Below are 70,580 nucleotides of genomic sequence, written 5' to 3'. Positions count from 1 at the left end.
CACCACTATGGTCTATTTTATTGCCTTACCTCTTTCATCTTACCTCATTTGCACACACTGTATATATACTTTTTTCCCCTACTGTATTATTGACTGTATGTTTGTTTATTCCATGTGTAACTCTGTGTTGTTGTATGTGTCAAACTGCTTTGCTTTTTTTGGCCAGGTCGCAGATGTAAATGAGAACTTGTTCTCAACTAGCCTACCTGGTTAAATAAAGGTGAAATAAAATGTAAAAAATTCAAATCAATTAGGCTATTCTTAGAATATCTTTACATGGCTATGTTTAATAGAAAGCCCACTCTCCATTGCTATTCAATGAAGACTCCGCCTTCATTCCGCTTTTTTGCCTTATCTTTTCACTTAACGTTTCCTTAACTTTGAGTCAGTTGCACAAAACTGTCATGTTTTGTCTTTGATCATCATGTCTTGTCCCTGTGCTTCCCTCTGCTGGTCTTATTAGGTTCTTTCCCTCTTTCTATCCCTCTCTCTCCCCCTCCCTCTCTCCCTCTCTCGCTCTCTCTCTCTATCGTTCCGTTCCTGCTCCCAGCTGTTTCTCATTCTCCTAAACTACCTCATTTACTCTTTCACACCTGTCCCCTATTTTGCCCTCTGATTAGAGTCCCTATTTCTCCCTCTGTTTTCCGCTTCTGTCCTTGTCGGATTCTTGTTTGATGTTTGCTGTTCTGTGTCCTTGTTCCGCCCTGTCGTGTTTTTGCCTTCTTCAGATGCTGCGTGTGAGCAGGTGTCTATGTCAGCTACGGCCTGTGCCTTCCTGAAGCGACCTGCAGTCTGTGGTCGCGTCCCCAGTCGTTCCTCTCTACTGACGAGAGGATTTCAGTTTCCTGTTTTGGATTTACCTATGATAATTTCCAGGAGAATCATTGTTTGTTTAAGCCTGGAATAAAGACTCTGTTTCTTAAAGTCGCTTTTGGGTCCTCATTCACCAGCATAACAGAAGAATCCGACCCAGAATGGACCCAGCGACTACGGATTCTCGCTACACTGCCGTCGAGATCCAGGGAGCAATGCTCGGCAGACACGAGCAGGAATTGTCTGCTGCTCGTCATGCCGTTGAGACCCTGTCCGCTCAGGTCTCCGATCTCTCAGGACAGTTTCAGAGTCTTCGTCTCGTGCCACCAGCTACTTCCTGGTCTTCCGAGTCTCCGGAACCTAGGGTTAATAACCCACCATGTTACTCTGGGCAGCCCACTGAGTGTCGCTCCTTTCTCACCCAGTGTGATATTGTGTTCTCTCTCCAGCCCAACACATACTCAAGAGAGAGAGCTCGGATCGCTTACGTCATATCACTCCTTACTGGTCGGGCTCGGGAGTGGGGCACAGCTATCTGGGAGGCAAGGGCTGAGTGTTCTAACGTTTATCAGAACTTTAAAGAGGAGATGATACGGGTTTTTGATCGTTCAGTTTTTGGGAAGGAGGCTTCCAGGGCCCTGGCTTCCCTATGTCAAGGTGATCGATCCATAACGGATTACTCTATAGAGTTTCGCACTCTTGCTGCATCCAGTGACTGGAACGAGCCGGCGTTGCTCGCTCGTTTTCTGGAGGGACTCCACGCTGAGGTTAAGGATGAGATTCTCTCCCGGGAGGTTCCTTCCAGCGTGGACTCTTTGATTGCACTCGCCATCCGCATAGAACGACGGGTAGATCTTCGTCACCGAGCTCGTGGAAGAGAGCTCGCGTTAACGGTGTTTCCCCTCTCCGCATCTCAACCATCTCCTCCCACCGGCTCAGAGACTGAGCCCATGCAGCTGGGAGGTATTCGCATCTCGACTAAGGAGAGGGAACGGAGAATCACCAACCGCCTTTGCCTCTATTGCGGTTCTGCTGGACATTTTGTCATGTCATGTCCAGTAAAAGCCAGAGCTCATCAGTAAGCGGAGGGCTACTGGTGAGCGCTACTACTCAGGTCTCTCCATCAAGATCCTGTACTACCTTGTCGGTCCATCTACGCTGGACCGGTTCGGCTGCTTCCTGCAGTGCCTTGATAGACTCTGGGGCTGAGGGTTGTTTTATGGACGAAGCATGGGCTCGGAAACATGACATTCCTCTCAGACAGTTAGGGAAGCCCACGCCCATGTTCGCCTTAGATGGTAGTCTTCTCCCCAGTATCAGATGTGAGACACTACCTTTAACCCTCACAGTATCTGGTAACCACAGTGAGACCATTTCCTTTTTGATTTTTCGTTCACCTTTTACTCCTGTTGTTTTGGGTCATCCCTGGCTAGTATGTCATAATCCTTCTATTAATTGGTCTAGTAATTCTATCCTATCCTGGAACGTTTCTTGTCATGTGAAGTGTTTAATGTCTGCTATCCCTCCTGTTTCTTCTGTCCCCTCTACTCAGGAGGAACCTGGTGATTTGACAGGAGTGCCGGAGGAATATCATGATCTGCGCACGGTCTTCAGTCGGTCCAGAGCCAGCTCTCTTCCTCCTCACCGGTCGTATGATTGTTGTATTGATCTCCTTCCGGGGACCACTCCCCCTCGGGGTAGACTATACTCTCTGTCGGCTCCCGAACGTAAGGCTCTCGAGGATTATCTGTCTGTTTCTCTCGACGCCGGTACCGTGGTGCCTTCTTCCTCTCCCGCCGGAGCGGGGTTTTTCTTTGTTAAGAAGAAGGACGGTACTCTGCGCCCCTGCGTGGATTATCGAGGGCTGAATGACATAACGGTTAAGAATCGTTATCCGCTTCCCCTTATGTCGTCAGCCTTCGAGATTTTGCAGGGAGCCAGGTTCTTTACTAAGTTGGACCTTCGTAACGCTTACCATCTCGTACGCATCAGAGAGGGGGACGAGTGGAAAACGGCGTTTAACACTCCGTTAGGGCATTTTGAATACCGGGTTCTGCCGTTCGGTCTCGCTAATGCTCCAGCTGTCTTTCAGGCATTAGTTAATGATGTACTGAGAGACATGCTGAACATCTTTGTTTTCGTTTACCTTGACGATATCCTGATTTTTTCACCGTCACTCGAGATTCATGTTCAGCACGTTCGACGTGTACTCCAGCGCCTTTTAGAGAATTGTCTCTACGTGAAGGCTGAGAAGTGCGCCTTTCATGTCTCCTCTGTCACATTTCTCGGTTCTGTTATTTCCGCTGAAGGCATTCAGATGGATCCCGCTAAGGTCCAGGCTGTCAGCGATTGGCCCGTTCCTAAGTCACGTGTCGAGTTGCAGCGCTTTCTCGGTTTCGCTAATTTCTATCGGCGTTTCATTCGTAATTTCGGTCAAGTGGCTGCCCCTCTCACAGCTCTGACTTCTGTCAAGACTTGCTTTAAGTGGTCCGGTTCCGCCCAGGGAGCTTTTGATCTCCTCAAGAAGCGTTTTACATCCGCCCCTATCCTTGTTACTCCTGACGTCACTAAACAATTCATTGTCGAGGTTGACGCTTCAGAGGTGGGCGTGGGAGCCATTCTGTCTCAGCGCTTCCATTCTGACGATAAGGTCCATCCTTGCGCTTACTTTTCTCATCGCCTGTCGCCATCGGAACGCAACTATGATGTGGGTAACCGCGAACTGCTCGCCATCCGCTTAGCCATAGGCGAATGGCGACAGTGGTTGGAGGGGGCGACCGTCCCTTTTGTCGTTTGGACTGACCATAAGAACCTTGAGTACATCCGTTCTGCCAAACGACTTAATGCACGTCAAGCTCGTTGGGCGTTGTTTTTCGCTCGTTTCGAGTTCGTGATTTCCTATCGCCCGGGAAATAAGAACACCAAGCCTGATGCCTTATCCCGTCTCTTTAGTTCTTCTGTGGCTTCTACCGACCCCGAGGGGATTCTCCCTGAAGGGCGTGTTGTCGGGTTGACTGTCTGGGGAATTGAGAGACAGGTAAAGCAAGCACTCACTCACACTGCGTCGCCGCGCGCTTGTCCTAGTAACCTTCTGTTCGTTCCTGTCTCTACTCGTCTGGCTGTTCTTCAGTGGGCTCACTCTGCCAAGTTAGCTGGCCACCCCGGCGTTCGGGGTACGCTTGCTTCTATTCGCCAGCGGTTTTGGTGGCCTACTCAGGAGCGGGACACGCGCCGTTTCGTGGCTGCTTGTTCGGACTGCGCGCAGACTAAGTCAGGTAACTCTCCTCCTGCCGGTCGTCTCAGACCGCTTCCCATTCCTTCTCGACCATGGTCTCACATCGCCTTAGACTTTATTACCGGTCTGCCTTCGTCTGCGGGGAAGACTGTGATTCTTACGGTTATCGATAGGTTCTCTAAGGCGGCACATTTCATTCCCCTCGCTAAGCTTCCTTCCGCTAAGGAGACGGCACAAATCATCATTGAGAATGTGTTCAGAATTCATGGCCTCCCGTTAGACGCCGTTTCAGACAGAGGCCCGCAATTCACGTCACAGTTTTGGAGGGAGTTCTGTCGTTTGATTGGTGCTTCCGTCAGTCTCTCTTCCGGGTTTCATCCCCAGTCTAACGGTCAAGCAGAAAGGGCCAATCAGTCGATTGGTCGCATATTACGCAGCCTTTCGTTTCGAAACCCTGCGTCTTGGGCAGAACAGCTCCCCTGGGCTGAGTACGCTCACAACTCGCTTCCTTCGTCTGCTACCGGGCTATCTCCGTTTCAGAGTAGTCTTGGGTACCAGCCTCCTCTGTTCTCGTCCCAGCTCGCCGAGTCCAGCGTTCCCTCCGCTCAGGCTTTTGTCCAACGTTGTGAGCGCACCTGGAGGAGGGTCAGGTCTGCACTTTGCCGTTACAGGGCGCAGACTGTGAGAGCCGCCAATAAACGTAGGATTAAGAGTCCTAGGTATTGTCGCGGTCAGAGAGTGTGGCTTTCCACTCGTAACCTTCCCCTTACGACAGCTTCTCACAAGTTGACTCCGCGGTTCATTGGTCCGTTCCGTGTCTCTCAGGTCGTCAATCCTGTCGCTGTGCGACTGCTTCTTCCGCGACATCTTCGTCGCGTCCACCCTGTCTTCCATGTCTCCTGTGTCAAGCCTTTTCTTCGCGCCCCCGTTCGTCTTCCCTCCCCCCCCCCGTCCTTGTCGAGGGCGCACCTATTTACAAGGTACGGAAGATCATGGACATGCGTTCTCGGGGACGTGGTCACCAGTACTTAGTGGATTGGGAGGGTTACGGTCCTGAGGAGAGGAGTTGGGTTCCATCTCGGGACGTGCTGGACCGTTCGTTGATTGATGATTTCCTTCGTTGCCGCCAGGGTTCCTCCTCGAGTGCGCCAGGAGGCGCTCGGTGAGTGGGGGGGTACTGTCATGTTTTGTCTTTGATCATCATGTCTTGTCCCTGTGCTTCCCTCTGCTGGTCTTATTAGGTTCTTTCCCTCTTTCTATCCCTCTCTCTCCCCCTCCCTCTCTCCCTCTCTCGCTCTCTCTCTCTATCGTTCCGTTCCTGCTCCCAGCTGTTTCTCATTCTCCTAAACTACCTCATTTACTCTTTCACACCTGTCCCCTATTTTGCCCTCTGATTAGAGTCCCTATTTCTCCCTCTGTTTTCCGCTTCTGTCCTTGTCGGATTCTTGTTTGATGTTTGCTGTTCTGTGTCCTTGTTCCGCCCTGTCGTGTTTTTGCCTTCTTCAGATGCTGCGTGTGAGCAGGTGTCTATGTCAGCTACGGCCTGTGCCTTCCTGAAGCGACCTGCAGTCTGTGGTCGCGTCCCCAGTCGTTCCTCTCTACTGACGAGAGGATTTCAGTTTCCTGTTTTGGATTTACCTATGATAATTTCCAGGAGAATCATTGTTTGTTTAAGCCTGGAATAAAGACTCTGTTTCTTAAAGTCGCTTTTGGGTCCTCATTCACCAGCATAACAAAAACATTTTAAGGTACATTTCTCTCTTAAATTAAGTGAAAAAGTTATGGGTGCCCATGAGGTCCCTTAAGTGCTTCATTCAGTATGGATATCAATGTAAAATGCATTTGTGGAGATGAATGTTGCTTTCCTCTGCCCTGGTTGCAAAAGGAATACATCAACCTTTACTTTTACTACTTTACAACTAGTCTATGAGACCAGGCTGATCAACCAGCTAGCTAGGTGTATAGATAGCTAGCTACTTAGCTAAACATTGGAAGGTGCACAATCCATGGCTACAAAGCTAGCTGGCTAGCTAGTTACCTTGACATGCTAGAAAGTAATCGAAACAAGTTGAGAAAAAAGTTACTGAAATAACAATTTTCATTATCTTCTGAATCAATTTGCTTCTCCTGTCTTGAGTTTAAAAGTTATATTTTACAATCTTCCAAAATAAATGCGATCTCTTTGAGGAGATGTTCAGTCAGTTAATCAGCTTGTGTCCATGGTAACCTGAGATTATTTCTGCTGTACATGCCTTCAAACTACCGTAAAATCAAATCAAATACATATGTATTCGTCACATGCTTTGTAAACAACATGTGTAAATAACAGTAAAATACTTACTTACGGGCCCTTCCTAATAATGCAGAGAGAACGCCCCTTAAGTATTCCCTTACCTAATGTTTGAGGGTCTCAAACGCCATTAAACAATTCCCTTAGGTAAGGGGAAATTATTAACTCAAGTAAATCCTTAAGGGAAACACTTAATATGTTGTATGCAACCGGGCCCAGAGCTCTGAGGCAGAACGATGAAGACTTGCTTGGACTCCCTCCAGAGGGGTAGAGAGAGATCATCCAATCATAAATCAGAATTAAGGTCTCCAGGACAAAACACATCTTACTTCGGAGCTGACGAAGCAAAGCATTAACAATGCTTGCCCAGTCCACAGCCTTAAGAGGCAATCTTGTGATTGTATACAGTGTATGCTGTGACATGTTAATAAATTGGACAAAAGGGAAGGGTTCAAATAGACCCATGGATGGAAGGAGGAAGGGATTTCTACACAGATGGTACCTGTGAGCATCAATTTCTACATGGCTGGGAAGTTCACAAAAGATTATACTTTGCAGAGTAGGTCTTTACCTTCTGGCCATGTTGTCTTATGTACAGATGCTCTCTGTCCTGTGTTATCTCTTCACTCTGCATGTAATGGGACTCAACTCAGACAAGAAAATGTACATTCCACATGCAATTATTAAGTCTTTCATGTCCTCTTCATGTACTGTTTATCAACATATGAAGACCACATGACGACCGTCATGTGACATAGTTTGCCTTTGTAATCATGGCTATTGATGAGCCTACAGTCATTTGCTGGTAGAGTTGCAAAATTCTGGAAAACTTTGGCAAAAATCCTCCAACTGAAATTTCTAGAAAATCTGGCTATTTTGAGAAACCTGATGGAATTTTACAACCATGGTCAAAACACCTGTTCAGTTCATGACCAACTAGTCTACATTCTCACGGTCAGGTCACACTCCTCGCTGACTACACCCTCTCCTTAAGAGGGGAATAGAGAAAACAATGTGGTCTCACTGTGGTTGCTGACCTAAGCTGCACCACTGTATCAAGTATGTGGGTCAGCAGCCCTGACATGAACTGCCTGTTCTAAACCACCACTAAAGCTCTAAATATTTCTTCTAGACTTGGGTCTTTCCTCTCCTCTCTCCACTGTGCAGACAGCATGCAACATCCAAAAAGCACAGCTGTCAGAGTAGATGATCATCGGGACTGAGCCTTATTGGTTGAGCAATGACGCCGTCTCTAATCAAGTACTACAGTACATTGAGATACAGAAAAGAAAAGCTATAGACTCTGACTTACATTAATTCTAATACTAGATATAGTTCCTTTTTAATGCAAAAACCCATACATATTGGCTAAGTGTAATACAGTATGTCCCCACATCACAAGATGTTTCCTACCATATACTGTCCAATCAAAGGTTTAGGACTACAACTCCATGTGATCAGTTCAATTAATGATATCATCACCTTGCACACAAACTTACTAGATCAGTGAGTAAATCACACCCTACAAGAAGAGAAAAAGCAAGAGAGAGACAGCAATCCATGCAGCCAAATATTCTCACCTCTTATTTGTCTGCCTCCAATGGAGTTGTCACTAGTCTTCTTCATGCCCTGCAAGCATTCATGTTGAGTAGCCCCACTGGCTTACTAAATGTTAGCTAAGTCAGAAGTATCAATGCTGTGCATCAATCCATTTCCGTCCCTCAATTCTCAATTAAGCCAACGTGCTTACGGCACTATTACCCAGTCCAACGGGGAGCAGCACCTCCTCCTATTCACTTGTCAGCCCCAATTTGCTTCCAGGGCTCAGTCAGTTGTGAAGCCAATGCAAGCCGCTCAGCCAGTCTTGGGGCTGGTTTTACAGTGCCGCCTTTCATCACATTCAAACCAGTGATCTGTGAAGTGACTGGAGGGCTAGAAGAGGGGTGAAGGGACCTCAGGACCCATTAATGGTTGGCATCTTTATACAGTATGTGTGAGACAATTGAACAATTAAGCAGGAGTGCACGTGTTATTAACAGCACATAAGAAAACCTATTCTGGTGTTACGCTCAAGCTCGCAACAGACAGCAGACACCTAGGCGTTAATTACATTTACCCAATGTTACTGTTTGTCATAGGGCAAAAGTTCAAGTTCATAATTTTTTATCACAGTAAGGCAGTAAGGCAGAAATAATTCTGTTTTTCAAAAGCAGCGCTATCCATGGTATATTTTGATAAGGACAGAATATAGCTAGCCATGGCTTGGGCCTAATATCTGATCATTCCCACAGTATTATGCTGTCCTGTTTAAATCATAACTGCTTCATGTAATTGTAATTGTGTTGTTCATTATTTAGTGAACCATTTCTGCATGCTAGACATTTTTATTGAATTAATGACTAATTAGGACATGTAATTTTTATATGCCTACAAACGATGTATCTGTAAATATGAGCATGCTCTCAAATACAGTACTGCATAGTGTTCAACATTATACAATTCTGAAGTGGATACTGTTTTGTGTGTTTAAGCATGATCCTATGCAAATTGTGTGGCCTTGACCTGGTCATGACCTTATTCACTATGTAGTGCACTACTTTTGATCAGAGGTCTATGGGTCCTGGTCAAAAGTAGTGCACTATATGGGAATAGGGTGCCATTTTTGGATACAGCTCGTGTCTGTGTTAGGCTCTGACTCTGTGGTTCAGTTAGCGTCTAGGTTGATGGCAGACCCTTAGCTGCAGCCACCACAGAGAACCCCATCATCATCACAACAAACTATAAGTGTGAGTTACTGAGAATACATTCTTTGTAAAAATAGGCCAAGAGATAAGAAGAGTAGTGAATTATTTAAAAAACTATTGGTGTGATTGAAATTATTGTTAGATTGTTGTGTTTATTTATAAAGCATGTGAAATGAAGTTGAGACAAAAAAGGACATCTGAAACAAGAACTGCACTTGTAAACAGCAAAATTGACAATTGGAGTATTTTATTAATATGTAGAAAATGTATTAAAAAAGGAACTATACAGTACATGTTTTAAGTTAAACTAGAACTAATCTCATCGGTAATATCCAGGATTATCCAACACAATCCAGATACTCATCAAAAGAGCTTTTCCACAGTCCCAACCTTCCTTCACATTCTTCATGGCAAATAATACAGATAGCATAGAACTGGGATCTTAATCCAAACAGGTAAAGTACACATTTCAACAATCCTTGTGGCTATTTCTCAGCTAAATAGTAATGTTGCATCAACTGACAAATGAATTACATAGCTGTGTCTAGTAGTCATGAATACAATGATATAAATAAAGGACAGGAAATGATTCCACTCATTAACTATGCCTGATTAAATCACACAACAAAGGAACAGATTGTGGGTTTGAGTTGTGATCCAGTGTGAGTTGTTGCTCCAGTGCATTGTGAACCTGTGATAGGTAAAGTAATCGGGGGGAAGACTGACAATTCTGAAACACTAGATTATCTTGTTCCATCTGCTATGCAAATGATTAATAGAGTGAAGTCTGTTCTCAACATTGTTGGATAAATGCAGTCTTTTGATTACACTCCCCTCCTCACACAGAAAAATCTTCAAACTTTCTCTCAGATGTAAATGCAAAGATCTGCATGCTGTGCACCAGATAAAACAGAGAGATACTTTATAGTATCGCATCTGTTCAAATAGAAGAGCAGACCACATGTTAACTTGGCCTCTGGTTATGGCGGTCGAAAACAGGCTGTGTCCCAAATGGCACCCTGTTTCCTATTTAGTAAACTACATTTGACCAGGACCATAGGGCTCTGCCCAACTGAGCTACTTTTGACCATGGCCATAGGGCTCTGGACAAAAGTAGTGCACAAAATAGGGAATAGGGTGCCATATGGGATGCACCTCAAATTCACCTATTGATCTGATCCTCCTACCACAGCTCCTGGGTAGAGCAACAGCAACAACATTCACTTGGAATGCATACTAAGAGGGTAACAGCAATATTAGTCCTCCAGCATATCAATAGGTTAAATGTGTAATTCTGATTTTTAAAAATGTAATGTTGGATCATTTACTTATCTAATATGAGTGGCATGTGACATATCCATGTCGAAGCACTTATTATTCTAGGCCAATGTAATCATCTTAAAGTGATGGGATAATTCACCCACAATCTGCATGATTTTTGTACAGCCATGCAATTGTCCCTTAGTTCATTTACATATGGACTGTGATGAACTGTGATTAAAGCATTAGAGTATATTCTGCGAGGTTGATTATGTGGTGAACTGCAGTCCTATTATGTCAAAATATGTTTCTACTCATGGCTGTATGAGGCATCAGAACCATAGAAATAGAATCACAGTGGTCTGTGTTATTCCCATTCTAGTTATTCAATTCTATAGTCAGAACTATACATTCACCCTCCTTCAAGTGATGGCATGGAAGCAATAGTAGGAACAATAATGGCAGGTATAAGGGGCCAGACTGTTTCCCCCAAAACGTAAGTGGTAATCACATTATTCAACATATTATTCTGCTTCAGCGATGTCTGGTGGAGGTCTGACGACGCCTGGGAGAGGTATACTTGATCTACATGACTCGGTTTTCACAGCTTATGGAGTTAGTAACAGCATCGCGTATACTATTCCTGTCACATATGTGCAATGTGTTGTCTACAGTAGTCCTGAAGTGCAAAGGCACGAAAAATAACTTTATATTCAGCATATTGAGATTCTATTATCTTTCTTACTGACAATACATTTTCTTCTGTGAAGAGTTTATGTCGCTTTTATTACCCTCCTCAGTATTCCGCGATCTGTTTATATTCTTTTAGCACTCAGCATTTTCGCAGCCATCATTGATTACATGCATTTGTATTTGAGGTTCCCTCAATAGCTAGATGTTCTATTACATCACAAGCCAATGCACAACAGTGTCTTAACGCTCTAATACCTTTCATTCAAAATTCAAGCAGAATTTTGTAGATATTCTCTCTTTTGCTCCCCTGAAACAACATCAAAATAGGTAAGGGGATTTAGTCACTCCAATTGAAACATAACTTTACCAGCTCAGACTTGAATTCTTGGCAGAGATTCTGGGGGTTGACATACTGAATAGCGTAACAGGGGTGTGAAGGAAAAGGCTATGACTTGCAGAAAGGAATCATAACATAAATAAGAACTACAGTATACATGTCCTAAAGTTTGGAATAGGCCTTCTGGATAATCTTGTCAGAACACCTCACCTAACCAAATGTCTTGTGGACAATAACGCTGTATAATTCTGATTGATTGACAATTATAAATTCTGAAAGACAGCGTGACATTTTTTGGGGAGGAGTCAATAAGCATTCGGGTTAGAATTTGGGCACACCAGGATTTGCCGAAAGAGACACCTCTTTTGTTACATACAGTACATTCCATCTGTTATCTACAGAGCTTCATCACTCTCATTCCTTGCACAAAATGCACTGAGACATACAGTAGTTAGTCTATGTAGTTAATAAATAAGTACACACCCTATTCTAGTAAAAACTAAACAATGTCTTGCTCAGGGAGTTCGGATGCATTGCATTAACAGCTCTGAAACACTTGACAAGTGGAATTCTGAGGAGAAATTCAACACTTAAATACAATAATATTCTCATTACACATTTGTTATTACCATGGAGGTGTTGCTCATACTGTTAGCATGCAGTAGGCTCCTCCCTTCTCAAAACAAGTCTGTCTTAACAACTATGATTAGAACAATAGGGGAAGTAGTATCAGCATTTCATAAAGCTACTGATTCCTATACCAATATATTAGTACCAGCAGTCTACAGGATGGACAATCACCAATGTTTTAAGTCATCAAGTCTAAAGGGCAGTGAATAACCAAAAACATACACAGTTATTATGTTACAAACACACTGTGTGGTTGGTAGAGTTTGTAGAGATTGGGTGAGAGAAAATAAAGTTAATTGGGCAATAAAAACCACAAAATAGTAAATGAAATGGTTTGATGAAAATGATTGGATAAGTAGAAATACAGTGTATTCATCCATCAAATGTACATTGAGGACAAAGGGGTTCGCTATAGCAGGCCAAATGTTACTTGCTCTGGTGGCGTAACACAGTTAGACAGTAAATACGGGTAAGACAGGAAGAATGTACTGTATATAGGACGACTATTGAACACCACAACATAATAACTGTGTATAAATGAGCTTACCAGTTTCAAATAATACTGACAAAGAACAAGTGCTCAGAATGTAACCATGACAATTGTTTCTGAGATTAAAACCAAGTATCCCCCCCAAAAATCTGCTGAAGTGAGGATGAGGTTACAAAGAAAGGGAGCTCTGTTGACAGTTTCTCTTCAGCAAATCGTTGGTTTCATGTCTGAACAATTATTAGCACCATCACTGCAAGTAACATAATGGGGAAACATTTGAGAGTGCTAATTCATATACAGTATCTTTATACCATTCTATATTTGTTTGTGGATTTGGAATACCGTATGTGGAGAATACCGTATGTGAATATTGGTTAATAATGTTATATATTTGAGTTATGCAGGGCAGTATAAAGACCGGTATTGAATGACAGTGGTCATACTATGTATAACCTCAGTGCAAATAACTTGCTCACTGTTATTTTCTTAATAAATGGGCACTGGAGATAAGCTTGTACATTTCAAGTTGAGCACAATCATTGCTCAACGTTTCTTCCATTCCAATCATGGTGTGGATTTTGGATTTTATTTCACATTCAAAAGTAAATTGACCACATGGACATAAATATATAAATAACTGATGTTGAATCCACTACTACAGGCTGGTACAGTATGTCACTTGGTGATGGCTAATACTGATTAGGTCATTATGAGTGACAATGGTTTGTCTATGTCCAATGAATTGCTCCATGCAGGCATTTGTCTATAAAACTCATGGAGGGTTGCTATTTCAATAAAAATCTCAATAACAAGGCATCAAATCATATCATGTAATAAATGGACTTTTACCATATCAGTTATAAAAATAGAGATATCTTACATGTTTATGGGCATATAGAATTTGGTTAAAATTACTATTTTAAACGGGAGAAATAATCCTAGCTCTCATGTACTCGTATTTTATAGATAGAGAAGTTCATGAACTCCACTCTGAGCTCACCAGGACAGGGAAACTGGCTAAACACAAAAGCCCAGTGGTTTACATCTCTTCCTATATTAGCAAATAGATACAGTAGCCTCAAAACTCAGATTGACTCACACTATGTTTCACTCGTTTCACTAGTGGAGTGAAACAAACACGAAACAGAACTGAATTCAGTCTGGTTTTCCGGTCTAGCAAACATAACCATTGTCATTCAATTGTTTTAATAAATGACATAGCTCATCCTATTGTCTTTCAGCCTTATGTAAAAGTGGGAACAGCTAGCTGGATTGGGGGTAAGAGTGTACAGGGGTAAGGGGTTTATTCTGGAGGAGTGGACCTCCTTCGCTTGCCACTGATGCTGCGGTAGTTAAATGGCCTCATCTTCATCTCCACGAATGGGATAGAGAACTCATGACCCTTCCAGTTATGCCAGTTGATACCCTATAAGATCAAGAGAGGACATTGGTTAGAAACCTACACTGACATATTAGTTATGTAACTTTCGATTACATATTGCTTATGTGCCAAGTGAGATAGGGTTAGATATTGTTCTGAAATGCACAGTTCACTTCTAATTTGAATGTAACATCCTCGGCTTTCTCCTTATTATCAGACCAACCTTTTCCTATAGTATTGAAATGTTCAGCAACATTTTGGACATTGGAACAAATTTTCATTATATTTTGTGGTTTGAACTCACTGTGGTCATTGTAGCTCAGCATTCAATTAGTGGATAAAAGTATGCAGACAGTCTTATCTTACCTACAGTACAATGTAGTTAGTTCCTCTTGTTAAGTCTTTCTGGTTTCATTTCATGTCATCATAAGGTTGAGGAGATTGGGAAACTGTTGAATTTGTGTGATGTTGCAAGCCTTTTGTAGTAGCCTCACCAAAAGCTCTTTACAAGATTTGTACTTTTTAACAAAATCACACTGGTGGAAAAGCAGCAGGAGCTTTAAAGTATAATACAAAGGAGCTGGCCTTACTGCCTTCACTTTCTTTATGTCTCTAATTGAAATGACAGGGACTGTGGTCTTTAATGTCAGTCGTCACCGCTCAGTCTCAGTATGGAGAACAGGGACACTCACCTGACTGTGTCTCGACTCGCCATATTTTCCATTTAGGTTGGCCCGATGGCAGTTTTTGTACCACCAGGCTCCTTTGTAGGACAGAGCACAGTTGGTCACAGCAATGTCATTGTCTCTGTCCTTGGTGGAGAAGGGACGGCCTTGGTGATAGATCAGTGCGTCCCCTGTGACAGGGAATGGAAATAAATTAAATAGAAGGAAGCAGCACAAGACATGGGCACACTGACAGTCTGAACTGAATAATACTGCAGGGCTGGAGCCACGCGGTGGGTGGATGGGTTTAAATAAGTACTTTTCCTTCAAGACACCATAAGAGAGATGGAAGAGAATGGCTTTTATGGTTTTCTAAATAAATGTATTTTGATCGTCAATTGCACACTAGGTCCAACCAATACTTGACTTCCTCTTTTAATCCAACTCCTCTAAATTGGAGAGGTTTGGGGGCTGCCACATTGGGCGCCAAGGGAGCTGCTGTTGTGGGGGGGACGGGGACTGGTTAACTGCCTCGATCAAGAGCAGAATGACAGATTCTTCACCTTGTCAGTTCGGGATTTGAGCTAACAACCTTTAACTGCTAGGCTATCGGGTTCAGTATTAAGCATCTCTTCACTGTTAAAAGTAATATACTGTACATTTAATAGGGATACCTAGTCAGTTGTACTGAATGCATTCAAATTAAATGTGTCTTCCGCATTTGAACCCAAACCCTCTGAATCAGAGGGGGGGCTGCCTTAATCAACATCCACATCTTCAGTGCCCAGGGAACAGTGGGTTAATTGCCTTGCTCAGGCGGAGAATGACAGATTTGTACCTTGTCAGCTCGGGGATTCGATCCAGCAAACTTCCAGTTACTGGCCCAACACTCTAACCACTAGGCTACCTGCCGATCAGTTGCTTGATCTTAAATCAGTGCCACATAGAGTAGAGTGTAAATAAATGCTTACCAGCTGTGCCATTATACTCTCCTATCCTGAGTTTGTAAAAATTCCTGGCATCTCCGATGGCGAACTTGTCATAGTTGGCATAGACAGACTCCTGGCCATCCTTCATGTCGATCCGGAGCTCGTAGCGACCTTGGGCTGCAAGCTTCTGTATGTTGTCCAAACCTGAAGAAGAAAAAGAGATAACCAATGGCTGTTCAAATTATAAACTGGGTGGTTCGAGCCCTGAATGCGATATGCTGACAGGTATGACAAAACATTTATTTTTACTGCTCTAATTACGTTGGTAACACGTTTATAATAGCAATAAGTCACCTCAGGGGTTTCTGATATATGGCCAATATACCAAAGCTAAGCGCTGTGTCCAGGCACTCCACGTTGCATCGGGCTTAAGAACAGCCCTTAGCCGTGGTATATTGGCCATTTACCACACCTCCTCGGGCCTTATTGCTTAATTAACTCACTCAAGTCTGACATTAACTTCTACCTGCACCTTGGCATGGTAAGAACCGACGCACACAGGAAATGACATAGAGATAAGAGGAGGCGGACAGTAAAGTGAAATTTGTCCATATCTTCCAGTCAACAGTCTTTGGTCCATTTGGCCTTGCTGCCGCTGCTGCTGCCAGCCCAGAGCCCAGCCAGGCTGTGATAAGGACCAGGGAGATTAGACCTTGCTTTCCCAAGATAACAAATCTCCCCACTTGGCAGGGATGTTTCAAGTTTAACCTCAAGCTAGAAATCATATGATGTTGTAGATGCCTCATGATAGCAGATAGCATTTTTTTTTTACCCCACGAAAAACTTGAAGCATCTGATGATAAGCATTGGGCTGAACGAGGGAGAAACTGGGCTCGGGCTCCGACATGTCAGCAAAAGATACAATCGGCATTACAAACAAAATAAATCCCTGGTGACAGGGGAAAAGCAATTGGTGTAATAAGATTTGTTAAACATTGAGTGAAGTCCAATTTGCCAGTGCATAATGCAGGATCATCTGCTATTAACCTGATAGCAAAGCTTTTGCGTCAGCTTGATTAGAAATAGCCAGCAGGATTAAAAATGCATTTGGAGGCTGTATTCTGTTCTCATTATATCTCATAAATTAATATCTCTTATCATTTTATTACCCAGCTTACTCCTACACTTCTACAGAAATTAAGGGGCAAATTAAAAAGAGCGATAATGATCGCATATTGCACAACTGCGTCAGTTTCTTTATAATAGGTCCTCAAATTGACAATATATTTGGCCAGGGTCGGGTTAGTGAGTCAGACTAATGGATAGAACCGCAACTGAAATGAAAATGTTCTGTTTTCAACTACTGATAGTAGCATCCGTTAATTCCTGTTTCTTCACTGTGAGGCAACCTTAATGTGAAGTGTTTCCCTGCAGAAAGAGCTATTCTGTCCATAGCAGGATAGTTAAACCAAATGTCATTTTGTCTCCCAGGTCTAACACACAGTCTGTGCGGCACGATGTCGGATAAAAAAAAAGATCAGGTGCGGTGTGCTTACATCATCTGAAGCCCACTATGATGTCCTCTGAGAGCACCACTATTCTCCTCTTGAGGTCATAACTATACCATATCAGTGTCAGTCACAGGAATGGTACAGTACATGGCTACAGTGCTCCTGTCATGGCAGGAGGTGTTTTTGCAGTGTGGACAGACAGTTATCTATTAGTATGAGACTGGGCAAGGAGGAGCATTGGGTGTGCTTGCCAGAGCCAGAGGTGACCTCCTACTGTGTAGTTAATGACAGACAGGGGATATGGGATGGGTCTGGCAGTGTAGACTGGAGCGGCTTCCTAAATGGCACTCTATTTCCTATACTGTACACTGCAACACTTTGGTCAAAAGTTGTGCACTATATAGGAAATAGGGAGCCATTTGGAATGCAGCCTGGCTCAGCCAGAGCTGACGCCTACCGTCCCCAGCAGGAGTGAGCACAGCAATGAGTCAGCAGAAATTAAACAGGTCATAAGGAATGTCTACTGGGTGAGAAGAGCTTTTAGCTTTTACCAATCAGGAATGAGTCAGGATTCATACTGGTTTCCCAGCACATTGGATCTGTGTGTCATTAGTAGATGATATACTGAAGTACAGCTTGGGTAGGAACGTAGTGGCAATTGGTGACATAGAAAGAGGCATGACAAAGACTGGAGACTAATGTTCTGCAGGGTCATCGATATTCTGCAATGTTCTAAAGCAGGGGTGTCAAACTCATTCCATGGAGGGCCTAGTGTTGGAAGGTTTTTGGTTTTTCCTTTCAATTAAGACCTAGACAACCAGGATAAGACCTAGACAACCAGATTAAGACCTAGACAACCAGGTGAGGGGAGTTCTTTACTAATTAGTCATCTTAATTCATCAATCCAGTACAAGGGAGGAGAGAAAACCCGCAGACACTCGGCCCTCAGTGGAATGAGTTTGACACGTGTTCTAATGGATATATTCATTAACAATCATTTTTTTGGTTATGAAAGTGTACTCTACTGTAATTCTATTTTTCTAATAAAAGTACAAAAACGAGTTCTCAAGGTTGGGATCTCTGCTATGAAATATTGATGTTGACGTCATCTTTTATCTATTTACAAAAACAACATGAAAACTAGCCCATGAAGAAACATTGTTCATTTCTAGCTTTTCTAATGAATATAATTATGGATGTTATAATGAATTTTGCAGAAATATTCCAGAGTGCATCAAAGGAGAGAGCCCTTTTGTTTTGTATCAAAATCAAATTATTTATGAAAAACAATTACCATGTAATCTCAGAGAGAAATGAGAGCTGAATACATCCATTAATAAATCACAGAGCTAGTATTTGTGAAGTGAAGTAATGAAAGAAAGAGAGGAGAGAGAGAGAGAGACTTGAAACAACAGACTAGGAACAACAGACTAGAAACAAATGTGTAAATTAAGTCAACTGTTAATTCTGCTGTGGGAGAGATAAGCAGAAGCAGAGACTGCAACACAAACACAAAGGCCCCCTATTCCTATATTAAATAGTGTACAAAACTTCATACTCTACCCCAAGAGTGGGGGTATCTTTCTAGAGCGTTAACCTGTCTGGCTCTGGCGTTCCGCCAGCGGAACTCCTCCCACATTCCACTGAAAAGGCAGAGCGCGAAATTCAAAAGATATTTTTTTAGAAATATTTAACTTTCACACATTAACAAGTCCAATACAGCAAATGAAAGATACACATCTTGTGAATCCAGTCAACATGTCCGATTTTTTAAATGTTTTACAGCGAAAACACCACATATATTTATGTTAGCTCACCACCAAATACAAAAAAGGACAGACATTTTTCACAGCACAGGTAGCATGCACAAAGCCAACCTAACTAACCAAGAACCAACCAAACTAACCAACAAACAACTTCATCAGATGACAGTCTTATAACATGTTATTCAATAAATCTATGTTTTGTTCGAAAAATGTGCATATTTCAGGTATAAATCATAGTTTACATTGCAGCTACAATCAGAAATTGCACCGAAAGCAGCCAGAATAATTACAGACACCAACGTCAAATACCTAAATACTCATCATAAAACATTTCTGAAAAATCGATGGTGTACAGCAAATTAAAGACAAACATCTTGTGAATCCAGCCAATATTTCAGATTTTTTAAGTGTTTTACAGCGAAAACACAATATAGCATTATATTAGCTTACTACAATAGCCTACCACACTACCGCATTCATTCATCAAGGCACGTTAGCGATAGCAATAGGCATGTTAGCGATAGCGAATAAACCAGCAAGATATATAATTTTTGACTAACCTTGATAAGCTTCATCAGATGACAGTCCTATAACATCAGGTTCTACATACACTTATGTTTTGTTCGAAAATGTGCATATTTAGAGCTGAAATCAGTGGTTATACATTGTGCTAACGTAGCATCTTTTTCCCACAACGTCCGGATATTTTTCTGACACTTTTTCTGACACACATATTCTGACCAAATAACTATTCATAAACATAACTAAAAAATACATGCTGTATAGGAAATGATAGATACACTAGTTCTTAATGCAATCGCCGTGTTAGAATTCTAAAAATAACTTCATTACGACATCCAGCTTAGGTATAGCGAGAGAGTACCCAAAAGCTGGGCGCAAACGACTAGTACAACATGTTCGACAGATATATGAAATAGCATCATAAAATGGGTCCTACTTTTGCTGATCTTTCATCAGAATGTTGTACAAGGGGTCCTTTGTCGGGAATAATCGTTGTTTGGATTTAGAACGGCCTTTTTCCCTCTCGATTTAGCAAGCACACTTGCCAAGTGGCGCGAATCTCTCCATCGTCAACAAACTCAGAGAACGGAACACAGCAAAACTCCCGAAAAAATTTCAATAATCTGATTAAACTATATTGAAAAAACATACTTTACGATGATATTGTCACATGTATCAAATAAAATCAAAGCCGGAGATATTAGTCGTCCATAACGACAGCTTATCAGAAGGCAAATCCAGGTCCCTTCTCGCACTCCAGAAAACAGGAAACTGGTGACACGTCATGCCAAGAGCTATTATTCGAGCCCAGATCAAGTTACACACTCAATTTCTTCTCTCACTGCTTGTCGACATCTAGTGGAAGACGTATGAAGTGCATCTAAACTAATAAATATCAAGGACTTTAATAGGCAGCCCCTAGAACAGTGCATCGATTTCAGATCTTCCACTTCCTGTTAGGAAGTTTGCTGCAAAAGGAGTTCTGTTTTACTCACAGATATAATTCAAACGGTTTTAGAAACTAGAGAGTGTTTTCTATCCAATAGTAATAATAATATGCATATTGTACAAGCAAGAATTGAGTACGAGGCCGTTTAAATTGGGCACGATTTTCCCCCAAAGTGAAAACAGCGCCCTCTGTCCTCAACAGGTTTTAAGTAGCCCCGAGAGATACCTCCTAATAAGTGTTATGGGGCTGAAATGAGCTGTTGAGAACTTACCGAGCCAAAATTCATCCTCTAGGTTCCCAAAGCCAACCCTGTAGTCACTCCACTTCCTGGAGAAGTCGGTAAGGCCATTCTGACGACGTTGGAACACCTGGAACACAGACCAGATACAGAGTGAAGACCAGGTGGCAACACTTTGATTCCACCTACAGTCGTGGCCAAAAGTTTTGAGAATGACACAAATATTAATTTCAACTAAGTTTGCTGCTTCAGTGTCTTTAGATATTTTTGTCAGAAGTTACTATTGAATACTGAAGTATAATTACAAGCATTTCATAAGTGTCAAAGACTTTTATTGACAATTACATGAAGTTGATGCAAAGAGTCAATATTTGCAGTGTTGACCATTCTTTTTCAAGATCTCTGCAATCCGCCCTGGCATGCTGTCAATTAACTTCCGGGCCACATCCTGACTGATGGCAGCCCATTATTGCATAATCAAAGCTTGGAGTTTGTCAGCATTTGTGGGGTTTTGTTTTGTCCACCCGCCTCTTGAGGATTGACCACAAGTTCTCAATGGGGTTAAGATCTGGGGAGTTTCCTGGCCATGGACCCAAAATATCGATGTTCCCCGAGCCACTTAGTTATCAATTTTGCCTTATGGCAAGGTGCTACATCATGCTGGAAAAGGCATTGTTCGACACCAAACTGTTCCTGGATGGTTGGGAGAAGTTGCTCTCGGAGGATGTGTTGGTACCATTCTTCATTCATGGCTGTGTTCTTAGGCAAAAGCAACCCCACACATGAATGGTCTCAGGATGCTTTACTGTTGGCATGACACAGGACTGATGGTAGCGCTCACCTTGTCTTCTCCGGACAAGCTTTTTCCCGGATGCCCCGAACAATCGGAAAGGGGATTCATCAGAGAAAATGACTTTACCCCAGTCCTCAGCAGTCCAATCCCTGTACCTTTTGCAGAATATCAGTCTGTCGCTAATGTTTTTCCTGGAGAGAAGTGGCTTCTTTGCTGCTCTTCTTGACACCAGGCCATCCTCCAAAAGTCTTTGCCTCACTGTGCTTGCAGATGCACTCACACCTGCCTGCTGCCATTCCTGAGCAAGCTCTGTACTGGTGGTGCCCCGATCCCGCAGCTGAATCAACTTTAGGAGACGGTCCTGGCGTTTACTGGACTTTCTTTGGCACCCTGAAGCCTTCTTCACAACAATTTAACTGCTCTCCTTGAAGTTCTTGATGATCCGATAAATGGTTGATTTAGGTGCAATCTTTCTGGCAGCAATATCCTTGCTTGTGAAGCCCTTTTTGTGCAAAGCAATGATGCCGGCACGTGTTTCCTTGCAGGTAACCATGATTGACAGAGGAAGAACAATGATTCCAAGCACCACCCTCCTTTTGACGCTTCCAGTCTGTTATTCGAACTCAATCAGCATGACAGAGTGATCTCCAGCCTTGTCCTCGTCAACACTTACACCTGTGTTAATGAGAGAATCACTGACATGAGGTCAGCTGGTCTTTTTGTGGCAGGGCTGAAATGCAGTGGAAATGTTTTTGGGGGATTCAGTTCATTTGCATGGCAAAGAGGGACTTTACAATTAATTGCAATTCATCTGATCACTCTTCATAACATTCTGGAGTATATGCAAATTGCCATCCTACAAACTGAGGCAGCAGACTTTGTGAAAATTAATATTTGTGTCCTTCTCAAAACGTTTGGCCACAACTGTACATATTGACAAAGTACATGTTCCAAATGGCACCCTATGCACTATAATGTTGGGTGTTGTTGGGGTTTTGTCTGCAAGGTATATCTCCTGCTATGAGACACTTACGATCCAGCCTCCGTCGTCTGTGGTCATATCACAGTAGACCTGCACTCCCTGATTGGCGTCTCTGTTGATGTAGATGGTGTAGACGCCGCTCAGGGACTCCCCGTTCAGCAGATGCTGGGCACAGTTCTGAGGGGTGGCAAACAGACGGTTTCCTGGAGCGGAGAAGAACAGAACACATGACATCAGCTCAACATAATGGAGAATGACGAGGACTGGGCCTGTATTCATAAAGTGTGTCATAGTAGGACTGCTGATATAGGGTCCGTTTTTTTAGATCATAATGAATAAGATTATATGGCCAGGGGGGATTTGATTCTAGATCAGCTAGATGAGATGCTTATTGAATATGGGTCTGAAATCTGGATAAAGTATGGAGTGGGGATGAATGGTACATGTGTGTGTGTGTGTGTAGGTGTGTGTAGGTGTGTGTGTGTGTGTGTGTGTGTGTGTGTGTGTGTGTGTGTGTGTGTGTGTGTGTGTGTGTGTGTGTGTGTGTGTGTGTGTGTGTGTGTGTGTGTGTGTGCTTGTGAGCATGTGTGTGCGCTTGTGTGTGTGCGTGCATGTGTGTGCGTGCATGTGTGTTTACCTGTTGTGAAGGCCGTAGAGATAATATCGCTGGTCTCTAATCCCCTGGCAGCCTGCAACCTCACAGTGTATTCTGTGGTCTCTGCCAGGCCCTCCAGACGGATCCACGTGTCTTCTGCATCCAGGATCAGCTCCTGTAGCACCACACACACACACACACACACCACAGAGGGGAGAACACACAGACAAGGGAACGGTAACTGATCCTATATCAGCACTCCTATTCTGAGGCACTTTGTGAATGCAGGCCCTGATCTGATAATCCCTGTTGTTATGAATAGGAGTGTAAGCACAGCATATTCCTAGGGTTTTTAACATCATGTATGGGACTGTGAGTGGATACGGTACAGCAAATAGTTTTAGCTAGATCCAATCCAAAGTGTACAGCAAACAGTAACCCATAGCGGTGATACTATCTGACTCCTACCAACAAACAACAAAAGCACCCAGGCACATTTACAGACATAAAACATTTATGTCAGGCCCATATAAATGTTGAATTCATTTTTCAGTGTTGTTGGCCTTTGTACAACTCTGCCCTGTGTTTTTCTAAATGATAAGAGGGAGAACTAAAACGGAGAGGAAAAGGACCTTATCAGACACTGGTGCTATAAGGAGCTGCCAGGAAGAAGAAGAATGGCTATTTCAGTCTAAAACTCAAGACGGCTCAGTTCCCTTTCATTGTTTTTGACAAATCCACTTTTATCAAGCTTATCTTCTGTCGCGGAGTGGATGGCATACCATTTTTCTCAGAGATCTCTTTTTCTGGCAGATGAAATAAAAAATAGATTTCGGTGATGAGCTCTCTAGGAGCTGGCCGTGACAGCAGTGTTGAACTGCTGAATCTGATGAGGCTTTGAGCCATATGAAATATCTATGAAGAACTGAATGAAATATTCAGCCATTTTGGAAAAAGTTACACATTTTAAGATAACATGTTGTGTGAATTCGCTGTAGTTTTTTTGTTAAGAGTATTATTTTATCTAATCTGGAAGGTCAACATATGATTCATAATCAAACTAACACAGATTACTGTGGTGAATATGAAGATTATATTAGCAGAGAGAACAGGTTGGGAAGAATTTATGGGGACTGAAATTAACCTAAGCAGAGTAAAACAACAGAGCTTGTTACTAAAACCAAATCCTCTGTGCATGACTGACACCCACTGGACAAACACAAGCACCAAAAACACACAAGGTCAATATAGTGTTAGTGCGTGTTCGTGAGTGTGCATGCATGTGTGTTGAAAGATATATACAGTTGAAGTCGGAAGTTTACATACACTTATGTTGGAGCCAATAAAACTCGTTTTTCAACCACTCCACAAAAAAAACATCGTTTTGGCAAGTCGGTTAGGACGTCTACTTTGTGCATGACACAAGGAATTTTTCCAACAATTGTTTACAGACAGATTATTTCACTTATAATTCACTGTATCACAATTCCAGTGGGTCAGAAGTTTACATACACTAAGTTGACTGTGCCTTCAAACAGCTTGGAAAATTCCAGAAAATGATGTCATGGCTTTAGAAGCTTCTGATAGGCTAATTGACATCATGACACCATCACCTCCACAAGTCTGGTTCATACTTGGGAGCAATTTCCAAACGCCTGAAGGTACCACGTTCATCTGTACAAACAAAAGTACGCACGTATTAACACCATGGGACCACGCAGCCGTCATACCACTCAGGAAGGAGACGCGTTCTGTCTCCTAGAGAGGAACCTACTTTGGTGCAAAAAGTGCAAATCAATCCCAGAACAACAGCAAAGGACCTTGTGAAGATGCTGGAGGAAGCAGGTACAAAAGTATCTATATCCATAGTAAAATGAGTTCTATATCGACATAACCCAGCAAGGAAGAAGCCACTACTCCAAAACCACCATAAAAAGCCAGACTATGATTTGCAACTGCATATGGGGACAAAGATCGTACTTTTTGGAGAAATGTCCTCTGGTCTGATGAAACAAAAATATAACTGTTTTGCCATAATGACCATCGTTATGTTTGGAGGAAAAAGGATGAGGCTTGCAAGCCGAAGTTCACCATCCCAACCGTGAAGCACGGGGGTGGGAGCATCATGTTGTGGGGGTGCTTTGCTGCAGGAGGGACTGGTGCACTTCACAAAATAGATGGGATCATGAGGATGTAAAATGATGTGGATATATTGAAGCAACATCTCAAGAAATCAGTCAGTAGGTTAAAGCTTGGTTGCAAATGGGTGTTCCAAATGGACAATGATCCCAAGCATACTTCCAAAGTTGTGGCAAAATGGCTTAAGGACAACAAAGTCAAGGTATTGGAGTGGCCATCACAAAGCCTTGACCTCAATCCTATAGAAAATTTGTGGGCAGAACTGAAAAGGTGAGTGCGAGCAAGGAGGCCTACAAACCTGACTCAGTTACACCAACTCTGTCAGGAGGAATGGGCCAAAATTCACCCAACTTATTGTGGGAAGCTTGTGGAAGGCTACCCGAAACGTTTGACTCAAGTTAAACAATTTAAATGCAATGCTACCAAATACTAATTGAGTGTATGTAACCTTCTGACCCACTGGGAATGTGATGAAAAAAATAAAAGCTGAAATAAATAATTCTCTGTCACATTCTTAAAATAAAGTGGTGATCCTAACTGACCTAAGACAGGGAATGTTTACTAGCATTAAATGTCAGGAATTGTGAAAATGTATTTGGCTAAGGTGTATGTAAACTTCTGACTTCAACTGTATATACATTTTTTTTTTTAAAGATTAGAAGCTAGTTAAGATAAAGACCGTGAGGACAGTACAGTGTTGGGCTCTTCGTCCCGAGCGCCGCCCGAACGGGAAGAGGCACCATCTTCGGCTGGATGAATCCAGCCGAAGATGGTGCCTCTTCCCGTTCGGGCGGCGCTCGGCGGTCGTCGTCTCCGGCCTACTAGCTGCTACCGATCCCCTTTTCTGTTTCATTTAGTTTTGTCTGATTTGTTGCACCTGTTTCGTGTTTAGGTTTGATTGTGGGCTATTTAAACCCAGTTGGCCCGCCGACTTTTGTGCGGGCTTATTTTTCTGTTTGTGGTGTTTCGTTCATTTCTTGTGGTGTCTGTTCCGATTCGATATAGTCCTGTTTGTTTTGGACTGGGACTTTACGCGCCCTTGTGTGTGTGGCTTGACCGTCTCTCTGATATTTTTGGAATATTAAATCCACGTCCTTTCTGAACTATCCTGCTCTCTGCGCCTGACTCCTTCACTCACCACTTTTGGAACTGTGACAATAGGGCACTATTTGACCAGGGCACATAGTGCTCTGGTCATATGTAGTGCACTATATAAGGAATAGGGTGCTATTTGGGACCCATTCTTGGGCTCTGCCTGAATGATGTAATTAGTTGAGAGAGATATCTGCTGTAGAATATCAGGGGAAATTGTTCCTGGTGAGTCATTAATAGGCATATTGCAACGGAATAACCTTCCTAATCTACTTTATTAATATTACTGAGCTACATCAAAGAATGTAATTAAAATGAAAACGTTTCCAGGAGTCAAATTAAAAGATCTAAACGGCTCTGTTGCCGAGTAGAGCTGTGCAATGGATCTGTACTAAGCGGTCATTTGTCTGGGAGATATTTACACTGTTTTGGTAGCTTCAAAACACTACCGGTAACAGTCATATTATGGCTCATGTATTAACAATCATATCTCCTGGGAGGACCTTTGGCTTAATGATACAGCATCGTGTGGGAGCTTGATTGGAAACTCATAGAAAAAGCTAACTCTTACCAAAAAGGTTGCAGTTTTAAAACTGCAGTAAAAGTGCAGTAACTGCAGGTGACTGTGGTATTTTGGATGCAGTAAATGCAGAATAACTGCGGTGTACTGCAGTTGAACTGCAGTTATACTGCACTCTGACTGCAATCTTTTTTCGTAAGCGAAGGTAGTGTTTTGGTAGCCTGATTGCCAGTCTGTGCTATGATGCCAATTCCTTGTGTAAAGCGTCTGTGTGTAGCTGGTGAGATGAGTCAGGCGCAGGACAGCAGATATGAGTAATGAAAGCAATTTTACTCAAAATGTATCACAATACACGTCGTATAAATACAAGGCCACAAATACGGACCGCAATACAATAAACAATAACTCACAAACAAACATGGGGGAACAGAGGGTTAAATAATGAACAAGTAATTGGGTGGATTGAAACCAGGTGTGTAAGACAAAGACAAAACAAATGGAAAATGAAAAGTGGATCGGCGATGGCTAGAAAGCCGGTGACGTCGACCGCCAAACGCCGCCCGAACAAGGAGAAGGACCGACCTCGGCGGAAGTCGTGACACCTTGTCACTCATTGTCATGCCAATGTTTGACTTGACAATGACAACAATGGAGAAAACAAGAGCACAGACAGATCTGGGAAAGGCTAGTATTTTGGAAGCTTGGAAACACTACACGTAACACGTATGGCTCATATTCATTTCCCATTTGAGCCGCTTTGGCTTGATACTACAGTTCACAGTTCAGTGTGTGTCTGTGATTGGGAACTCTTGTTAATAAAGTTAGATACGCCCTACTGTATTCTGCCTACCTTTCTGCTGCCATCAGCTGATTTGTATGTAAGCATGTAGTTGTCGATGTCTGCGATGGGCGGTTGCCAGGAGATGAGGGCACTGCGGTGGTTCACCTCGCTGGCCGTCAGGTTCAAAGGAGCGTCCATGGCTAGAGTGGAGCAATCAGATAGCAGATAACTATATCCCTGTTCCATTGAGTCAAATCATTAGTGGCTACAGTATGTCCATTTCTAGTATCCAAATACTGTACTTAAATTGGGAAAGTTGCCCAATTATGATCTATCTCCTAATTTGATGAACACCCCTCTAGCAGACCTTAGTTGGAGTCACCCTGCTGCGAATGCATTCTAATTGTCCTTAACCCAGCATCCTTTACTGCTCAAAAATAATCAGCCTACCCGTGCTCAAGGGCTCATCGACAGATTTTTCACCTAGTTGGCTCGGAGATTTGTACCAGCGACCTTTCGGTTACTGGCCCAACGCTCTTGAACACTAGGCTACCTGCTGCCCACTCTTTTTCCGGTTTCACTCCTTTTCCTATCTCGCTCTCCTCCTGTTGTCCTCAGGTGTTTTCAGGGGAGATCTATGACAGTTCAGTAATTAACAGTGTTTTACCACTGATAGCCTCAGGCCTCAGGACTGAAGGACTTTCTACATGAGATGCAATGACATCTCCACACAGCAGTAGTACCCACTAGAGAAATTACAATGTGGGTGTCCACACTGCCATATCTGCCTCTTCGAGGTCTTATCTGACAGACTGCCATTCTCCTCCTCTCTCCTCAACATGACTGCAATGCATGAGAGGGCGTTAATCTTAATTTTCCTTTCATCCCCTTTAATTTTGATTGAATCTTTTCAAGCCATCACAATGCCTACACTTCTCTTTTGTTTGTTTTCTCTCCCTCTCTCTCTCTCTCTCTCTCATTCTCTTTAGTTATACCCCATGCGAACACTATTCTGAGAGATGGAGTTTTTGGACATATATTGTAGAGGTGTCTCAACATGCAAACAGATGGCAAGTGAAGTAATGGATTATTACTATATGATAAGAAAATCAGTAAATCTCCCTCCTGTTTCCATCAAGAAACAATTAATAAGTGAATCCTCATGCACTGGTTCAGGTGTATACTAAACCAAAATACTTATTTTGAAGACACATTATAATTTCTAAAACTTCCCTAAATAAAATCTCTCTCGCTGGTCAAGTCTTTCAGAAAGTGAGTCAGCAAATCTTTATGTTCATAAGAGGCCATCAACACAGGCACATTTTTATCAGAGCATAACAGTCAGCGAAAACAAAGCGTAAGCGGAGAATAACCGCATCAAATTAAATAACACCCAAATTAAAAATGTAAAAAGTCTCTGAAGTCTGGTGAACTTGGCTACCCCGTTCAGTGATTACGTGTCAACATCAGAGAACAAGGCTGGCCCTTGAGTAGCAAAACCAATGGCCTGTGAGACTTTTAGACAAATTAATTCGGCGAAAAACAGTGTCTATAAATTAAGTTTTGCAAAGGGAACTGGTTGATTAAATAAATATAGTGGAATTGCCCCTCCTCATAGGGAGACGTTTACCGCAAGACAAAAAAGCCCCAAAAAGCTACTAGTTGTTCTTTTTTTCTGGACATTTGTTTGTGTACACTACACAGGCAGCAGCCCACTTGGTCTGAAAATGTTCATGTGGTTCCACTATAGTGCAGCCTGGGCCACGCTGCTCCCTTGGGGATATTAATGCCCTGCTGCTGACAGAATTGTTTTGTTCATGAAACACTGAAAATAAAGTTCAGGGCCCGGTTGCACAAAACATCTTAAGTACATTTTCCCCTTATCTTTTCCCTTAAAGTTTCATAACTTTAGGTCAGTTGCATAAAACATTTTAAGGCAAATCTACCCCTTAAATTAAGTGAAAAAGTTATGGGTGCCCATGAGGTCCCTTAAGTGCTTCATTCAGTATGGATATCAATGTAAAACGCATTTGTGGAGGTGAATGTTGCTTTCCCCTGCCCTGGTTTCGAAAAGAAAACATCCATCAGCAAGCTAGGTAGCTAAACAATGAAAGGTGCATAATCCATGGCTACATAGCTAGGTGTGAAGGTAGCTAACTACTCTGCTAACTTGACGTGTTAGAAAGTAATAGAAACAAGTTCAGAAAAAAGTTACATTATCTTCTGAATCAATTTGTTTCTCCTGTCTTGATTGTGGAAGTTTTATTTTGAAATCACAAAATAAATGTAATCTCTTTGATGAGACATTCATTCAGTGAATCAGGTCTTCTCCATGCTAACCTGATACTCTTTCTGCCATATATGCCTTCAAACCACAGTAAAACACTTAAATTATGCCCTTACTGATAAGAGAATTTTGTTCTCAAGGTACATTACCCAATTGAATTATATTACTCAGTCTGCAAACCAGAATTTGTAAGATCCTGGTCGAATGAAACGGACGGAGGCCCAGCTAAAATAGTCAAAAAGGTTTATTCACGGGAACGTTCTAAAGTCAAGAATACAAAACAATACATTTTATACTGACTTCTCACGCCCACACATTCACACAACCACACGCACACACACACACAACCATACTCACACACATACACACACACAACCATACACACACACACACATACACACACACAACCATACACACACACATACACACACACACAACCATACACACACACATACACACACACAACCATACTCACACACATACACACACACAACCATACACACACACATACATTCACACAACCATACACACACACATACACATACACACACACAACCATACGCACACACACACACACACACACACAACCATACGCACACACATGTCCTGCTACCCAGCCGACAGAGATTAGTGACCTTGTCCTTGAGACGTACTCCCTGTTCTCTCCCAAATCTCTAGTCAGGTTGACACCAAGCTCAGATAGTCTGTGTTTAAAATACCATAAAGACATATTGTCTTTACCCTAATTCTGACTAGGACTACACATTTATTGATTATGATTTTATACATTCCAATCAATTCCATACAATTATATGTTTCAGGGCGGAATATTCTAATCATTCAATTAACAGATCATTTTCACCTAACACTTACCTAATGAAATATTTGAGGGGCTCTATGCAACACCCTTAACTTAGGTAAGGGAACATTATTCCTTAAGGTAAACCCTTAAGGGAAACACTTAAGATGTTTTATGCAACCGGGCCCAGAGTCCCAACTCTGCTAATCTACACCATCTTCCTCCCCTCCTATTCTCCCTTCTCTAAAGTGGAGTAGGTATGATATGATTGGCTTGTGAAGGTTGTTAGCTAGCAGTACGGAGTCCATATTAGGACAGCCTCAGTCTTGGCAACTGAGATTTTTTTTTTTATGTATGAGACTGAGGTTGTCCTAATATGAACACTGTATACCAGCATTAGAGACATGGTCAGTCAGTGATCACACTGCAAGGGCCTCAATGAGAGAGGGGAAATTATTCCTGTTGCTAATTAGACACACTTTAACTAAGAGATGTGAGAGGGCACGCGTTAGTTGAATAGAAGTACGTTTCAAGGAGTTTTAAGTAGCTTGCCTTGCTCTCAGTAGTCTTTGTGGGCTAGTTCTGAATGGGTAGGTGGAACAGTAAGTAGCTAAGCAAGTAAAGTACGTAACATACGTGTTGCAAAGTTGGCGATGACCGTTCCACTGGTCAGGGGTCCCTTGGTGGCGTAGAGGGCTACAGAGTAGGTGGTGCTGGGCAAGAGCTTAGTGAGCTGGTGCTCCTGTTTCCCACCCTCCACCAGGAAGGTGTCAGCTGTCACTTAAGGAGAAGGAGGAACACAAAGACCGACGTTAGAACAGGAGAATACATGAGATTGTAAACAAACCTGGCTTTTATGATTACATTAAACAATTTGAATATATAACAGTTGCCTAGGATATGCACAGTCGCTGTCAGGGTTGGTAGATTGGGGTTCCTATGGCTGTTATTATTGGTCAGGTTTAATTGCATGTTGCTGAAATCAATTTCACTTAAATTCACAATTTCTTATTTGCTTGCACGACTAAACTTTGTATAACCAATTTAGATAAATTGCCTGTTTAATGAATGGCTTACTATATCCTTAGAAATAGGTTCCGTGTTGATGATGAAAAGTAACAGGTTAACAAACCATTTCTGCCAAGGTGTTATTGCCTAGATGAGTCTGGATTAGTAAATGAGAAATTACACTTAATGAACACACTAAAGAGTCAATAGAGCACATTGGCAAGAGGTTGCTGAAGAACCATCATTTGTGGCCATGTTGATGAAAGCGGCATCGACTAACAGGTTGATGTCTGAGCTGATTTCCAAGTAGCTGTCCAGTAGCTGTCCTAGGCCGCAGCCCAAATGGCAGCCTATTCCAAATATAGTGCACTACTTTTGACCAGAGCTCTATGGGTAATAGGGTGCCATTTGGGACACAACACTAGACTTTCTCTCAGAGTCGACCTGGCAGGAGTCCACCTACAGACTCAGGGTGCTCCACACGCTCCACCCCTGTGGCGGAGATACATAGTTTGTGAGAAGAGAATAAGTCTGCCTACCCTGATTGCAGGTGAGGGTGAGCACGTAGTTGTCAACGCTGGACAGAGGAGGGTTCCACTGCAATAACGCTCCTTGTGGGGTAATATTGAGGGCTGTCAGTTCCATTGGCATGTCCATCGCTGTATCAAAGAGAGAAAGAGAGAGAGATAAAGCGAGAGATGAATACAAAAAAGTGGGTCAGAGTGGTTCACAGATCCCACCCCATCACTTTACTAAATTCCATTTACTGTATGTTCCAATTACAGACCACCATGTGGACTATACTGTATACTTCTACAGAGAAGTATACAGTCCACATGGTACCGCAAGAACCATTCTTGAGAACACAGAAGAAAACAGCTTGCATCCAAACGTTAATAGTTCTAGACCACACCCTCATTACAGGGAAACGGCTACGATCATATCTAGGAATCATAATCACACTGCTTCACATCTCGCACCATGGATGGAATGGGTTTAATTACACTCATTACTTTAAATATTTAATTGAATCCAATGAAAGCTGACAATTTTAAATGAAATAAAATGTAATTAGATTAGATTGAATAAGCCGAAACTACTTAATCAATCTAAGCATGTAATAATGTAATCATCAATCTCTGTGTAGTTATGATATGGCTGACTATGTGACCCAACCAGACCAAAACCTTACTTGAAGGGTATCCAAGGACTTCAGCACACATTCAATACCCCATTTATACCACATCCATAAGCAGAAGCCTATATAAGCGTTGTATAAATTAAAGTATGTACTGTAGCCTATGGGGTAAACATGTGTTATGAAGTACCCTTCAAGTACCCTTCAAGGGTACTTGACGGGTACCAAGTTCTTGTGTTACACATTGCCCTGACTGTTTGAATGCTGGTCAGCTACAGTATCAATACAATGCAGAAACATACACCCAGAGTCTGCTGAGCCACAGTACGTCTCTGTCCCAGCCACAGCCATCAGCTGGACAGTTGACTCCGGTCCAGTGAATCGTGGACACTCATTACCTTTGGAATTGCAGCTAGTGCCTCGGTGCCTGACAACGGTCGCTAACCGGCAGGTAGGACTCTCCAGCGACTGCAGCAAACTTTCCCTTAGTGCGAAGGATCTTAACAAGTTGACTGTGTTCGTGCTTCTGGCCTGCAAGTGGGGCGCCAGCCCAGTTCGGGGCAGAGCTTCTCATCTGACAATCTGGATTTCGAGGCACTTTTATCAAATTCTCATCTCTCTCTCATATAGAAGGTGAGAACCCTCTGCACCCCATTTGTCAGAGCGAGCGCCTCTCTCCATAATATGTTTTATCTCGCTCTTGCTGAATCACACCACAGTGGAATGATATTCTTCGGGCTATGACCCTGTTTTAATGAGCCCTGCCATTTGTCCTATAATGCTCCTTCACACCACTCTGTGAACACGGCCTGAGATTCATCATAGCGTCTGCGTTAGCAGAATTCTAGTGTTCCTCTGACAACAAGTTATTAGAAAAGTAAACTCTATAACTACAAAATGGTATTGTGTGCTTTTTTCTAGTTTTTAATTACACTGTGATACTGTACACTCTTAAGATTTTTTTTTGCAAAAGGATCCTGCGGCTGTCCCCATAGGATAACCCTTTTTGGTTCCCAGTAGAACTCTTTTGGCTTCCATGTAGAACACTCTGTTGAAAGGGTTCTACATGGAACCAAAAAGGGTTCTACCTGGAACTCAAAGAGGTTCTCCAAAGGGGTTCTCGTATGGGGACAGTCAAAGAACCCATTTGGTTCCATATAGCACATTTTTGTAGTGAAAATGGAGATAGTTTTCCTTTTTTTTGTGTATTTGGGGTGTTATGTAGCAGCGAATATGTATTTACTAAGCATTTGTATTCTATTCAAGTGAGACAAAAAATACAATACAAATAAATTAAAACCTCTACAGGATCGGTGTCCCCCCCACGGTACGGTTGAGCTAACGTAGGGTAATGTGATTAGCATGAGGTTGTAAGTAACAAGAACATTTCGCAGGGCATAGACATAACTGATATGGGCAGAAAGCTTACATTTTTGTTAATCTAATTGCACTGTCCAATTTACAGTAGCTATTACAGTGAAATAATGCCATGCTATTGTTTGAGGAGGGTGCACAGTTATGAACTTGAACATGTATTAACAAACCGATTAGGCACATTTGAGCAGTCTTGATACAACATTTTGAACAGAAATGCAATGGTTCATTGGATCAGTCTAAAACTTTGCACAAACACTGCTTCCAAAATCTAAATTGCGCCTAGATTCCTAAGTCATACATTGGCCTTTCATTTCAAAGATGAAGAAGAAAAAAAATCGTATTTTTTTCTTTGTATTATCTTTTACTAGATCGAATGTGTTATATTCTCCTACATTAATTTCACATTTCCACAAACTTCAAATTGTTTCCTTTCAAATGTTATCAAGAATATGCATATTCTTCAGCTCCTGAGCTACAGGCAGTTAGATTTGGGTATGTCATTTTAGGCTAAAATTTAAAAAAAGGGTCCAATCCTTAAATGAATTTAATGATGCCACTCTGGCATTTTATTTCTCCATGCTATCCTCTGGAGCTATTACAGTAGCAGCACCACAGGCCCTGCTTCATTATAAGAAGAGTTGGCAAATGCAGAGCACTTTCTTCCGCTTTAAAGGTGGAGAGCAGCACATGAATTGTGCTCTTTCTACCTCTCACTCTATCCATCTCTCTCTGTCTCTCTCTCTGTCTGTCTCTCTCTTCTGTCTCTCTTCTCTAGTTATGAGCCTGCTGATTTTGGAGCAGAAATCTCTAACTGGCTCATCAGTATGCGGTGGTGCACTTCAGGATCAGCTGGATGATTATGCATGCAGTGGAGAGCTGGTTAAGCCCAGGTTAGTGGAGTTCACTTCACACACAGAGGAGCTGCTGCAGCCTACACACCTCTCTCTGGTGGTTCACTAGCAGTGAAATATATCTCACATCTCACACAGATCAATGCTGAGAGGTCTATCTGACTGACTGACTGGCTGATATAGGAAATGCAGAGACAGATAGGAGGAGAGGCTACCAATTATAAGGTAAAGGGGGTAACAGTAACTACATTCACTGCGGCAGCAATGAGAGGCAGGTAGCCAGACAGTATTCTACTGTCTGTATGTCTGTGTTGGAACACAATTTCTCAGTGTGCAGCTGGCGATGTGAGCGCTCCACAGAGTTGGTACTAGGAATAAAATTCACTGAAAAGACAGAACATTCCATTTATCTTTTAAATAGGCAATGTCTGACTCCAGAACATTTTGTCCCCCCATCTCATACCCCTAGGCGCAGACATATAATAACAAGGCTAGCTATCATTTTTGTATACAAGCTAAATTATTGAACAAAACAGAATTGCATTAGTTGTTCTGTAGAATTGTGCAGGATGTGGAGACAAAGATTCCATAAATACAATGTGTACACAATGTGTGCATTGACTTTTGGAGCAAAAACATTTGACAAATTGTGCAGTCCCTTTACATAGTCACTTTCTATAGTGGAATTGTGGCTGAGATAGTAAGGGGTGAGGGGTACCAAAACATTTGGTGTAGTATATGGAATAATATGTGGAGTGGAATGTGGATACAAAAATGATATAATACAATGTACATTTGGACCAGTAAAAATGTACAGGGGCATAGTGGCATTGTGGCTGATATCGAAGTTTGCTCCTTATGGGGACCATACTGACCTGTGAAGACACTGGTGGTGATGGACTTGCTTTCCTGGCTTCCCCTCACGGCGTTCAGGTTGATCTCATACTCTGTTGCCGGGTGGAGGCTGGACAGGGTGTAGTTGGTCACGTCGTTGTCAATCACGATGCTGTCCACTCGCCCTGAGGAAAATGAAATAAAAAGTATTTTAATCTCATTTCGCACTGTTACTGCTGTCATGCTATCTTTCCTCCATGAGACCATGGAATAACAGTTTGGTATTTTATTTAAAGGCCCAGTGCAGTCAAATTTCACATTTTCAACTGAGGAAACTAACACTGTAAAGGGGTGGAAAAAGTGATCAGTTTTATTTCCCAATAGTTGCTGGTTGAAAATACAATCTACACAGGACCTTCTAATCAGCATGTTTTGCACAGATGGAGTTTTGGCTTGCCTGGTGGGCGATAGACCAATAACAAAGCAAGTTCCAAACCTTTCTGCCAATAATAACTCGTTTTCAGTTTACATATACCTCCCATTAAGCCCCTCCGCTCTGGTGGATTGATCCACACTGTGTTTAATGCACCTCTTTGGCACCCTTCCCCTCCACACACAGACCACTCCCAGACAGTCTTGACAAACATTTTGCTTGAGAAATGTAATTTCTTTGCTAAAAAAGCTATTTTTGTTTCTTTTTGACCATTGAATGGAAAACTATTCCAGTAAGTTATTTAATTGTTACCCAGAATTATTTGATATTAGGATCAAAATGGCTGCACTGGGCCTTTAAGTAACTTTTCAATTAAAACATGTCTTAGCCTACCTCTTGCTGATTGGTAGGACATCTTGTAATAGTCAAAGGCGGCAAAAGGTCTCAACCATGATATGATGACAGAGTCTTCAGTGACATATGACACAGTCATCTCTTTAGGTGGGTCCATTCCTACGACAGAGAATAATAGTACATGTTAACCCCTTACACTTGTCGAAATTGGGCCAAATTGAATAACTCTAAAAACCATAGCAATTGAGAGAACACTTTGGAGATTATGGTGAAATTATCAGACCAAAGGTGAAGACACAACAGTTCACCTGACACAAGACTGAATCCAAACATTACAATGTTGATTTTACTGTATGTGCATTTTACATTTCCTGTACTTTTCACAGCATTTCTTAGTAACGAAATCTGAAAATACTCTGGATACATTCAGTAACATAATTTACATTTTGGAGAAGGTGCAAGATACGAAAAAACGATTACAAGGGTTTGAGTGAGAGGTCTAACTGGTGCCTTCAAGTGGCCACACACCTCTCCAAACTGCACAGTTCCTAAGTAATTTCAATGCTCTTTTATGACTAAGGTAAAGAGCTTTCAGCTATATATATTTTTTTTTTTACTCTCATAGCTTTGCCATTGAGGAACTGAAACAAGCACACTTGTAATTTTTTTGTTTGGAACACAGCCCTGCATCCCCACCATTACACAATTACTGTTGTTGTTTACTCAATCCAAAAACGTTCCATTAAATCGCAATCTGGGTCAGGTGGACATCATTTCAAAGCTTATTCTATTAGCAATGTGGCTAGCTACATTTTAAAATACAATCGTACAGTGTTAGGCTTTCAAAAGGCTTGAAGTGCCTGGACATTTGTGGCCTGCTGGAGGTCATTTTGCAGGGCTCTGGCAGTGCTCCTCCTTGCACAAAGGCAGAGGTAGCGGTCCTGCTGCTGGGTTGTTGCTCTCCTACGGCCTCCTCCACGTCTCCTGATGTACTGGCCTGTCTCCTGGTAGCGCCTCCATGCTCTGGACACTACGCTGACAGACACAGCAAACCTTCTTGCCACAGCTCGCATTGATGTGCCATCCTGGATGAGCTGCACTACCTGAGCCACTTGTGTGGGTTGTAGACTCCGTCTCATGCTACCACTAGAGTGAAAGCACCGCCAGCATTCAAAAGTGACCAAAACATCAGCCAGGAAGCATAGGAACTGAGAAGTGGTCTGTGGTCACCACCTGCAGAACCACTCCTTTATTGGGGGTGTCTTGCTAATTGCCTATAATTTCCACCTTTTGTCTATTCCATTTGCACAACAGCATGTGAAATTTATTGTCAATCAGTGTTGCTTCCTTACTGGACAGTTTGATTTCACAGAAGTGTGATTGACTTGGAGTTACATTGTGTTGTTTAAGTGTTCCCTTTATTTTTTTGAGCAGTGTAGTATAATCAAATTATAAAATGACTATAAGATTTCACCTTCCTTATCACTGTAAAATACATAGTTGTATGTTTTGTGAGAGAAAATTAGCATATTTTCTAATGGTTTCTCTTGATAAAAACATCTGCCCCCATCTCTGTGAACGTCCCACAGAGCTATAGCTTGGCTTACCGAACTCGTTAGGACTTCGCCTTGCATCTCATATTAATTACATCCATCTATGACAAACAGAAAGTGTTTTTTTATTTTATTTAATTTGAAATATTTTGGATTAATGGTTATAAATTGATCTCTGAATGTGCTACAGTGAATTTATTTGATAAAATATTGAATTTGGCCTTTACTACTATGGCCCATAGAAAGACATTGAATAACACATTCATAAAGGGAAAACACATTCATAAATGGAAAACAAGACATAATAAGGTTTTGAAGTGTATGTCCTATATCTAGGAGATATAAGAAAGCTCAGGAAATGTTTTGTTTTTTTGGACACATTTAACCCCTTATTTTTGTTGACACAATACTACCACCATTTGTTTGTACGGGTTACCTTCAGACGAGTCCCATGACACTTGTGGGGGTCGTAGAGTACAACAGAGAACACCATCATGTTCCTGAGAGTCTCCCCCTTTCCATTTGGACGCTACAGACGTTTTAGTAAGAAGACCGATATTCACAATGTCTCATGGTCTGACAAACACCGCTGTAGCTCGGCCAACATATGCAGATGTGGTGGATTGAGACGCAGCCCAGGCAAAAACCTGATATCTCTAGCTTAAACTGATGGATTTTGATGGGGATTTTTTTATTATGTTACTTAGATTGATGCTCAGGTGCGAACAGATGCGGCAATAGACTCTTAATTAAAGAGACTTATAAGGTTGGCATCCATTATGGAAGGGATGGATAGAGGGATTGGTTCTCTCTACTGTTGTGGACTGAACACATAATTTCTTTTTGTAAAACCAACACCCCCAACCTCCCATTTCCATTACAATAACGAATATTATTCACCAACATTGAGGACAATTCATAAGTTAGGCTTCAGCTTCATTTAAATTTTGCTAGTATGAAACAGTGGCGAATGCCTATTTTTAAAATGTATTTTCCAATCAGCAATGCTGCTGTTATAGCTCTGAATTTAAACTAAATATTCATGTGACATAATGTGGGGAAACTGAAGACAGAATGCAGCAATGTGATTTGCTTCTATAGTACAAGTCTAACCTGCATTCACCTATGTATGTATCCCCTATATAGTGCACTACTTTTGAACAGAGTTCTATGGGCCTTGGTCAAAAGTAGTGCACTCAATAGGGTACCATTTTGGATGCATCCTATGTGTTGCACTACAACATATGGTACAGTAAACATGTTGTCATCCCGTGATTCAGACTTAGCATAAGAAGTGCCACTTGAAAACATAAAGAAGTATGTCAACCTTCAAAGACAGCCAGGCACCACAGCATGCCCACTAACCCTGTGGTTCATTTGCATATAATAACGTGTCTTGATAAAAACAAGCTGAAAATAGCAACGCAATAACAAGAGCAGTAATCAGACGGCAGTATGCAGGTGGCTCCATAGTGTTTATAGAGTTGTCCGGTCCTCCTCAGACAAAACATATTTCCTTTTACTTGGCAGCTGCGACTGTGAGTAACAGCCTGCTGATGCGACAGCTGAATATTCCCGACACCTCCACGTTCAAGCAGGGGTAATTAAGAGAGGATTACACACAGAAGCATTAATAAAGAAATGAAAGGTGGTTCTGTGTTTCATCAGTAGTGCAGCTGGGAGTGTAATAATCTTAATGAGCAAGAGACATGCCATAAAAGTGTCTGGGTGGTGTTCTCTTCTGGACCTAGACTACTTGCTGACAAACAGAACAAACCACAACAAACTCCAAGCATGTACAGCATGTACAATGGGACGTGTATCGGCTGATGTAAAAAGGTCTTTATAAATACATTTGATTGATTGATTGAATGATTGATTGATTGATATCCTAAGTATGAGAAGTTTGTACAGGAAAGTCTAAGTATGGGAAAATGCTGTCCTTCATTAGCAACTGTCTTGTGTCAGCAAACCGTCAGCCCAAATCAGACATCAATGCACCCTGTGGTGAGTGTGGTCAATCAATGTATACGACGTTGCAGCAGTTTTGCATTAGTCAGTCGTTTAGTGTTGTTGTTGTCCCTGAATGACCCATATTGAACCATGTGAACCTTCAGCATAGTTCTGGGTTGTATGCAATAGGACACACCGTAGCAAAACCTTTTTGTCATTGGACAAGTTTAGGTAGTCTCTTCCTTTCTCAGTCTGTTTTCGTCCATTTGGTGACTAATGAATACAACCCTGTTTCCCTTTTTTATTTTATTTTATTTCACCTTTATTTAACCAGGAAGGCTAGTTGAGAATAAGTTCTCTTTTACAACTGCGACCTGGCCAAGATAAAGCAAAGCAGTTCGACACATACAACAACACAGACTTACACATGGAATAAACAAGTGTACAGTCAATAATACAGTAGAAAAAAAGTATATATACAGTGTGTGCAAATGAGGGAAGATAAGGGAGTTAAGGCAATAAAATAGGCCATAGTGGCGAGGTAATTACGATATAGCAATTAAACACTGGAGTGATAGATGTGCAGAAGATGAATGTGCAAGTAGAGATACTGGGGTGCAAAGGAGCAAAATAAATAACCAAATACAGTAAGGGGATGAGGTAGTTGGATGGGCTATTTACAGATGGGCTATGTACAGGTGCAATGAACTGTGAGCTGCTCTGACAGCTAGTGCTTGAAGTTAGTGAGGGAGATAAGAGTCTCCCTTGCAGAGATACAATAAGTAGCCTACCTGTGGTGAGCGTGGCTGTGACAGCTTCAGACGTCACCTCTCCCTGTATGGTGATAAGGCTGACTGTGTACTGTGTGGAGGGCAGGAGACCCTCCACAGAGGACCGGGTCTTGGATCCGTCCAGGGTGACCTTGGAGGTGTCAGTGCCATCCTCAGAGCTGTAGCTGAGGATGTAAAGGTCTGCGGGTGGGGCCGGGGCGCTCCATGCCACCGTCACCGAGTCCCACGTGATGTCAGACAAGTAAAGCGCAATGACAGGGCTGAAGCCTGAAAGTCAAAGGTCAAAGACACCAGCTGCATGGTCATAAAGGGCTGTATTTCATTTTCATTTATTTGATTTGATAATCTGCTGTCAATATGGCTGGTGGTGCTGGGGTTCTGAGGCAGGCAGGCAAAGGACAGTCAGTCAGTCAGTGAATGGCTGGTTCAGAGGCAGGCATAGCATGGGAGAGTCAGTCAGTCAGTGGATGTATGGTTCAGAGACAGGCATAGCATGGGAGAGTCAGTCAGTCAGTGGATGTATGGTTCAGAGACAGGCATAGCAGGGGAGAGTCAGTCAGTTTATGGTTGGTTCAGAAGCAGGCAATCCAGGTGACAGTCAGTCAGTGGATGCTGGTTCATTGGCAGGCTTGGCAGGGAGAGAGTCAGTCAGTCAGTTGACTGTTTGTTTAGAGACATTCATGGCAGGGGAGAGTCAGTCAGTCAGTGGATGGCATGTCTGGTCAATAATGGACAGATCTCTCTGGAGGCTCTCTCCCTCTCAGTGAGACGTGATATGGATGTGAAGAGCTGAAGACGACAGACACACAGAGTAGGAGACCAGTGACAATGGAATGATGATGAACACAAAGGGAAAGAAGGATGTCAATGTTTACAGTAGAGATGGGATGAAAAAACGTCCGTCAACAAGGCTTGGCTGTTTTTGAAAGATTCACCAATAAAAGACGCTGAAAGGCGTGTGTTGTCAAAACAAGAAGCAATGGAAAGATGAAGACTACCAAGACAGCTTGCTGCCTGATGTAGACAGATGTACAGGAGTGTGAAGAAAAGAGGGACAGGAAAGATAAATGGAGTGAAGAAAAAAAAGCAATAAATAATATATTTTCTCTGCTGCATAGATGAATGGATGAAGGATGGTGATGCGATTAGCAAGCACATGTAATGAGCACGTTAGCTAACTGTGAATTATTTACATGAATTGTTACATCAAAGATTGACACTACCTAATAGCTTGATTTGTATTCACCTTCCCAACAGTAGTTCCACATTGCATGCAAAGCAAGCCTATTCTCTAGTGCAGCAGTCATTTCTACACTTCAGCTCATAATTGCCTGTTCGGGTATAGTGATGTGGGAGATTCACTGAATAAGCTGACCTTTAACCAGTGTATTTGAAAATAAATTGTTATTAATAGACTACATATTTTATTAATCTAATAATACAATATATTTTCAGGTTCCTGGAACTGGTACATGTGCAGATACAGTACAGGTTGTGTCCTAAATGGAATAGTGCATTACTTTTGACCAGAGACCAAAATAATCCCTAGAAGGGGAAAATAACCTCTGACCTGTTAACTCATGGTGTAAATGCTGTTTATATGGTTAGACTACTTCTAGCTCTGCTATTAATAATAGTACAATGTGATGTCAGTTATGTCACTTACTTGGCCTTTGTACAATACAGTTACAGTACCTGTGAAGGCATCGATGGTGGCTGCAGTGCTCTGCTGCCTGCCTCTCTGGGCAGCTACAGTGATGGTGTATTCTGTGCCTGGCTCCAGGTCATTGAGAGTGGTGGTGGTCACGTCCTTGGGGACAGTAACCTCCATGGTCAGCCCAGATGAGGAGGTGTAGGTGACCATGTAGTGGTCGATAGGCCCCTGGACCACCCCCCACAGCAGGGTGATGGTGTTGTCTGTGGACGCCGTCACAGTCAGGTCCATGGGGACATCTAGACCTGAAACACACAGTAAAGAGTAGTTCAAGTATAATCAACATACAAATAAACATATTTTTATTTAAGATTAAATACTTTACTGCCATACCAACCGAAGTTGTTAGGAATTTGATTTAGTGCAGCTAATAAAACAAAGATACAAAAATACACATACTGTACCTAGACTCATTTGCATAGCCTATAAATAAACGCATGTACAGTAAATTATATTTTGACGCGGTTTTTTCATGCTTCAATGAAATTCAAACAAACAAAACAAAAGAGAACATGGTGGTGATCACTGATTAGCACAGATGAGCCAGGTGATTAACTCACTTACCAGTTCTGGCATTCATTGTGGCAGGAGAACTCTGGTTGGTGCCAAGCATGGCCGAAATACCAATGCCATACTCTGTACCTGGCAACAAGTCTGTGGGTAGAGAGGGAGGAAGAGAGAGGGAGAGAAAGGGAGGAAGAGAGAGGGAGAGAGAGCGAGGGAGAAAGAGAGTGTGTATGAGAGTATGACAGATGGACGATGAGAGACACAAGACACCGGGCCAACTATTGATTTTAATTAGTATGTGAATAGAAAACGATTAAACATTAGCTGGTGATGTGAATGAATCTCTCCATGCAATACCCTGGCGGACAATACAGTATGATGATATTAAAGAGAAAGAATTAGCAAGCAGATGGAGCCTTACAGACCTGCCTATTAAAAACTGCATTAATAATGAAGGGCTTGCCAAATACCCTGTTCATCAATATGTTTTCTTAAGATTTGTGTTAACCTTTTTTGAACCGCATAATTAATCAGTAAAGTAAAAATTGCTATTACATCAGTGATCTTATAAGGTTACAGAAATGGAGAGAGGAAAGCATTGACAGCTGTCATCCCGCAGACAATGCTTTCCCTTATTCTGATATTCGCTTTACATAAGACACCTGAAGACAGACATCTGAAAACTCATGTCTGGAAACCTATCAGTACTTTGATAAACATTTTAATAAAATCCACGACATTAGAATCTCGCTCAGTTATTCAACAGACGTCCTGATCATATTACACTATAGTAAAGCATGAACGTTATCTTATATATATTTTTTACCCCCTTTTTCGTAATATCCAATTGGTAGTTATGATCTTATCCTATCGCTCCCCAAAGGACTCTGGAGATACCAAGGTTGAGAGTCATGCATCCTCCGAAACATGACCTGCCAAGCCGCGTTGCTTCTTAACACACTGCTCGCTTAATCCGGAAGCCAGCTGCACCAATGTGTCAAAGCAAACACCATCCAACTCCCAACCGTAGTCAGCTTGCAGGCACCCAGCCCGCCACAAGGAGTTGCTAGAGCACAATGACCCAAGGAAATGGCCCCCGGACTAACCCTCCCCTAACCCAGACAACGCTGGGCCAATTATGTGCCGCCCCATGGGGCTTCCGGTCATGACCGGCTGTGACACAGCCTGGGATCGAACCCGAGGCTGTAGTGGTGCCTCAGCACTGTGATGCAGTGCCTTAGACCACTCTGCAACTTCAGAGGCCCCACATTATATTATTTGTCCTAAAAACAGAGGTGTAACATGAACTAAAGTTATCCCCACCTGTGAGTGTGGTTCTGCTGGTGGGTCCATCGTTGCGTGGAACGATGACCTTCTCGTACCGGTCCCCTGCCAGGGTGCTGTAGACCACCTGGTACCCCTCTACTTCCGCCTCGCTGTTGTCCCACTCCAGCTCCAGGGTGGTGGAGGCCTTGGACAGCACCTGCAGGTTCTTGGGTGCGTCGATCTCTGAGAGGAACAACAGAACTGACAATGTTGGGGCCACTGAGACCAATCATCAGAAGTGGGACATGGTTTCCACATGCAGTTTCATCAGTCAGTCAGATAGTAAAACAGGATGATATGACCATAGAAATAGAAAATCATTATAGATAATAATAGATTTTAAAATAATACATTCAAAGCTACACTTATTTAGATGGCTATGACTGGTATTGTTTCTGCCCTGAATACATCTTTAAAAAGCATGCCAGTAGGCCTACATGTTTGGCATTCTTTCATGTATTTGTAATGGAAGACATTGTGAAAATGTAAAGAGCTTAACAAATAGTACAGTATATTTGAAGTATGTCGAGTTATGTGTACAGTGCTGTTTGTGTTCACATGAAATAGACTTAATCCATCAAACATGGCATGCACAATGATATAGAAGCGGCTGGTTGTATGGTCCAGCTGTTTTTGACGGTCCTCACCGGTACTGAATTCTGTGGAGATGGTTCCACTCTCATTGCCCTTGCGAACACCACTGATGGACACCTCGTAACGCGAGCCTGGTCTCAGCACCTGCAGGGAGTACTGGCTGAGTGTGGGCTGCAGACGGAAGGTGGTCTTAGGCCCGTCCCCCCCCACCAGACCATAACGCAGTACTATCTGGTCGATCTTAGCCTTGGGATTGGTCCACTCCACGAAGGCCACCGTGTCCGAGACGTCACGCACTATCAGCTGAGTCGGCCCATCAATCACTGTAAGGGATAGCATAGATAAATATGGAGACAGGGTTCATGATCTAGAGATCCATATGGGTAGTTAGCATACATTACCAGTCAGAAGTTTGGACACCTATTCATTTCAGGGTTTTTCTTTATTGTTTCTATTTTCTACATTGTATAACAATAGTGAAGACATCAACACTTTGGAATAACACATGGAATAATGTAGAAAACAAAAAAGTATTTAACAAATCAAAATATATTTTATATTTGAGATTCTTCAAAGTAGTCACCCATTGCCTTGATGACAGCATTGCACACTCTTGGCATTCTCTCAACCAGCTTCATGAGGTAGTCACCTGGAATGCAATTCAATTAACAGGTGTGCCTTGTTAAAAGTTCATTTGTGAATTCTCTTTCCTTCTTAATGCGTTTGAGCCAATCAGATGTGTCGTGACAAGGTAGGGGTGGTATACAGAAGATAGCACTATTTGGTAAAAGACCAGGTCCATATTATGGCAACAACAGCTCAAATAAGCAAAGAGAAACGACAATCCATCATTACTTTAAGACATGAAGGTCAGTCATCCGGAAATGTCAAGAACTTTGAACGTTTCTTCAAGTGCAGTCGCAAAAACCATCAAGTGCTATGATGAAACTGTCTCTCATGAGGACCGCCACAGAAAAGGAAGACCCAGAGTTACCTCTGCTCCAGAGGATAAGTTCATTAGAGTTACCAGTCTCAGAAATTGAAGCCCAAATAAATGCTTCACAGAGTTCAAGTAACAGACACATCTCAACATCAACTGTTCAAAGAAGACTGTGTGAATCAGGCCTTCATGGTCGAATTGCTGCAAAGAAATCACTACTAAAGGACACCAATAAGAAGAAGACTTGCTTGAGCCAAGAAACACGAGCAATGGACATTAGACCGGTGGAAATCTGTCCTTGATGAGTCCAAATTTGAGATTTTTGGTTCCAACCGCCATGTCTTTGTGAGACGCAGAGTAGGTGATCGGATGATTTCTGCATGTGTGGTTCCCACCGTGAAGCATGGAGGAGGTGTGATGGTATGGGGGTGCTTTGCTGGTGATACTGTCTGTGATTTATTTAGAATTCAAGGCACACTTAACCAGCGTGTCTACCACAGCATCCTGCAGCGATACGCCATCCCATCTGGTTTGCACTTAGTGGGACTTTCATTTGTTTTTCAACATGACAATAACCCAACACACCTCCAGGCTGTGTAAGGGCTATTTGACAAAGAAGGAGAGTGATGGAGTGCTCCATCAGATGACCTGGCCTCCACAATCACCCGACCTCAACCCAATTGAGATGGTTTGGGATGAGTTGGACTGCAGAGTGAAGGAAAAGCAGCCAACAAGTGCTCAGCATATGTGGGAACTCCTTCAAGACTGTTGGAAAAGCATTCCAGGTGAAGCTGGTTGAGAGAATGCCAAGAGTGTGCAAAGCTGTCATCAAGGCAAAGGGTGGCTACTTTGAAGAATCTCAAATGTGAAATATATTTTGATTTGTATAACACTTTTTGGTTTACCACATGATGTGTTATTTCATAGTTTTGATGTTTTCACTATTTTTCTAGAAGGTAGAAAATTGTTAAAATAAAGAAAAATCCTTGAATGAGTAGGTGTGTCCAAACTTTTGATTGGTACTGTATGTACAATTCACACTAATACGACATGAGGTAGTCATGTCTAGTTGTGTACCAAACAGCACCAGAATTGATACAAAAACACTGATTTGCACATTTAGAAACGTAAGCTTAAGAGAAAGTGATACTAGGAAGAGCAGTGTGCAGGTTTCACTTTTCTTTGAAATTATCGCTTTGTTCCTATGCACCTGCAAGAATATATACCAGCTATACCATGTGAGTGCCTTTCTGAAATTTGAATCACATTTAGAAAGGTAAAATGAAGGTGTTGGCAGTGAATGCAGTTAATTAATTGCTGACCATGTAAAACAACACAAGAGACTTGGGGCGTTATAGAAATAGCTACTGAAAATACATCCAATAATCAAATTGTTTCCATGTCAATTGTGTGGATCCAACAATAATTAGATTACGTCTGGGAAAAAAACACATTATGCTGTTGGCTATATGAGCATTAAAAAATCATTATTGGAGGTGGGGGAACATTTGCTGCAGTGTAGATCTACTGAACAGTACACTTATTTTATAGCATTGTCATTCTGGGAGGGAACAATGTCAGAGTGGTGATTAGTCACATGTCTGATTAGTCACATGTCTCTCAGAGTGTGCTAATTGGCTTTCCTTATAATTAACTTGTTTTTCACTGAGGCTGCAGCAGGGAACATCTGCTGCTTCAACAGACCTTGTAACGAAGCTAAACCTATCCCATGCTTCTGACCCAAACATTAACACCTGGAACACCTACTGTACCTGACTGCGAAACTCTTCTTGCAGCAAACCTGACAGAAAAGAGCGTATGATGTTTCCTTGAAGATCGCATAAGGGGTTTCAAGATTCTTGGCCAAGAATTAATTCCCTCATTCCCTCACCAGAAGTTTGATATTGATATATATTTTTTCTTTCCTCGAAGAAGGATGGCTAAATCTTTACGCCCAGAAATAATTGAGTGACTTCAAATGTGTCTTTATTTATCCAATAAGGTATCTGCGGGTGGATATGTTGAAAAATGTATGAATGCTCATGAATTATGAATGCCTACTTAATTACAACTGACAGTGGGCCAGGGTTGGAAAATGAATGGTGTTTTCACTGCGGACACGTAATTTGAATTGTTATGGAAACGTTCAATTGAATCTAATCCTACTGTCTGGAACTGTCACTCTGAGGAATTCCTGGGTGAAGTTTACATTAAGTGCATAATTGCTGGCAGACCAAGCCATTCGTCAAGGTGACATTTTCAATTAGTCTCAGCTGTGTGATGCATGTGGTGTGTGTGAGATTTGTATGTGTGAGTTCCCCCATCTTGAGTGGTCTTTGTCTGAGCTACACGGATTAGCCTAAAGACTGTCACATGGTGAGAACAGGGTATGGGGGTGGGGATACTGGAACATATAAAGACAACATATGAGAGGCAAAGAGACTCATTTTCAGTGACACATGGTTTAGCCTGAAAACTATGGGACTTCCTAATATGGATGCCATACAATGAGACGTCCACAGGTCTACACCCTCAAACACCCACAAGTAAGGATATTTCTACAACCGAATGTTTATGTATAATAGTAGATAGATAGAAGTTTGATAATGATGGATTTGTGAGGTTTATGGGATCACCGACGAAACCATACATACATGTGGTGACGATGGCGGATACGGGCTGGCTGCGGCCCTGGTCCCTGAGAGCTACCAGGTTGACGGTGTACTCCTCCCCTGGTCTCAGGCCTGTCTGGTGGAATGAAGTAATGGTGCTGGGCAGCTGGGCTGTCATCCCTCCATCATTGTCCTGTCAGAGAACACAGACAGGCAGAACCCTCTGGCTTCACTTGGGCTCCTCTTGTCATATACAGTATAGTTTCCAAATGGAACCCTATTCCCTATATAGTCCACTATTCTTGACCAGGGTCAATAAGGCTCTGGTAAAAATGTGTGCACTATAAAGGGAACAGGGTGCAATTTGGGACACACTTTCTGGCTTCACTTGGGCTCCTCTACTACTGCATTTGGGGCACCGACAGTTTTAAATCAAATTTACTTCAGTTCTACACATTTTTCTATCATATGCTATCTGAGAGCCCCCATTCTCCAGGGGGAGCCACAACCTCCCACCCCAAAAAAGTCCCGTTCGTGCCTGTTCGGTAATCTGGCCCTGGTCCTCTCATACATACACAGGTAAACAATCCCACCTGCTGTTGATGGAGGAGTGTGAGCTACTCCCCCAGACAGCTGTTTATGCAGAGGAAGGATCTGAATAAAACTCAACCCTCACTGCTCTGACGGGCACCAAGTTATGGCATCTATAAATATGATTCTGCTTGCGTTGGTTGTTCTTTTGGTGGTTAATCTCCAGGTCTTGTTAAGAGTTCTGTGCTAAATGACTTAGTAAAAAGTGTGATGTACACAATGTTTGATTGACAGGTTGATGATTGATAGGTGCAGTGTAATGTGTTGATTTTTTGGTTACTGGCCCAATGGTCGAACAGCTAGGCTACCTGCTGACTGTCTGACTGAAGTGAACCATCCTGATAAGTACACTGGTATGATAATATTGGGTAAAAAAAACGGTGAATATACAGTATTAATTCCAGGGTCACTTTGTCTCAGATAAAGGCTGTTGGTGTGGGGTGACTCAGTGGGCGAGCTCTCATCTCTTTGTGCTTTTGGCACTGTGAACTCTTGTTTGTCCCCAGCCGCCACTTTTATGCTCACATCCATTACGTTATTGTTAATCTTTTCTTTTGGATTAAATCCAGAGGGGTTGAGACTCTGACTTCTAATATGATTTCTAAGTGACGACGTTGAGTTTGAACTCAGACCCCTTATGGAGAAGGAGCTAGCTAGCAGAGTCTACTGTAGTAGGCAGCCTCACACCCAATGATGTAGATTAAAGTGCACTGTGACCCAAATACTCCCATGTCACTTTGTATTCATAGTCTGTCACCTCCAAAAGAGCTTTCCCGAGTTTGTTTCCATGGCATTTATGCTTTTCATCTAAAAGCCCCAGCTTTAAGTCCTTGAGCCCAGCCAAACTTCTATCCTCCTAGCTAGGAACACCTAAAGGAGAAAGCCAATTATAGAGAGAGGGACTGAGGATAAGAGTACCTGGTGTTTATAGAGGGAATTAAAGGGAAAGCTCTCCTAACTTTGAACCTGTAGCTAATATAGCTATGGGTTTGAAAATGGCTCCTGCTTGCTGATCCACCTAATCGTCAATAAGCCTTGGGCAATCCATCATCTAATTTGGTAGACTTTAAGTTGGAGGGTAAAACATCTATCCCCTCCCCAAATGTTCCGCTATTTCTACCATCCAAGAGTAAAAATCTAACCATGGATGGGCATATCAAAAATATAATATAATGTTGCAATATAATGTTGTAGTAATAAATATAGGAATATAATGTTGCTATTTGAAAAGGAACTCTCCTGAGATGTAAGCAGACTGAGTTGAAAATGACAGGTTTTATTGTACAGTGTGTTTGTTGTTGTTGTTCAGCATACTGCTGTGTACAGTGCCACACTGCTGTTCCCAGAACATCGCCAAACCTGAATTCTTTCATCTCTATCGGGAAGCTGTTCTTGAATACATTTTTCTTTCAGAAATACTGTAGGTAAGGTAGATGTCAACATTTGTATGGTTTTGATTAATGTTTTATACAAACTTCTGTTTTGTTCAAATTCAAACCAGTTTTCCACCAATCCCTAGGCAGAAAGATTTTCTGCATGGTCGGGGATCCTAGAGATAGGATGGCAGGTAGCCAATTGCTCCTGTAAGTCACTCTGGATAAGGGCATCTGTTAAATGTAACAAATGTATGTAACAATATGTCTACACTGTAACAACATTCATTCATTCAAATGTTTAAGGATGTAGCCAGTATTGAATAAATATCTGTCCTCTCTGTTGGTGAAACCTTACCTTTGGAATGAAGCTTATTTCCCAGCCATCAAACGAGTAGTAGAATGGTTGCCACTGCACCTCCACGGATGTCTCTGTGATGGATTTGAAGACTAAACCGTCTGGATTTGAGAGATCTTTGAGGCAAGGAGAGCTGTATTATAGGCCTCCATCTTCTGTATGCTCAATAAATCTCCCTTTTTACAGAGCTTTCCATGCATAGGGGCAGGGGGAAGAGGACCTCACCCTGTGGCTAAAGTTTCTTTTTTAGTGGACTACAACAGGCCAGGCAGCAGGTGCACATCCATTACCTTTGAACAAACTGTTTAATACAGTAATTGTTTACATGGTCCCTATATAAAATGTTTCTTCATTAGGTCATCGTTGAGCTATAAACACATAATGAATACACAACATGTCCAGATACAGTACATCAGTCATATGAAACATAAAATAACTACCGGTATGCAAAAAATGAACTATGCAAAGCTTAATAATTATATTATAGGGAGAGAGAAAGAAACTTGAGCATAATTGCATGAACATACTCCTGTCTCTATTTACTTGATCATTTCAAAATGAGTGATAATATCAGAACCAGGAGTGTTGCCTGCTGATGAGAGTTGTAATTTTTTAGCAAAGGCCCAATCAGTCCGTGACAGATAATTGAATGTTTACTGTATAAACATGTTCTATTCTGGGCCTGAGTGAGAGTTTTGCATATGTCTGAGAAATATTGACTGGAAACTGAGAGCCTGCAGAAATTTGCCAATCTGGCATTTATACCCAGCAGGTGGCAAGAGTCTAATCACATCCTCTTGGCAAAGATGGGCCTCCTCCTTCCAACAGGATTTTTCTCAAAACTTGTCTGTGAAAGTATGTGTGAGTTTTTGCGTTGTTGTTGTGGAAAACCTAAGTGCCCAGATTTCAATGGTGAGGACAAGGTGCCTAGTGTATACAGTATAACAATGGTTGTTTTGTTTGTAGGTAAAATTTACGTGACATGTTTCAATTCTGGCAAGTAGCATTTTTTTTCCATAGCGTCCATAGTGCAATCACTTTTGTGTGTGAAAAGTTTCAAGTGTTCTGAATGGGGATCCTAATAAATCAACTCAAATCAAAAATCCCTCCCCAGTCTGTGATGGTACAATAAACCTTCTAAGACCACTTTCCTGTAAAAGAAGAAGTCTGATAAGTGGAAACTGGATGTCTGTATGTTGTAGTACTCAGGTTGACACCTGAAAGGAAACCTAAGCAGAAAAAAATTGGACCTTGTGGAGAACTTAGTAATAGAAAATGGCTGCCTGTTGTACTCACAGGTTGATACCTGAGCATTGGCAGGAACACTGATGACGTTGTTGAGCACAGCGTAGACGTTAATGTTGTACTCGATGCCAGGCTCCAGGTCTGGAATACTGCAGTTGGTGATGTTCCCAGGGACCCTGATCTCCAGCTGGACCCCACCTGGGCTGGTGGCCACGTAGGTGACTAGGTAGTCTGTCATCAACACCAACCCCTCCCACTCCAGGTCAATGGTACGCTCTGTCACTCCCCGCACACGCAGGTTCAGATCCGGAGCCACTGTAGATGAAATGTTGTTTGCATAGTATGAAATCAAAACCTTGCAAACTTGAACTTCCATGCATTATATTGCACCTACTGTAGCCAGTGAAGACTGACTTACTTATTTTCACTTAGGTCCCACTTGACCCACATGTACTGTATAAACAACACATTCTGATGTGCACTTGACTTCCAAATGTGTGTTGAAATCACCCAAAGTGACCCAAAATGCAGAGGAAACAAACAGTGCAAGACCTGTTCATTTTAACTTACAATACCCCAGTGGTGCCACTACCACAACTAAGCTTGTATATGAGAGTGGATTTGTGGAAGGGATTGATATTCTTGGGGGAAACTGGGACAGAGCCATGCCATAAGCCTGAGATGGTTTGAGTGTAGAATGCAAATGAAGCCCTGCATAAACAGGAGTGTTTAAGTTTACAGCTCAATCAGAGAGAGTGAGTAACAGATCTTGTCCTGAAGGCAGCTAGTGGTGTGGGACTTTCCTCTGTAGATTGGGCTCAGTGGTGGTGGTGGTGGTGGTGGAGCATTAAGCCCTCCTAGGGGAGCCGTTGAGGTACTTGAGGAAGAGTTTGAGTTACTTCCACACGCACACGACAGATGGAGCCGAGCCTGCCTCCTCCTCGAGACTGACCCTGGAGTGAGGAGAAGTCCTGCGGCATCACTTAGGAAGATTTATCGCATGGACCAGATTCAGTCTTAAGTAAGACACAAAAAAGGGAACCAGTAGTAAGGTGATTGATATGGGGTATAGGGAGTGAGCACATTAACTAAGCCTTATAACAGAATGAAGAGAGTCTCCACGTGAAGCCAATGCTTAGATGCTTAGAGCAACGTTTCTTCTGAAGGGCTTTGGGTACATCCCAAATGACACCCTATTGTCAATTATAATGCACTTCTTTTGACCAAAACCCATAGAGCTCTGGTCAAAAGTAGTGCACTATAAAGGGAATAGGATGCCATTTGAGATGCTGTTGTCATGACGTTGGGTTGGGGGTAGGTTTATGACAGTCATAAATACCTCTTTCCCCCCTTTTCCTTCTCCCTTCTATAACTGATGTGACATAAGAAAACCCCTTGGTTAACATAGAGGTTCTGGGAACATCAGAAGTGGGGGGAAATGAACTATATTCTGGTAATCCGACCAACTGAACATATGCGGTGGTACTTAAGGTATATTATGTCAGTTCGGTTGCCCTCTGACACATTCTCATCAATGATAGAATGACATAAACTCTACTGTGGAAAGTCTAAACGTCAGAGGTATCGGATTCACATGGAATTGTTGTTTAATTCAAATGTTTGAATATGACATTATTTGTGAAGAGGTGAAATGTAATTTTAGCTTCCAAATGAGAGATCTGGACTTTCATAAGTGTTCCTCTGCTCACAGTGGCCCGCCCCTGTGAAGAGGCATGGGTTATAAACTTTTCAGACACACCCCTCTCCCTCCACTATAAAAGCCATTGAAAAGAATATAACTTTCTGTTCCGGGTACACTAGGATGACGGTCCGGTGTCAGAATGGTTCAGATAATAACTACAGAACTAAGCCAACATCAGCATGGACTTTGATTGTGAATGGTATGAACTTTGAACTCGTATTCACTACAGAAGTGATATCTCCTAGCCGTTGAGTTAGCAACAGCTAAACGCAGGTTAGGAAGGAATTTTGAGTATCCCGTCTACTACACACAACGTTCCTCCAACGTATCCAGTAAGGCACCAGAGACATTCTTCAAAGGACAGAGGACTCGGGTTGGCGACACGGTCCATCTACCACCAACCTACTGAAGCGCAGCTCAGAGTAAATATTTATTGCATTTTCCTTTTCGAATGGGCGGTAATTTAGAATGCATAAGATACTGTATTTACGATAGCACAGCTTCGCCTCTGTTCCAGTCTCCCGCTCTTTCACTAGGACTCAGCCCCTTCCCTTTGTGTAACAAGCTGTCATATCTATTCCGCCCGCTAGGGACGTTTTTCTGTATGACGTAATTTGTGATCAAGTTATGATTTAATTGTATATGTGTGATTCTGTGTGATTAGTTAGGTATTTAGTAAATAAATAATTAAACCCAATTTTGTATTGCTGATTCAACTTGTTAGCCAGGATTCTTGCAGATAATCAAGGATTTACAACTTTCAGATGAGACTGAATAAAATGACGATTAATGTGACTGTTATGGATGTAAAATCTTACTAAATCTTTAAGAGTTTATTCGGAAGATAACTGCTCTATAAATATTCTTTCGTGGTGTCCCTCTCTAGTTAATTAATATTTACATGATTAGTTCAATCAGGTAATATTAATTACGGAGAAATTATTTTATAGAATAGCATGTCATAGCAATTAATCTGGCATAGTCAAAGACACGACACTGTCTTACTATTGTATTTTTTTTTAAATTAGGGGGTGTAGATAAGCTTTAATTTTGCCGACAGATTGTGGGTTCTATGAATGTAATTTCCAATCCCCCATATACATATATATCTGTATTTATATTTTTTCCTAACCCTACTACCCCTCCCTTAATTGGAGTAAACTAATGGACTATACTTAGGCTTCTACTTCCAGCGTATACATACTATACATATATACTACTTTTTTTCTTCTTTTTTTTTTCTTTCTTTTTAGTCCCACCCTTCAGCTACACTCAGCCCCTTCCATCTAGTTCTGAAAACCATCCAGTGATTACTAAATGCCATATATTTTTCAACTGTGCTGTAATGTTTCACAAAAGTTCTGAACCTTTTCATTCTCATAGTTTCTACGTATTTAAATCAAATCAAATTGTATTTGTCACACCGAATACAACAGGTGTAGGTAGACCTTACAGAGAAATGCTTACTTACAAGCCCTTAACCAACAATGCAGTTCAATTAAGAAAATATATATATAAAGTTTTTTTTTAAAGTAACACAATAAAATAACAACAACAAGGCTATATACAGGGGGTAGCTGTACCGAGTCAATGTGCGGGGGTACAGGTTAGTCGAGGTAATTTGTACATGTAATGGGTAAAGTGACTATGCATAGATAATAAACAGCGAGTAGCAGCAGTGTAAAAACAGTGTCAATGTAAATAGTCTGGGTGGCCATTTGATTAATTGTTCAGAATTGGGGGTAGAAGCTGTAAAGGAGCCTTTTGGACCTAGACTTTGGTACCGCTTGCCGTGCGGTAGCAGAGAGAACAATCTATGACTTGGGTGACTGGAGTCTTTGACAATTTTTTGGTCCTTCCTTTGACACCGCCTAGTATATAGGTCCTGGATGGCAGGAAGCTTGGCCCCAGGGATGTATTGGGCCGTACGCACTACCGTCTGTAGTGCCTTATGGTCGGATGCCGAGCAGTTGCCATACCAGGTGGTGATGCAACTGGTCAGGATGCTCTCCCAGTGCTGCCAAAGGTGCTTCAACAAAGTACTGAGTAAAGGGTCTGAATACTTATGTAAATGTGATATTTCCGTTTTTACATTTGCAAACATTTCTAGATACCTGTTTTTGCTTTGTAATTATGAGGTATTGTGTGTAGATTTAATACATTTCATAATAAGGCTGTAACATAACAAAATGTGAAAAAAGTCAAGGGGTCTGAATACTTTCCGAATGCACTGTATATTCTGGAGATTATTTCATATTTTTTGCTCATTTAATTTAAGGCAGAGCCATAAGTAAATGGTAAATGGGATATGACTAAATTTAATATGGTTGATTTTTCCACAAATAGACAGGTTTTTACCTTTCCATGGCAACAAGTTCTAACTTTCTATTAAAATGTATTGTAGTGAGATTGTTTCTTTCTTTCGGGATATTAATACTGAGTATGTCCACTTCACCATCAGACCATTTTATTGGTAAACTACACAGTATCGATCCAATACGTAATATGGTAAACTTATCATAGTTAGGTTGTTATCCAGGGAGGTTAGATCAATTATCTAGATCCTCTATGAGGCTGTGCAGGGACCCAAATTGCGAATGAAAAAGAAAACATGTAGTCAGTGTACAATGACAACCTTTGTTTTTAAGCCCCGTATTTCTAACCCCTTGATATTATTGTTGGATAAAATTTGAATAGATAACATCTCGATGGCCATAATAAATAGATATGCTGACAGTGGACAACCTTGCTTCACTCCCCTTGACAGTACTGTCTGAGAAGTAGTCATTATTTACTATTTTACAACTGGGGTTACTATTCTCCAAAATTTAAATCGTCCAGGCATTTTTATATAAATTAAAGTCATACTTTATCAAAGGCCTTTTCAAAATCAGCTATGAATACTATGACACAGTCTTTGAGACAGGCCAGACCCTCCCTCCAGTACAAGGCCTACAGTATATATGCCTCTCATTAGTCACAGAGAACAGAGTCTACCCCCCAAGCCATAAGACTGCGAAACAGTTAAACAAACGGCTATCCGGACAATTTGCATTGACCCCCTTCCACTGGGTCTATGCACTGGACTCTACCCACCCACTTACACATACTACACTGATACTCCAATACACTCACACACACTACATATGCTCACACACACCAAACACACACACACACATACATATTAATGCCCCACACACACACGCAGGCACGCACACACACAGTTTCACACTCTTTCACACTTTTCACCTACGCTGCTGCTACTCTGTTTTTTATCTATCCTGATTGCCTAGTCACTTTTACCCCTACCTACATGGATATATTACCTCAATTACCTTAACTACCTCGTACCGCTGCATATTGACTAGGTATTAGAACTCCTTGTATATAACCTCGTTATTGTTATTTTATTGTGTTACTATTTCCTTTTTTATTTAGCAAAATGTTCTTACTTTTTAACTCTACATTGTTGGGAAAGGGCTTGCAAGTAAGCATTTCACAGTTGTATTCGCTGCATGTGACAAATACAATTTGATTTGATTTGGATGGATCAGCAGAGGGAGGATGGGAGTGAACCATTGTACCGCTGCACTGAGCCACACTGAGGGTCAGGAGGGTCAGGACTCTGGCATGATGAGGCCAATGCCCCACAGCACAGCTGAGTACCACATCACATCACTGTTTTCTGTTTCCATCCATTTCACTTATTATTGCTCACAGCAAACAGACTCGCTGCTTGACTGATCTTCTTTTTACGGGGCAGCGAATAACTTATGAAAGCGTAATTAGAGTTTAGTGTTTTGGGACTGTTTATCAGAAATTCTAAATAGGCCAGAGGTCATCGTATTACACAACATTATGGAAGATTGTTGCATTGTTTAAACTGCTGTAATGAGGTTATCCTAAAAATGACACACAACATTGAAGTTAGCTATGCTTTTTGGAGTGAATACATTAATGAGGACACAGTGAAGACGTGTGGCTCCGGAGGAGGCTAAGCAAAGCTACTTCTACCTCTGGTAGATTGAGCTATCGATTCCAAATTCATATTCTCTTCCATCACTCATTTCAGTTGAGCAATAATGGAAAAGGGTGATACAAAATGCAGGTGTCATGAAGACTGAGTAGAAAAATCAATTGTCTATTTAATGCAGCTGAGCTACTGTATGAAAGTTGAAAGTGTAGGTTTTGTCAAAGAATGTTTGAAGTCAAAATTGTTGGTTCTATTTCTGTGGGGCATTCTGGAAAGGCAAGGTCATTGTTGTGTTCTCTCTGGCTGAAAATGTCTGTCAGTCAGTGAACAACTCTGTTAACAAGAGGAGGGGACAGGATTGACAGGCTCACATGCAACCACCTGACTACTAGTGAGAGCTCCTATACAGTATTTCTCTGGCACAAACTTCAAAACCATTTGCATTAGGTACAGTTGAAGTCTAAAGTTTACATACACCTTAGCCAAATACATTTAAACCCAGTTCTTAACAATTCCTGACATTTAATCCTAGTAAAAATTCCATGTCTTAGGTCAGTTAGGATCACCACTTTATTTTAAGAATGTGAAATGTCAGAATAATAGTAGAGAGAATGATTTATTTCAGCATTTATTTCTTTCATCACATTCCCAGTGGGTCAGAAGTTTACGTACACTCAATCAGTATTTGGTAGCATTGCCTTTAAATTGTTTAACTTGGGTCAAATGTTTCAGGTAGCCTTCCACAAGCTTCCCACAATAAGTTGGGTGAATTTTGGCCCATTCCTCCTGACAGAGCTGGTATAACTGAGTCGGGTTTGTAGGCCTCCTTGCTCGCACATGCTTTTTCAGTTCTGCCCACACATTTTCTATAGGATTGAGGTCAGGGCTTTGTGATGGCCACTCCAATACCTTGACTTTGTTGTCCTTAAGCCATTTTGCCACAACTTTGGAAGTGTGCTTGGGGTCATTGTCCATTTGGAAGACCCAATTGCGACCAAGCTTTAACTTCCTCACTGATGTCTTGAGATGTTGCTTCAATATATCCACATAATTTTCCTACCTAATGATGCCATCTATTTTGTGAAGTGCACCAGTCCCTCTTGCAGCAAAGCACACCCACAACATGATGCTGCCACCCCCGTGCTTCACGGTTGGGATGGTGTTCTTTGGCTTGCAAGCATCCCCCTTTTTCCTCAAAACATAACGATGGTCATTATGGCCAAACAGTTCTATTTTTGTTTCATTAGACCAGAGGACATTTCTCCAAAAAGTATGATCTTTGTCCCCATGTGCAGTTGCAAACCATAGTCTGGCTTTTTTATGGCGGTTTTGGAGCAGTGGCTTCTTCCTTGCTGAGCGGCCTTTCAGGTTATGTCGATATAGGACTTGTTTTACTGTGGATATAGATATGTTTGTACCTGTTCCCTCCAGCATCTACACAAGGTCCTTTGCTGTTGTTCTCGGATTGATTTGCACTTTTTGCACCAAAGTAGGTTCATCTCTAGGAGACAAAACGCGTCTCCTTCCTGAGTGGTATGACTGCTGCGTGGTCCCATGGTGTTTATACTTGCGTACTATTGTTTTTACAAATGAACGTGGTACCTTCAGGCATTTGGAAATTGCTCCCAAGGATGAACCAGACTTGTGGAGGTCTACAATTTTTGTTGTGAGGTCTTGGCTGATTTCTTTTGATTTTCCTATGATGTCAAGCAAAGAGGCACTGAGTTTGAAGGTAGGCCTTGAAATACATCCACAGGTACACATCCAATTGACTCAAATTATGTAAATTAGCCAGAAGCTTCTAAATCCATGACATCATTTTCTGGAATTTTCCAAGCTGTTTGAAGGCACAGTCAACTTAGTGTATGTAAACTTCTGACTCACTGGATTTGTGATACAGTGAATTATTAGTTAAATAATCTGTCTGTAAACAATTGTTGGAAAAATTACTTGTGTCATGCACAAAGTAAATGTCCTAACCGACTTGCCAAAACTATAGTTTGTTAACAAGACATGTGTGGAGTGGTTGAAACACTTAGGTTGGAGTCATTAAACCTTGTTAATGTAAACTTCCGACTTCAACTGTATATTTGTTTTGGGGGGTTAAAAACAATTGTGAAAACCTTTTAGTCATGCATAATCATTTTCTAACGTGAGACATTTTAGGAAAGTGGTGGAGTCATAATGACTAGAATTTTGAATGATAGTGATGTTAAGGCAATTAGGATGATGATAGGTAAACTCATCATGTGAATGCAGCTGCTTTGTTTTTACATTTTCACATCGCCAAATGCCTCATTTAAATTCCATAGTCTCATTATTTTCATAGTAGGAGAAAATGGGGCTACAAAAGCATATCCTGATTTTTCTACTTTGATAATATGAAACACTTACAATGCAGGCCACCCTATGAGTCCTGAATAAGCGCTGGTAATTGAATGGCCTCTTTTTGCATTCCGCAACCTCTCCCACACGCACCTCTGCTATTTTACCTCTAATTGCAAAGAAATAAGCAATTTTAGATCCAGGAGGTTCCGCTGAAAATGAGGTAGAGTATAGGTAGTATAGGCTCTTTTTCATTTCACTTGTGAGATGACAGATGTCTATAGCAATAGGAGGAATCAGTACTGGCGCACCGGGATATGGGGAGTGGTGGGAGGGGGAGAAACTGCGTTACCCCAGTGGGAATCAGCAGCCTTTTTCTGAGAACTAGCTATGAATCCAGGCTAGTGTGATTCCGATATTGCTTCAGTTAATGTGACTTTTGACAAATGAATGCTGTTACACAGCAAGCCATCACCAACGTTATAGCTACTATTTGAAGCACAGAGGGGCTGCAAGAGGTGTTTGACTACTGTTTTGTAGGGCAAGATCTGTGGATTCAGCTGCTATTGCATGGAGAATATTGCTATTATCTGTAAAAACATAATTCTTGGAAATATTTGTCAGATACGCAGGCTTAGATATCCCCAAAGAACCAAATGCAGACTGAGACAACTTCTTACCATAACCTCTGTGAATATTCGACCTGTCACCAAATGAATATAGTTGATTCAGAGTTGGTTTTGATATTTCAACCTGCGTGTCCTGATCGTGTCTGGTGTGGATAGACAAAATCAACATGCAAGCGGACTCACGCGCATGCCCGTTCTAGTCAGCATATTAGGCTAATGCTTGTCTCATATAACCAAATATCCACCCATATATCCAACCTAAGAAACAACAATGGCAAAATTATAAAGGTAAATAATTCTCTCAGAGGAGCTACTGTATGTTTTCCTGTTGTTCCCTTTCTCTCACCTAAAGAGCAGTCGTCTCCAGCAAAGCCCTCTTGGCAGGCACAGAAGCCCTCCTTACAGATGCCCTTCTGACTGCAGTTGTTGGCGCAGTAGGCCAAGGAGCAGTCTTCTCCCACGTATCCCGGGCGACACTGGCAGGTCCCATTGGTGCACAGGCCCTGGTCAGAGCAGTCATTGAGGCAGCGACCAAGCGTACAGTCCTCTCCAGTGAAATTCTCCTCACATATACACTCCCCGTCCATGCACAGCCCTCGACCGGAGCAGTCCGCCGGGCAGCGGGGCTCCGAGCAGTTGTCCCCTCCGAAGTCGCGGTCACAGACACACTCGCCCTCCATACACTCTCCCTGTCCGGAGCAGTCGTCTGGGCAGCGAGGCTCAGAGCAGTTCTTGCCCGTCCAGCCGTACTCACACACACAGCCACACAGGTCCATGTTGAAGCTGCCGTGGCCACTGCACTGGGGGATGAAGTCCAGGCGACCTAGCGGAAGAAAGAAAGACTCAAAATCACATCACTAAATATACTGTATGGTTTACTAATGCTAACATCGTCTGTTGTAACAGTGTACATTTTTAAAAAATGTAACAGTGTAACAGTGTAAAATAAACCTATGAACTTTAGAAACGCTGTATAACATTGTTCTCAAGCTGTGTCCACACCCATTGTATGTCGTGATCATAATATAGTGGCTATATCTAGAAAAGCCAATGTTTCAAAGGCTGTGCCTAAAATAGTGTATAAGATTTTCAGACAAAGGGTTTTGTAGTGATTCCTATGTTGAAGATGCAAAAAAGGTTTGTTGGTCTGATTTGTTTTTTTGTTGATGTGCACTTGATGCATTTATAAAATTGTTTCTTCCTGTTATCAATAAGCATGCATCTATTAAAAAACTGCCCAGCAAACAGGAGACGTCCTGAGGACTTTCGGTGATGTTCCTATGAGGTCCCTTAAGGGTTTTGGCGCGACGTTATCCCACTGACGTTCTTAAACATTCTAAGAACGTTGCTTGATGGTCCCAAGGGAATGTTCCCTGGGGGACCTTTGTCTAGTTCCTTGTAAGTTACCAGGACTTCGCTGAAGACCCTGTCAGGACCATGTCAGGACCTTATTAGGACGTTCTCTTTTACTAGTCTTTCGGATGTCACGTGATGGTCCCACGTGATGGTCCGAAGGGAACATTCTCTGGGGGACCTTTTTATAGTTCCCTGTTTGTCCCGGGGACCTTTTTAAGACATTTATTTGGACGATGTGTGATGGTCCCCTGAAGGTCCCCTGAACATTCGTGTGGTTTTGTCAGGTCCCCGTTGTCCCGGGGACATCCCCGAAGATGTTTTTACGATGTTCTTTGTACTTTGTGTCATGGTCCCCCGAAGGTCCCCTGAGCGTTCTTAGGACATTGTGTCATGGTCCGCTGGAGGTTTTTGTCACCTGATGGTCCCAGGTGTCCCAAACCATTATAAGTAAAGTAATGGTATGGGGGTTTTAAGGTAAGTGGTACACTCTTTCATCAATAACAACATTTGACATAATCACTTAATACTGCCTTTTCAATATGACCCCACCTGGGATTCATAAAATATCTTTCTAACCAACAGGTGATGTCCCTGGGACAAACTGGGAACTAGACAAAAACATCAAGGGGGCCATGACACAACATCCCATGAACATTCAGGGGACCATGACACAAAATCCCAAGAAAGTCCTAAAAATGTCCTCAGGGAACAACCGGGAACTAGACAAAACGTCCAGAGAACCATGGCACAACATTCTAAAAACGTCCCCATGACCAACCGGAGAACGTTTCTTTGCGACCATCAGGTGACGTCCCTGGGACAAACCGGAAAATAGACAAAAACATCCATTTTGTGACCATTTTGTGACGTCCCAGAAACGTCTGTATGACTCATTGTTTGTTAAGGCCCCCTGGATAGATGAGGAATTCAAAAGCTGTTTTGTTGAGAGAAATGAGGCAAAGGGAGTGGAAAATATGCCAGGCTGCACATCTGATTAGCAGACATATTGTACATTTAGAAATTATGTGACTAAACTGAACAAAAATAACAAGAAATTGTATTATGAAACTGAGATGATAAAAAGCTTTGGAATACTTTAAAGGACATTATGGGGAAAAACACTAATTCAACTCCACCTTTAATCGAATCAGATGGAAATATTATAGTGTTAAAAATACGAAATCGTCAGTATAATAATATAGTATAATAAACTTACATAGCTCTGACAGACATACTTACCCCACAAGACATGCCACCAGGGGTGTTTTCACAGTCATCAAGTCCAAAACAAATTTAAGGCAACACACAGTATTTTATAGAGTCGTGGTTACATGGAACTCCCATTTCAAATTACACAAGCAAACAGCCAAATTTGTCCCCAAAAAATTTAAACAACACCTCACTGCATGACGCCCCTTCGCTATCTGACCTAAATAACTTGTATGTATAGCCTATGTCAACTGATATGTATGTAAAGTACAAGTTAAAAGTTTGGACACACCTACTCATTCACGGGTTTTTCTTTATTTGAGCTCATTTCTACATTGTATAATAATTGTGATGACATTATAACTATGAAATAACATATATGGAATCATATAGTAACCAAAAAAGTGTTAAACAATGTTATATGTGATATTCTTCAAAGTAGCCACCATTTGCCTTGATGACAGCTTTGCACACTCTTGGAATTCTCTCAACCAGCTTCACCTGGAATGCTTTTACAACAGTCTTGAAGGAGTTCCCACATATGCTGAGCACTTGTTGGCTGCTTTTCCTTCACTCTACGGTCCAACTCATCCCAAACCATGTCAATTGGGTTGAGGTTGGGTGATTGTGGAGGCCAGGTCATCTGATGCAGCTCTCCATCCCTCTCCTTGCTAAAATAGCCCTTACACAGCCTGGAGGTGTATTTTGGGTCGTTGTCCTGTTGAAAAGCAAATGAAAGTCCCACTAAGAGCAAACCAGATGGGAAGGTGTATCGCTGCAGAATGCGGTGGTTGCCATGCTGGTTAAGTGTGCCTTGAATTCTAAATAAATAACAGACAGTATCAGCAGCAAAGCACCCCCACACCATCACACGTCCTCCTCCATCTTTCAAGGTGGGAATCACACATGCGGAGATCATCCGTTCACCTATTCTGCGTCTCACAAAGACATGGCGGTTGGAACCAAAAATCTCACATTTGGACTCATCAGACCAAGGACAGATTTCAACCGGTCTAATGTCCATTGATCATGTTTCTTGGCCCAAGCAATTCTCTTCTTATTATTGGTGTCCTTTAGTAGTGATTTCTTTGCAGCAATTCGACCATGAAGGCCTGATTCACACAGTCTCCTCTGAACAGTTGACTATTCTGTTACTTGATGTGTCTGTTACTTGAACTCTGTGAAGCATTTATTTGGGCTGTAATCTGAGGTGCAGTTAACTCTGATGAACTTATCCTCTGCAGCAGAAGTAACGCTGGGTTTTCCTTTCCTGTGGCGGTCCTCATGAGAGACAGTTTCATCATAGCACTTGATGGGTTTTGCGACTGCACTTGAAGAAACTTAAAAAGCTCTTGACATTTTACGAATTGCCTGACCTTCATGTCTTAATGTAATGATGGACTGTCGTTTCTCTTTGCATATTTGAGCTATTCTTGCCATAATATGGACTTGGTCTTTTTCCAAATATAACTATCTTCTGTATACCACCCCTACCTTGTCACAACACAACTGACAGGCTCAAATGCATTAAGAAGGAAAGAAATTCCCCAAATAAACTTTTAACAAGGCACACCTGTTAATTGAAATGCATTCCAGGTGACTACCTCATGCAGCTGGTTGAGAGAATGCCAAGAGTGTGCAAAGCTGTCATCAAGGCGAAGGGTGGCTACTTTGAAGAATCTCAAATATAAAATATATTTAGACTTTTTTGGTTACTACATGATTCCATATGTGTTATTTCATAATGTTGACTGTTATTCTACAATTTAGAACATATTTTCAAATAAAGAAAAACCCTGAAATGAGTAGGTGTCCAAACTTTTGACTGGAACTGTATGCAAGAATGAAATTGATATACTGTATATGACTGAATGTAGGCATATAGTATAGGTCTCTGTCTTTGTCACGTTCCTGACCTGTTTTCTGTTGTTTTGTATGTGTTTAGTCGGTCAGGGCGTGAGTTGGGGTGGGCATTCTATGTTATGTGTATCTATGTTGGTTAATGGGTTACCTGATATGGTTCTCAATTAGAGGCAGGTGGTTTACGTTTCCTCTGATTGAGAGCCATATTAAGGTAGGTTGTTTCACATTGTTTGTTGTGGGTGGTTGTCTCCTGTGTTTGTATGTTGGTACCACATGGGACTGTATCGTTCGTTCGTTTGTTTTGTAGTCTGTACCTGTTCGTGCGTTCTTCGTTGTATGTAAGTTCTCATGTCCAGGTCTGTCTACGTCGTTTTGTTATTTTGTTAATTCAAGTGTAGTTCGTTTTTTCGTAATGTTTAATAAATTAAATCATTATGTCATCATACCTCGCTGCACATTGGTCTTCCGATCCCTCTCTCCTCTCCTCGTCCGAGGAGGAGGAAGAGCTAGAGTTTCGTAACAGAAACACCCACCTCTCAAGGATCAAGCAGCGGGGAAAAGGACAGCGACAGCAACATCAGAAATCCCAGGACTCCTGGACATGGGAGGAGATCTTGAACGGAGAAGGACCCTGGGCACAGGCTGGGGAGTATCGCCGCCCCAAAGCTGAGCTGGAGAAAGCGAAAGCTGAGCGGCGGCGATATGAGGAGGCAGCAAGGCAGCGCGACAGGTACGAGAGGCAGCCCCATAATTTTTTTGGGGGGGCGCTAGAGAGGAGTGTGGCTAAGCCAGGTAGCAGACCTGAGCGCACTCCTCGTGCTTATTATAAGCAACGCGTCACTGGTCAGGCACCGTGTTATGCGGTTAAGCGCACGGTGTCGCCAGTGCGTGCCCATAGCCCGGTGCGCTATAGGGCAGCCCCCCGAAAGTGTCGTGTGAGTGTGGGCATCCAGCCGGGGCGTATTGTGCCTGCTCAGCACGTCTGGTCTCCGGTACGCAGTTTCGGTCCAGGGTATCCTGCGCCGGCTCTGCGTGCTGTGTCTCCGGGGTGCTGGGAGGGTGCAGTGCGCCCTATGCCTACGCTTCGCTCGTACCGGGCAAATGTGGGAGTGGAGCCTAAGGGAGAGGTGCGCGTAGTAGGCACTAGATCTCCAGTGCTCATCCACAGCCCGGTTCAACCTGTGCCTGCACTCTGGAGGGTACGGGCTGGAATAGTACTCCAGCCTGGGGGAGTGGTGCAAAGGCTGCGCACCAGAGCTCCAGTGCTCCCCCACAGCCCGGTCCTTCAGGTGCCTCCTTTTAACATCAAGCCTCCTGTAGGTCTCTCCAGCCTGGTGGGTCCTGTGGCAGCCCCACGCACCAGGCTGTCTCCCCGTCTCCTCCCTACAGGTGTGCCAGTCTGCCAAGCGGCGCCTGAACTGCCCGTCTGCCAAGCGGCGCCTGAACTGCCCGTCTGCCAAGCAGTGCCTGAACTGCCCGTCTGCCAAGCAGCGCCTGAACTGCCCGTCTGCCAAGCGGCGCCTGAACTGCCCGTCTGCCAAGCGGCGCCTGAACTGCCCGTCTGTATTGAGCCTTCAAAGCCGCCCGTCTGCCATGAGCCTGCAAAGCCGCCCGTCTGCCATGAGCCTACAGAGCCGTCCGCCAGACAGGAGCCGCTAGAGCCTTCCGCCAGACAGGAGCCGCTAGAGCCTTCCGCCAGACAGGATCAGCCAGAGCCTTCCGCCAGACCGGATCAGCCAGAGCCTTCCGCCAGACCGGATCAGCCAGAGCCTTCCGCCAGACCGGATCAGCCAGAGCCTTCCGCCAGACCGGATCAGCCAGAGCCTTCCGCCAGACCGGATCAGCCAGAGCCTTCCGCCAGACCGGATCAGCCAGAGCCGTCATCCAGCCATGAGCAGCCAGATCCGTCAGCCAGCCATGAGCAGCCAGATCCGTCAGCCAGCCATGAGCAGCCAGATCCGTCAGCCAGCCATGAGCAGCCAGATCCGTCAGCCAGCCATGAGCAGCCAGATCCGTCAGCCAGCCATGAGCAGCCAGATCCGTCAGCCAGCCATGAGCCGTCCAGCCAGGATCCGCCAGAGCCGTCATCCAGCCAGGATCCGCCAGAGCCAGCCAGCCAGGATCCGCCAGAGCCAGCCAGCCAGGATCCGACATTCAGTCCGGAGCTGCCCCTTAGTCCGGAGCTGCAGTCCCTCAGTCCGGAGCTGCAGTCCCTCAGTCCGGTGCTGTCCCTTATCCTGGTGCTGTCCCTTATCCTGGTGCTGCCCCTTATTCCGGTGATGCCCCTTATTCCGGTGCTGCCCCTTATCCCGGTGCTGTCCCTTATCCTGGTGCTGTCCCTTATCCTGGTGCTGCCCCTTATTCCGGTGATGCCCCTTATTCCGGTGCTGCCCCTTATCCCGGTGCTGCCCCTTATCCCGGTGCTGCCCCTTATCCCGGTGATGCCCCTTAAATTAGGTGGGTTTAATAGTAGGGTGGTCATTGGGAGGGGGATAGGGAAGCTGGGATTGACTATGGTGGGGTGGGGACCACGCCCAGAGCCTGAACCACCACCGTGGTCAGATGCCCACCCAGACCCTCCCCTAGACTTTATGCTGGTGCGTCCGGAGTTCGCACCTTGAGGGGGGGGTTATGTCACGTTCCTGACCTGTTTTCTGTTGTTTTGTATGTGTTTAGTCGGTCAGGGCGTGAGTTGGGGTGGGCATTCTATGTTATGTGTATCTATGTTGGTTAATGGGTTACCTGATATGGTTCTCAATTAGAGGCAGGTGGTTTACGTTTCCTCTGATTGAGAGCCATATTAAGGTAGGTTGTTTCACATTGTTTGTTGTGGGTGGTTGTCTCCTGTGTTTGTATGTTGGTACCACATGGGACTGTATCGTTCGTTCGTTTGTTTTGTAGTCTGTACCTGTTCGTGCGTTCTTCGTTGTATGTAAGTTCTCATGTCCAGGTCTGTCTACGTCGTTTTGTTATTTTGTTAATTCAAGTGTAGTTCGTTTTTTCGTCTTGTTTAAAACTTCTTATGGCTGCAGGGTGAATATTGAAAAACTGGAAAATATGCGCACATTTTCAAACGGCCTCTTAATCAATTTTTGCTTTTACAATATGCATATATTTACTACTATTGGATAGAAAACAGTCTCTAGTTTCTAAAAACGTTTGAATTATTTCTCTAAGTGGAACAGAACTATTTTTACAGCCCATTTCCTATCCGGAATTGAGATTTCCAAATGCGATGTCTCTCTTTAAGAGCTTGTCTATAAAAGGTCATGTCACTTAGGACTGTAGAAACACGTCACACGCCTTCCTCTGGGTGTAATGCGGAAGTGAGAGCAGAAAGGAGTTGAATATCTCTTCCAGGGGCTGAACACAACATCTTGGAGTGAGACCTGCGCACTTAATTTTTTTTTCTGGTCACGAAGTAGAATATGGACTCGGCTCCTGCACGACGCTCGTTAAAGGTGAATATGAGCTCTGGCTTCGATATTATTTGATACATGTCACAAAATCATCCTAAAGTATGTTTTTTCAATATAGTTTAATTATATTATTGAAATTTATTCTGGACTTTAGACGTGATGCGACGCAAGAATTGTTTGAAGAAAGAGAGGTTAGCGCCGCACGGCCAGTGTGCTTGCTAATCCAAGAGGGAAATAGTTTGTTCTGGATCCCAAACAAAGACTGTACTGGACAATGGACCCCTTTACAACATTCTGATGGAATATCAACAAAGATAAGGACCCAATTTGGGATGCTTTTTCATATATCTGTCGAACTGTGCTATGCTAACGTTTGACTAGAATCAATGCTGCCGTATGCTAGCTAATGTAGTAAGCTAATATAACGATATATTGTGTTTTCGCTGTAAAACACTTCAAAAATCGGAAATATTGGCTCTATTCACACGATCTTTGTCTTTCATTAGCTATCCACCATATATTTTTCTGAAATGTTTTATGAGGTGTAATTAGTAGTTGACGTTGGTGTCTGTATTTTCTCTGGCTACTCCCGTGCGATTTCAGACTAGCTATGATGGTAGCAGTAATGTAAAACTGATTTATAGCTAAAATATGCACATTTTTTGAACAAAACATAGATTTATTGTGTAACATGTTATAGGACTGTCATCTGAGGTAGTTTTTTCTAGGTTATTTAGGTTGGTTCTAGGTTAGTTAGGTTGGCTTGTGCATGCTACTTGCATCCTACTTGTGCTGTGAAAAATGTCTGTCCTCTTTTTTATTTGGTGGTGAGCTAACATAAATATATGTGGTGTTTTCTCTGTAAAACATTTAAAAAATCGGACATGTTGGCTGGATTGACAAGATGTTTATCTTTCAAATGCTGTATTGGACTTGTTAATGTGTGAAAGTTAAATATTTAAAAAAAATAGATTTTGAATTTCGCGCCCTGCACTTGAGCTGGATGTTGTCATAGGTGTACCGATATCGGGCTTGCAGCCCAAACAGGTTAATAAATTTCATTATGTCCTATTCCAACGCTGCATTTTGGTCGAATCCTTGCTCCTCCTCTTCGGATGAAGAGGAGGAGGAAATCCGTTACAGTCTTAGTATTTTGTGATTACAGGACCTTTTTTATAACTGAATAAATGAATAAGTAACTGAATAAATGAAAACGTAACATTCCACATTGGCCTCAAAGTAGCCTATGACCAGGGTACAGTAACTCTAATAATAGTGTCAAGCTGTACTATTATTCCCTACTTACCCATGGCTGAACTCTCCTCACAGCCACAGTTGCCAGAGCTGCACTGGACTCTGAGCAGCGACACCTCTCTCTCCAGCATCTCGATGCGGGTGGCCAGCTGCTGCATGGTGTTGGCTGCGGGACAGGCGCAGGCCTGTTTGGGGATGTTGATGCGGTGGGTGAAGGTGACCTGGCTGTCTGTGTCCACTGTCTGCTCTGTGAACTCTGTGGGGTCCTCCCCACCCCCACTGGACATTGCTCCCCTGGAGGCCTGACTGGGTGGAGGTGCTGCTGATTCAAGATCCACAGAGCACAGAGACTCCAGGGGAACATTGATGTTGTACACATGGTTGAAGACCATGGGCTGCTCCTTGATTGTCTGGTTGTTAAGTGGGCTGGTGGGGCCACCTGGAGGGGCCTGTCGTCTGACCCTGGTGGTCCGGACCAGCTTTTGCTCCTCACCGGATAGGGATGGAGCAGCCTGGGACCCCAGAAGGAGGAAAGCCAGAGCCAGGCCCAGCAGCCAGCCACGTGCAGGGGCCATGGTGAAACACCACAGCGTTAGAACCATGGGCCTAGCTAGGGCTCTCCTGACACCACCGTAACTTCCGGCAGACTTCTGATAGGATCTATAGAGGAGAGAGAGATGGTGGTAGTTGAGTGGTGGTAGTTGAGCAGTGGGTTGGCGAAATGGAAAATAGTATTTGATCTATTGTGAAAGAATAATTGCCTTGGAAAATAACTGGATGCTTATGGGACGTTTCGAATCCTTAAATATACGTATTTCTGCACACAACACCAAATATTTGATCTTTCTCACAGGGGA

The 70,580-nt window shown here is 42.6% G+C and overlaps 1 protein-coding gene across 1 annotated transcript; it reads right to left on the bottom strand.

Annotated features, from left to right (window-relative positions):
• Positions 1-13,795: 13,795 nt before the first annotated feature.
• LOC120056313 (tenascin-R-like) lies at positions 13,796-70,298 on the bottom strand. Its single transcript, XM_039004552.1, has 21 exons — positions 69,776-70,298; positions 60,969-61,445; positions 52,045-52,308; positions 50,749-50,864; positions 48,469-48,619; positions 44,928-45,197; positions 44,278-44,463; positions 43,012-43,101; positions 42,429-42,692; positions 40,734-41,000; positions 36,476-36,595; positions 35,691-35,834; positions 31,989-32,108; positions 31,078-31,221; positions 27,425-27,555; positions 22,866-22,998; positions 22,280-22,431; positions 20,487-20,583; positions 15,510-15,671; positions 14,566-14,729; positions 13,796-13,918 (listed from the first exon to the last, which is right to left on the bottom strand). Exons 1-21 carry the CDS (start codon positions 70,296-70,298, stop codon positions 13,796-13,798), a joined length of 4,098 nt encoding a protein of 1,365 aa, XP_038860480.1.
• Between the last annotated feature and the right edge of the window lie 282 nt (positions 70,299-70,580).

The sequence above is a fragment of the Salvelinus namaycush genome, chromosome 11, assembly GCF_016432855.1.
Source record: "Salvelinus namaycush isolate Seneca chromosome 11, SaNama_1.0, whole genome shotgun sequence".
In the NCBI taxonomy this organism is placed as follows: domain Eukaryota; kingdom Metazoa; phylum Chordata; class Actinopteri; order Salmoniformes; family Salmonidae; genus Salvelinus; species Salvelinus namaycush.
This window is presented reverse-complemented; position numbering and strand designations above follow the sequence as displayed.

Bases quoted from the DNA above. Each gene is read 5' to 3' on its own strand.
- LOC120056313 (XM_039004552.1), bottom strand. From the start codon at position 70,298: ATGGCCCCTGCACGTGGCTGGCTGCTGGGCCTGGCTCTGGCTTTCCTC. The intron at 50,865-52,044 runs GTGAGTACAACA...CTTGCCTCAAAG, and splicing joins CAATGCTCAGGTATCAACCT to ATCTCTCAAATCCAGACGGT. The intron at 42,693-43,011 runs GTAAGTGAGTTA...TGTGTGTTTCAG, and splicing joins CACAATGAATGCCAGAACTG to GTCTAGATGTCCCCATGGAC.